The sequence below is a fragment of the Capricornis sumatraensis genome, chromosome 16, assembly GCF_032405125.1.
Source record: "Capricornis sumatraensis isolate serow.1 chromosome 16, serow.2, whole genome shotgun sequence".
Taxonomy (NCBI): Eukaryota; Metazoa; Chordata; class Mammalia; order Artiodactyla; family Bovidae; genus Capricornis; species Capricornis sumatraensis.
In genome coordinates this window covers 49,174,693-49,246,781 of record NC_091084.1, presented here as the reverse complement: position 1 = coordinate 49,246,781, position 72,089 = coordinate 49,174,693, and the positions used below count along the sequence as shown (strand labels likewise).

General features: G+C 37.3%; 4 protein-coding genes and 2 pseudogenes across 4 annotated transcripts; 4 read left to right on the top strand and 2 right to left on the bottom strand.

Moving 5' to 3' along the window:
* Positions 1 to 2,181: 2,181 nt before the first annotated feature.
* LOC138092147 (olfactory receptor 52N5-like) lies at positions 2,182 to 3,147 on the bottom strand. The gene has a single exon (XM_068988003.1). It carries the CDS (start codon positions 3,145 to 3,147, stop codon positions 2,182 to 2,184), a length of 966 nt encoding a protein of 321 aa, XP_068844104.1.
* An 8,586-nt stretch (positions 3,148 to 11,733) lies between these two features.
* OR52N1 (olfactory receptor family 52 subfamily N member 1) lies at positions 11,734 to 12,699 on the bottom strand. The gene has a single exon (XM_068988796.1). It carries the CDS (start codon positions 12,697 to 12,699, stop codon positions 11,734 to 11,736), a length of 966 nt encoding a protein of 321 aa, XP_068844897.1.
* A 14,619-nt stretch (positions 12,700 to 27,318) lies between these two features.
* LOC138092746 (olfactory receptor 52N2-like) lies at positions 27,319 to 28,280 on the top strand (annotated as a pseudogene).
* A 9,105-nt stretch (positions 28,281 to 37,385) lies between these two features.
* LOC138092702 (olfactory receptor 52N2-like) lies at positions 37,386 to 38,348 on the top strand. Its single transcript, XM_068988774.1, has one exon. It carries the CDS (start codon positions 37,386 to 37,388, stop codon positions 38,346 to 38,348), a length of 963 nt encoding a protein of 320 aa, XP_068844875.1.
* An 11,575-nt stretch (positions 38,349 to 49,923) lies between these two features.
* On the top strand, positions 49,924 to 51,084 carry LOC138092146 (olfactory receptor 52N2-like; annotated as a pseudogene).
* Positions 51,085 to 59,700: 8,616 nt separating this feature from the next.
* LOC138092714 (olfactory receptor 52N2) lies at positions 59,701 to 60,666 on the top strand. Its single transcript, XM_068988779.1, has one exon. It carries the CDS (start codon positions 59,701 to 59,703, stop codon positions 60,664 to 60,666), a length of 966 nt encoding a protein of 321 aa, XP_068844880.1.
* The last annotated feature ends 11,423 nt before the right edge of the window (positions 60,667 to 72,089 follow it).

The window sequence follows — 72,089 nt, the reverse complement described above, 5'->3', positions numbered from 1 at the left end:
AATGTATTAAAGGACATATGAACGTGAGATTAAGAGTATGGTATTTGCTGTGGTTGGTTGTGCTAGGATAAAGCAGAGAGAGACTTTGAGTGTACATGAATTCATTATTGTATCCCCAGAAACCCTGGCTTGATTCCACCCCACATTTAAAGGCAGAAGTGCTGTAAAAGACTAAATTTTCTGAAAATGTTTTTGCCCATTTCTCAGCCTGCAACACAGTGTGACTTCCAATAATGATTATGTAGTGATTTTTCGTAATTTTCTTTGTAGAGATTCTGCACAGGTTTGTTACATTTATTCTTTTGTATCTTTTTATATCCTTGATGCTACTGTGTATGGTATTTCAATTTTTCTTCAATTTCTAATCAGATAGAAATGCAATGGATTAAAAACATTTTTAACCTTGAAAAAAAAGAAAAGCAAATAAGGTCCTTTGGTTCTTTCATGGTGGATGTCAGGTATGAATCAACGCCTATAATTAGAAGAAGTGGGGGAAATACAAGAAAATAGTTCTTCATGATCACAGTGGTTGTTTTTCACCTACCTTCCCATTGTTCTCAGGATGAGAATCTAATATACTTGCTTCATTTCTAGAGGCATTTACTTGTGACATTTTAGATAAGAAAATCTATTTGGAGAAACAAACCATCATATTAGGGAAAGAAATGAGGTGTAAAATTGAGAACTGACTAGTGAGCAAAAAGCATTTTTTATAGTTTAGAAATGGGAATAGGCAACATGTAGTATGATAACTGTACTTATAAATAAGTGACCATGTTCTTGTGTTAATATAAGTTTCCCACAGAAGAATATGAGCCCAGTTTCCACAAAACTAAAACTCTAATGTATTGAAATCATTTAAAATTCATTTTTGAAAAAGTCTAATGTAATTATGGTCAGTACTACAATATTTGGTATAAGCTTGAATCATTAACTGAGAATCTGATTCCTCAGCCATAAAGAATCTGCCTTCCAATGCAGGAAGTGTGGATTTGATCCCCTGGTTGGGATCAAAATTTGTCATTTGGAAATATTGGCTCACTGTACTATGCAGATCTTCCAAATGTCGACACACTTAATTTTTATAGCATTAATCTCACATCATATGGACTCTAGAAAATCCCTTTGTACATTAGTAAGAGAATGAAATGGAAAAAAGGCCAAAAATGCCTTAATATTTCTATGAAAATTGTTGTGACTTCACACATCTTTTCCCAAATGGTCTTAAGGTTCTCAGGGCTCCGTGGACAATACCTCAATGCATGTTGCATTAGAAACTCCTGAGGTAGAAGGGGAGAAGCAAGGTAGATGACTGATTATCAGTGAACCAAGAAAATAAATTATTGAATTGGGAATTACAGTGGAGAGGTTATATCCAAGATGTTTTTACAAAATTGGCAGTTGTGAGCATTACTTACGTAGTTTCCATTGGCATTATAGATAAGTCATTTTATTTAATAGAGAAAAAGCTTCAATATCAGTAAAGGAAAAATAAATCCATATTCTGAAACAATATAGCTGTTTTGAGATGTATATTGCATGTTTTGTTTTTAAAAGCTAAGCTATAGATTGCATATTTATATCTTCAGCAAATTGGTCTGCATGCTTTTTTATAATATGATGTTTACTAAGTGCCATTTTAAAAAAAATCAGTGACTGCCATTTTGCCTGCATGCTATCAGTGTAATTCATAAACTGAATTTTAACTTCAATGACTGCCTAGCCTAGAAAATGTCCTGAAAAGCCATTTAGTTTCTTATCCATAAGGACGGTTACATAGAGAAGGAAATGGCAACCCACTCCAGTATGCTTGCCTGGGAAATCCCATGGACAGAAGAGTCTGGCAGGCTACAGTCCATGGGGTTGCAAGAGAGTTGGACATGACTTAACAATTGAACAACAAAGGAAGATATAATCACAAACAAGACACTTAACTCTCGAAAGGTTAAGAAAATATCCTACATGAATACATTAAGAGGAAAGTTGTAATGAACAAATATCAATGACTTGGTTCAAACTAACAATAGAGGAAAAAAATATGGGAGTCACTGGAATATAAATCCAGAATTATCTGTAACTTCTCCCACTGTAGTTGCAAAAAACATAGATCATAGAAAAGACACACTATCACACATGAATTTCTTCTTTGTTGTTTTTCATGCATCTTTATTCCATCTCATTTCAATTGTCCTGAGTACTTGCGCTTTTCACACCCTGCAAGAGCTTTATGACATTGTCTCGAATCTGTTTTGTCTTTACCCCGTAAACAATGGGGTTGAGAGTTGGGGGAAGAAGAAGATAAAGATTAGCCACAATGATGTGAAGAGAAGAGGGAATACTGTGTCCTCCAAAACGGTGAGTAAAGAAAGTGAAAAGTGCTGGAACATAAGTGACAATAATGGCAGATATATGGGCAGTGCAGGTGCTGAAGGCTTTCTGCCGAGCATCTGCTGAGGAGAGACTGACCACCGCCTGAAGGATCATAGCGTACGATACAGATATACAGCAGATATCAAACACTCCAATCAGGAGGGCAACCACCAGACCATAGATGACATTGACCTTGATACTGGCGCAGGATAACTTCACCACTGACATGTGATCACAATATGTATGGGAGATAATATTGCTTTGGCAGAAGGGCAAACGCTTAACCAAGAATGGAAAAGGAATCATCAGCAATGCACCCCTCAGGAAGGTGACAAGTCCAGCTTTGGCAATGACAGGGTTAGTGAGTATGGTAGCATAGCGCAGTGGGTAGCAAATAGCCACATAGCGGTCCAGAGCCATGAGCATGAGCACTCCAGACTCCACACCTGTGAACCCATGGACAAAGAACATCTGGACTAAACAAGCATTGAAGTTAATTTCCTTGAGATTGAACCAGAAGATGCAGAGTGCATTGGGTAGAGTAGTGGTACAGGTAAAGAGATCAATGAGGGAGAGCATTGCCAGGAAAAAATACATTGGATGATGTAAGGACTCCTCATGCTGAATGAGATACACAAGGCCAAGGTTTCCCACAAGGGAGATGATATACATTGTGCAGAATGGGAGGGAGATCCATACATGTACTCTTTCCAGACCAGGAATTCCATTAAGAATAAAATATTTGGGGGGCACACATGAATTGTTGGAAACCACCATAACTAATTCAATAAAGAGACTCTATTTTTTCCATCCATAAGTTTGTACCCTAGAAGAAGAAACAAAATATATATATAAATTTAGTTTAGACCATTCTTGAGAATGTAGACTTCAGTTTGGCATAAAATTATGTTTATAACAGTACCAACAATTTTGAATAATAGTGATTATGAAAATGCACAGTTTATTGAATAAATAAATATTAAAGAATATGTTTAAAGGTGTGTAAACAATATAAATGTAATTTTAGAGGCACAATTGCACAATTGTAGTTTTTGTTTTGTCAGCAAATAAAAGAAGATACTGAGGTAGAGAAAGATTGAATAATGTTGCTGCTGCTGCTGCTAAGTTGCTTCAGTAGTGTCCAACTTTGTGTGACCCCATAGACAGCAGCCCACCAGGCTCCCCCGTCCCTGAGATTCTCCAGGCAAGAAGACTGGAATGGGTTGTTATTTCCTTCTCCAATGCATGAAAGTGAAAAGTGAAAGTGAAGTCACCCACTCACTTCCAGCTCTCACCGACCCCATGGACTGCAGCCTACCAGGCTCCTCCATCCATGGGATTGTCCAGGCAAGAGTACTCAAGTGTGTTACCATTGCCTTCTCCAGAATAATGTTGAATATCAAGCAAAACTAGATTCATAACCTCAAGTGTAACTAACATAAAGATAGTTTTCAGACAAGTAATATATAAGCAATCTATGTCACAATTCATGAGTATCCCTTCTAAATGCATACTAGATATTTCCATCTTAAATTCCCACAGACACTCTAAGTTCTTCATGTCCAAGACTAAATCATTTCAGCCTCTAACCCATGGCAAAATAAGCTCCATTACTGAGTTCTGATTTTTAGATAATGATGTCTAACACACGATCTACCAACATCTTTATGACCTCCTCAGATGTGCCTCTAGCTTATCTTGGATATATATATTTCCTTATAACTCAAAGTATCTTAGTTCTTACTTTGTCCATGTCATCTCAGCACATATATTATTTGTATTCTATCCTTAGACAGGTGAAAAGTTGTATTTTTAATCCAGAAATAATTTTAATATCAGTACTTCCTATTACCACTCTTAGCTGTCTTTTAAAGACCACCAGCTATATCCACTCATTTATTTGCATAACCTTTTGTGTTTTTCAAAGCAAATACGTTCTATAGATACTTTTGAAGACATTTTAATCCTACTTGGTAATCTTCAAAGTCTCCTTATCAATTTGAATATAGAGCTCAAATTTCTTGGTATATGATTAAATAAAGTTAACTTTAGTTTTTATCTTCTCTTTCCCATGTTATTTCTTTCCATTCCTTAAGCACCCAAGAGTATCCTCTTTTGGATGATGTATTATATGATCACAGTATCCCATAACTTAGCATTTCATGTTTAAACTTTAGTGATCACTTGCAAATTTTAACTACAGCATATACCTCTAGCCTATGTTGACTTTGTTCAATTTACTTCCCTTACTTGAAAACCTATCCACCATATAGCTTTCCTGATATATCTTCTTTGAATACTGAGACAGAATGTCACTTGCTTCAAAAAGAACCAGCCATCCCAGAGTCCAGGGTAAGTTACTGTCATTAAATTCCCTGACCCAAGGACAGGGTCAGGATGTTTAATTTGCTTGCCTCATGAGAAACGCTGGTCTGGATGAAGCACAAACTGGAATTAAGATTGCTGGGATAAATATCAATAACCTTAGATATGCAGATATCCTTATGACACAAAGTGAAGAAGAACTAAAGGGCCTGTTAGCGAAAGTGAAAGAGGAGAGTGAAAAGTTGGCTTAAAGCTCAATATTCAGAAAACTAAGATCATGACATCGGTCTCATCACTTCATGGCAAATATATGGGGAAACAGTGGAAACAGTGGCTGACTATATTTTGGGGGGCTCCAAAATCACTGCAGATGGTGATTGCAGCCATGAAATTAAAAGATTCTTGCTCCTTGGAAGGAAAGTTATGACCAACCTAGAGAGCATATTAAAAAGCAGAGACATTACTTTGCCAACAAAGGTCAGTCTAGTCAAAGCTATGGTTTTTCCAATAGTCAGTGAGAGCTGGACTGTGAAGAAGGCTGAGGGCCAAGGAATTGATGCTTTTAAACTGTGGTCTTGGAGAAGACTCTTGAGAGTCCCTTGGACTGCAAGGAGATCCAACTAGTCCATCCTAAAGGAGATCAGTCCTGAGCATTCATTGGAAAGACTGATGCTGAAGCTGAAACTCCAATACTTTGGCCACCTGATGCAAAGAACTGACTCATTTGAAAAGACCCTGATGCTGGGAAAGATTGAAGGCAGGAGAAGAGGGGACAACAGAGGATGAGATGATTGGATGGCATCACTGACTCAATGGTCATGAGTTTGGGTGAACTCTGCGAGTTGGTGATAGACAGTGAGACCTGGCATGCTGCAGTCTATGGGGTCAGAAAAAGTCAGACATGACTGAGCAACTGAACTGAACTGAAACATAATAGTGATTAATTCAAAGTGAAATCTAGGTTTTTCTATCTCAGACTTCACGTCTGTTTCACTAAAACAAATCCTTTACGAAAGCTAACAAGTTGTGGATCAATGATTTATTTTCTCATTTATTTGTTTTTGTGTTTGTTTATTGGCTTGTTTTCTCTGGAGGAATATGAGCCTCCGTGTTTCAAACTAGGAAACTCTACATCTCCTGCTTCTTAAAATTTCTCCTTGCCCAGCATCCCAGTCATCTTCTATGCAAAGAACCAGAGGACTGTGTTGTGGGATGATTGTGGGATTATACATACTTTCTCTTTCAAAGGTGAAGGTAAATTGTTTACAAATACTATTCAGACTTACCTGGAATCTCTCCCACTTCCTTATTTTTGCCTGTGATTCTAGGGAAGTATTAAGGAGACAGAATAGAGAAAAGTATTGGAAGTACAATGACTAAGTCACAGGAAGAGAGATCCACCGCAAAGTGTATTTTTGATCTTGCACTGAGCTTTTTTTCAGTGAAAGAGGCAATGCAGCACACAGTACTACAAAAAGCATTCCACATCGTGTTGTGCTATACAATACCACCTCACTTTCCCTTCTTGATGATAATGCATGCCATTACCTGATCCAGAAGTCTAAGCCTGCAGGACCTGATGGAAAGTACAGGGACTAATGTTATTGCTGCTTCTCCTGTTGCCTCATCCTGCAGTAGGCAGCCATTTGTTTAAAATAGTATGCAGTACCCATTGCTGCCTCTGGCTGTTTATAATGGAAAACAGACATATTCAGATTATTGTTTGACCTCAGCGCCCATCCCCTGAAAATCAGAATGAATCAGGTACTGCTTAGGACCTAAGAAGGCATGTTTTTCAGTTTTTAAAAATCCTTTATGCTGTTTCTCTAGAGATGGCCCAGGATAGCGATTTTTAGGAATTTAGATTCTGAGACACAGACTAAAATTCTGGCAGGCATATGAAGAATCCTTTCCATGATCCTTTGCAGAGGAATGTCAAGAAAAAGCTGAATCCAGAAAAGAAAGTTCTAGGTTCTCTGAGATAGTTTCAGTTTTTGTTATTCTTATTCTAAATGTTTTTCTTGAAGTATCAAGTTTACTTTTTTAGTGATACACAATGCTATCATTGACATTGAATATTTCAAGTGTATGGAATTTAAATTAAACACTTACATTTGTTAAATTTTTTAGAAATTTCATTAAGCATCCGCCAAGTGCTAGGCAATGCACCCTTCAGGATTTAGCATAAGGGTCTTCTGTGCCTCCTCTGGCTATTTTAGGTTTACCTTGTGCATAAACAGCCAATTTGCATACCAACTCAAGTATTCATCTACGTCTACAGAAACAAGAAGCAGCAGTACTATTTACCTATTTAAATATATTTGCTTATTTATTATTTAAATTCATCTTTGAATTTAATTAGATTCTTTAGGACTGGAAAAGGTCAGTTTTCATTCCAATCCCAAAGAAAGGCAATGCCAAAAAATGGTCAAACTACCACTTAATTGCACTCATTTCATACGCTAATAAAGTAATGCTCAAAATTCTCCAAGCCAGGCTTCAGCAATACATGAACTGTGAACTTGCAGATGTTCAAACTGGTTTTAAAAAAAGCAGAGGAACCAGAGATCAAATTGCCAACATCTGCTGGATCATCAAAAAAGCAAGAGAGTTCCAGAAAAACATCTATTTCTGCTTTATTGACTATGCCAAAGCTTTTGACTCTGTGGATCACAATAAACTGTGGAAAATTCTGAAAGAGATGGGAATACCAGACCACCTAACCTGCCTCTTGAGAAATCTGTATGCAGGTCAGGAAGCAGCAGTTAGAACTGGACATGGAACAACAGACTGATTCCAAATAGGAAAAGGAGTACGTCAAGGCTGTATATTGTCACCCTGCTTATTTAACTTATATGCAGAGTACATCATGAGAAATGCTGGGCTAGAAGAAGCACATCTGGAATCAAGATTGCCAGGAAAAATATCAAGAACCTCAGATATGCAGATAACACCACCCTTATGACAGAAAGTGAAGAGGAGCTAAAAAGCCTCTTGATGAAAGTGAAAGAGGAGAGTGAAAAAGTTGGCTTTAAGCTCAACATTCAGAAAACAAAGATCAATGCATCCAGTCCCATCACTTCATGGGAAATAGATGGGAAAACAGTGGAAACAGTGTCAAACTTTATTTTTCTGGGCTCCAAAATCACTGCAGATGGTGACTGCAGCCTGAAATTAAAAGACGCTTACTCCTTAGTAGAAAAGTTACGACCAACTTAGATAGCATATTGAAAAGCAGAGACATTACTTTGCCAACAAAGGTCTATCTAGTCAAGGCTTTTCCAGTGGTCATGTATGGATGTGAGAGTTGGACTGTGAAGAAGGCTGAGTGCCGAAGAATTGATGCTTTTGAACTGTAATGTTGGAGAAGACTCTTGAGAGTCCCTTGGACTGCAAGGAGATCCAACCAGTCCATTCTGAAGGAGATCAGCCTTGGGATTTCTTTGGAGAGAATGATGCTGAAGCTGAAACTCCAGTACTTTGGCCACCTCATGTGAAGAGTTGACTCATTGGAAAAGACTCTGATGCTGGGAGGGATTGGAGGCAGGAGGAAAAGGGGATGACAGAGGATGAGATGGTTTGATGGCATCACCGACTCAATGGACGTGAGTCTGAGTGAACTCCGGGAGTTGGTGATGGACAGGGAGGCCTGGTGTGCTGCAATTCATGGGATCACAAAGAGTCGGACATGACTGAGCAACTGAACTAAACTGAACTGAACTGAATGCAATGATAACCACTCTATCTAGCCATGATCCAATATGTTTAAAATTTTCCAAAAGATACAGAATTTTGTACTCTCTATACTAAATGCTGATGAAATACAACCCCTTTCTTTATTCAAACTGATTATTTACTTGAAAGTCACCGTGTACTCCTGTGGCGGATTCATGTTGATGTATGGCAAAACCAATACGGTATTGTAAAGTAAAATATAGTGGAAAAAAAAAAGGAAAGAAAGAAAGAAAGTCACCTTTCTTTCTCTCTGCTACCCTCACATTTTACCCCCTTTTTCAAGATGATGATAACCTGCAGACCTGTACCAGAAGTTCTTTTATGTTTATCATATATCTTTACTGACCTGTGTGCTGTTTTAATACATGGGCCAAATCTACTCCCCGTTTTACCCATGAATGAAGATAGCACCTGGATTTTTAAAAATAAGCAAATTGAAATCAGATTGGATGACTGCAAGTTGTATGACTGAACTGAAGAAAGGAAAGGTGATGGGGAAGCTTGAGCTAGTGACTTCAAGGGAAAGGTATGTACCCCTTTATCTTTCCTGATATAAGTCATCTTAGAGTTATTAGTGTCTAATTCTCTGTCTCTGTCATTATGCCATAGGTTATAAATGTGAATTTTTTTAAAAAAGGATTCTCTCTACTCTAAAGGTTTTGAGAGAGTCTAGTCTTTCTCCTACCCACAAAAGAGCACACATTTCTTGTTAGTACTATCTCTCCTTTGAAGGTGGATTATGTTCTTCCTAAGTTTTCCCTGACCAAGAAATAACCAAATAACCTACTCTGTAGGGCAAAGCCCTCTATGCCTGTGATGACACAGTAGAATAAAACAAGACAATGTTTTGTCATAAGCCTAGAATCTGAAAGGCATTACCTTACCCACACGGTAGATCCAGACTAAAAGGAATGTGAAAGGTGCTCATGCCAAGGAGAGGGCTCAGGAGTGTACATGATGGTAGCACCCTGGTTTCGCCTTATAGACCACAGATCTGAAGTGCTTAGTCTAGCAGACTTCCCATGGGAAACAGGTTTAATCTCACATCCTTAGGACTCCCAAGTCTCAATGTGAAACAGGGCTTAAATCCCCAAAGACCATAGAACCCTAAGGGAGGGCATGATACAAAGTTTCAGATATTTGGAAAAAATAAACCCCAACGAGCTGGTTCCAGAATGAGAAAAGTCCAGAAAGTAATTCCTGTGGTACAAATATCCAGCGTTTAGGGATGACAAGTTGGAAATTCTTACCTAAGGCGATTAAAAATAAATCAAAATATATATGTGTGTGATTTTATAATGTGCTTAGTTGTTTTTATTCTGAATTCTAAAACATTATACTCAATTTAAAAGGAGAAAAATGCAGCAATAAAAACGTTTTTAAATAGTACATACTATCAACAGTAAGAAGATGCATGCTATTAGGATTTTGTGTCTCTTTACCTTCATGTACATGTAATTTTAAAAATATTTTAGGATCACAGGTATTTTTCATTGATCACTTCAATTTATATATACTCACAACAGAATATTTTTCTGCTATGAGAAAGAAAGAAATCTGGTCACTTGTGACAAGATGGATGAATCTTGAAGGAATTATGCTAGATGAGATTGGTTAGCTACAGAAAGATAATTACTATTTGGTATCACTTACATGTGACATCGGAAAAAGCCAGATTCATGAAAACTGATAGTAGAATGGTGGTTACCAGAGTTTGAGTATGGGAGATTTGGGTTAATGTTGCTTAAGAGTATGAACGTGTAACAAATAGATAAATAAATCCTGGAGTTTTAGTAATACATGTCATATATTTTCAACTTATACAATGCCTTATGCCACTTATAGTTCAGAAAAACAATTTTTTGAAGGACAAGTAAATTCTCAGTGACTTACACACTAATTTAAATAAGTTAACTCAAGTCAATTTCTTTAATTATTTATATGAGATTATTCCAGTCAGTTCAGTTCAGTCTCTCAGTCATGTCCAACTCTTTGCAACCCCATGGACTCCATCATGCCAGGCTTCCCTGTCCATCACCAGCTCCCCAAGCTTGCTCAAATTCATGTCCATCGAATCGGTAATGCCATCCAACTATCTTAACCTCTGTTGTCCCCTTCTCCTCCTTCTTCTATCCCAGTCAAGAAAACGGAAATGAAGATGTGGTTATGAGTTAAAATAAAGGGTGTTCAAGACAAAAGTTTTAACTTTTGTTTCTTATGATTATCTTGATTATGTTGTTTGATATAATTTGTACAAAAGTACATATATTTGCACTAAATTTAACACACTTCTGAGAGAAAAAATAAGTAATCCATAGACAGCATAGGAGGCAAGGAAGAAAATGTTTCACAGTTTAGGGAGATGGGTGAATACAATCAAGACATATTGTTTTAAATATGTGTTTTATTAAAACATAAAAAGTGTGCAAAAAAGGAGCATACACCATAAGTGTAAAACTTCATGAAAATTCACCAAGTCGTTGTAATTACCATTTAGGTCAAGAGCTAAAGCCTTGACGGCACCTCAGAATCACCCTCTCATATCCTATCCAATCATTACCTATACCCTTGTTCTCTAAGTTAAATATCATCTTGATTTCTAACACCACAAATGAATTTTGCCTGCTGGTGAATTTTATATAAATAAAATCATAAATATGTACGATTTTGTTTCTTTCACTTGATGTTTTGTTTGAACAGACCACAGTTATTTATTTATTCAGCTGGATGTTAATGGACATAGCTTCTAGGTATTGAATATGCACCTTACACCTTTTATAAGTTTTCTAGTGAATATACGTATGCATTGCTGGATACACAGCTGACAAACTTAGTCAAGAAAACATCAGAGAAGGATTGGAAAATAAGAATAAACTCCAAATGGTGTTGGAAGGAGAATGATGAGGTAAATAAAAGCATAGGCATTGATGAATACACCTTACATTTGCCAGGGACTTAAATTTTTTAAATGTTTAGGTCTAATTCTTATGATCCAACACAGTAACTCAAAGTTTTGTGGATTGTCATTCAGGAGCAAAATGTCAGTCTATGAAATTAGATAAATTGAACTTTGAAGTCTCCTGTGAATAAAAGAGGCTTTAGAGAACATGAAATTTTAGAAGAAAGGGCCTTTGCTTACATGCACATAGTGTGATCCTTTTAAGAGAAGTTTAAAGATAAAAATCACAACAAATATTTCCCATGACCAGATATTTGCTTTCATTTTGAGAACTCCCCATTGATTAAAAAATGGCATCCCCATTGACCTCGGGCTGACTAAGAGAACTTCTCAGAAGACTCTAATTAAATGTTATGAGGAGGATTGTCCTCTCCTTTAAGCAAGAATCTAGTGATACATGTTCGTATCTGCTTGGTTTTTATCCCATACACAATAGGATTCATTGTAGGAGGCATGAGTAGATAGAGATTAGCCATAATAATATGTATGTGAGGAGGAATGGAGCGTCCCCCAAAACGATGTGTAAAGAAGGTGAAGAAGGCTGGGACATAGGTAATGATGATGGCAAAGATGTGTGCAGTGCAGGTGCTGAAGGCCTTCTGCCGAGCCTCTGCTGAGGACAGGCTGACCACTGCCCGGAGGATCATGGTGTAGGAGACTGTGATGCACAGGATGTCAAAGCCCCCAATCAGGAGGGCAACCATCAAACCATAGACGGCATTGACCTTAACATTGCCACAGGATATCTTGGCCACAGACATGTGGTCACAGTAGGTATGTAGTATGACATTGCCCCTGCAGTATGGCAGGCGTTTGGTGAGGAAAGTGAAAGGGATAACAAGCATTACACCTCTAAGAAAGGTAAGGAGCCCAGCCTTGGCAATGACCGAATTAGTGAGAATAGTAGCATAGCGCAAGGGGTAGCAGATGGCCACGTAGCGGTCCAGGGCCATGAGCATGAGCACCCCAGACTCCATCCCTGTGAAGGTGTGCACAAAGAACATCTGGGCCAGGCAGGCCTTAAAGTCAATCTCCTTGAGATTGAACCACAATATGCAGAGAGTGTTGGGAAGAGTGCTGGTGCACATGAGAACATCTGTGAAGGAAAGAAGGGCTAGGAAGATGTACATTGGTCTGTGTAAGGCTTCTTCAGAGTAGATGAGATACATAAGGCCAAAGTTCCCTGTGATTGCAATGCTATACATGGTACACAGAGGGAAGGAGACCCACAGATGCACTTCTTCCAAGCCAGGGATGCCATTTAGGATGAATGAGATAGGAGTGAGGCTAGTGCCATTCAGAAAAAACATACTAGCTGTTGGAAGTTCATGGTACACCAGTTATATAATTGCTCTGTAGGCAGAAAAAGTAAGATCAGAAATGAGTGGACAAGTAAGATTTCCTTTATCATAGTTGATAATTTGTGTTTTTTTGTACATTCTCTTATGTTGAATATGTGATGTTACATTCTCATTATGTGACATTACACTCTGATCCTTCCTCAGTGATCAATGTAAAGAAATAGAGGAAAACAATAGAATGGAAAAGACTAGAGATCTGTTTAAGAAAAGTAGAGACACCAAGGGACTATTTCATGCAAAGATGGGCACAATAAAGGGCAGAAATGGTAGGGACCTAACGGAAGCAGAAGATATTAAGAACAGGTGGCGATACACTGAAGAGCTATACATAAAACATCTTCACGACCCAGATAATCATGATGGTGTGATTCACCATCACCTAGAGTCAGACATTCTGCAATGTGAAGTCAAGTGGGCCTTAGGAAGCATAAAAGCTAGTGGAGGTGATGGGATTCCAGTTGAGCTATTTCAAATCCTAAAAGATGATTCTGTAAAAGGGCCAGCAAATTTAGAATACTCAGCAGTGACCACAGGACTGGAAAAGGTCAGTTTTCATTTCAATGTCAAAGAAAGACAATGCTAAAGAATGCTCAGACTACTACTGAATTGCACTCATCTCACACACTAGTAAAGTAGTGCTCAAAATTCTCCAAGCCAGGCTACAACAGTACATGAACCGTTAACTTCCAGATGTTCAAGCTGGATTTAGAAAAGGCAGAGGCACCACAGATCAAATTACCAACATCCATTGGATCATTGAAAAAGCAAGAGAGTTCCAGAAAAACCTCTGCTGTATTGATGATGCCAGAGCCTTCGACTGTGTGGATCACAACAAACTGTGGAAAATTCTTAAAGAGAGGGGAATACCAGACAACCTGACCTGCCTCCTGAGAAATCTGTATGCAGGTCAAGAAGTAACAGTTAGAACTGGGCATGGAATAACAGACTGGTTCCAAATCAGGAAAGGAGTACATCAAGGCTGCATATTGTCACCCTGCTTATTTAACTTATATGCAGAGTACATCATGCAAAATGCCAGGCTGGATGAAGTACACACTAGAATCAAGATTTTTGGGAGAAATATCAATAATCTCAGATATGCAGATGACACCACCATTATGGCAGAAGATAAAGAACTAAAGAGTCTCTCAAAGAAAGTGAAAGAGGAGAGTGAAAAAGTTGGCTTAAAACTCAACATTCAGAAAACTAAGATCATGGCATCCTGGCTGATGCTGAAGCTGAAACTCCAATACTTGGTCATGTGATGCAAAGAACTGACTCACTGGAAAAGACCCTGATGCCAGAAAAGATTGAAGGTGGGAGGAGAAGGGGATGACAGAGGATGAAATGGTTGGATGGCATCACTGACCCGATGGACATGAGTTTGAGTAAGCTCTGGGAGTTGGTAATGGACAGGAAGACCTGGCATGCTGCAGTCCATGGGGTTGGAAAGAATTGGACATGACTTAGAAACTGAACTGAACTGAACTGAACACTCTCATTGGATCATGCCTGAAGCATTAGACATTGACCAGATGAACTGATTGAATCTAGTTGATGTGCTGAATCTGAATGTGCCTTTTAAAAAGATCATATGGTTCATTCTCTAGGCTGAAGTTGACCTCTAACTAAACAATAGGATGATCAAGGATTGATTAAATATTTTGTTTTTCAGTTGGTCACCATCTTAATCAAAGATGTCTATTCCATTCTGAAATCTTATCATTCTTCAATGGCTCTTGTGGGCTTCATTTTCAGAGTTAACCAGTCTAATCTAGGGGGGTATACTGACAATGCTATTAACCCAGTTTTAGCTCAAGTCTCCTGCTTTGGGTTCTCAGGAAATCTAAATACAGAAAACTATAAATCATCTCCTGTGCCAAAAGCTTTCTTTAAGCAAAATTATATAATGATCTTAAAGGCAAAAAATAATAATAATACTCTTTCTAACCATCAAGTGAAGTGAAGTCGCTCAGTCGTGTCCGACTCTTTGCAACCCCATGGACTGTAGCCCACCAGTCTCCTCCATCCATGGGATTCTCCAGCCAAGAATACTGGAGTGGGTTGCCATTTCCTTCTCCAGGGGAATCTTCCCAACCCAGGGATCGAACCCGGGTCTCCTGCATTGCAGCAGATGCTTTAACCTCTGAGCTACCAGGGAAGCCCTAACCATAAAAGGGCCATCCATTAATTTCTTGAGTCTATACCAAAAGAAATAGATAGTAAAGAATCATAGGAAGCATAATAATGTATGAGAAATTAACATTATTTTTCTAGGATTATAATCTCTTCTAATGGACTGCGTAGCCTAATCCAATAAGAACTGAGGATCCATCACTGTAAACTAACACAATTGACATTTCCTTTAGAACATATTTGGAGAAGGAAATAGCTATCCATTCCAGTACCCTTGCCTGGAGAATCCCCATGGACAGAGGAGCCTGGTGGACTGCAGTCCACAGGGTTGCGAAGAGTCAGACATGACTGAATGACTTTCACTTTTGCTTTACAACATCGTACTGTATTTCCTATCCAGATCACCACCTCAGAGAATTATAGAATCAATATCTCTCAGTCTGTGCTATCTCTAAAACTAAATTTTCATAGTACAAAGGAGATTCTCAATATATTTCTCAAATCCATAGGGGAAAAAAAAACAGTGGGAAAAATAAAGACTGACAAAATGGTTCTGAGTAGTAAGAAGGAAAATATTTGTTGTGATAGTGTATTGTGAAGAAACAAGAACACATTGATGATCATAGAATGTATACAAAGTGGATGTACAAGTCTGAAGAAGCAGGAGGGAGTGTGCTGACTTAGGGGGAAAAATGTACAAGTAGTTTGATAAGGGAGGAAGTCCAAAAGAGAGGACTATTGGAGAAAAAATAATAATCTCTTTGAATAACAATTATCAATATTCAGATTCATAGTATTTCCTGTGTATATAAGAGGTAACTCACCTGCCACTTCAGCGACATCTCTGTTGAAAATCTAAGGTTGGGAAAAATTGGTTCTCCTTTCCTCATATGTGTCTTTTACAAAAATTGTATATCCTTAGTTTATAAAAGATAAATTCTGAGCAGATGAAATCTAGGGCCCCTTCGAATTGAGAAACAATTCAAATATCATAAGTGTGGTGTGAAATCGAGGCAATTCTCTAAAATGAAAAAAATAGATGAGAAACAGAGAACATATGAAATAAGGCCATCATTTCTCTTTTCATTTTCCCCACAATTGTATAAATTATTTTTTTCACAGAAATGCTGTTTTTAGTTTTCACAGCCAGTGGCGTGTATCACTTCTTTAGAATACTCCTCACAGGGCTTATTCAATATGAACCACAAGATTTAAGTATAAAAGCATAAAAAAAAAAAAAAACAGAGCATACAAGCCAGTATGTAGAAGCAAACTTAAAATACGGTCCATCATGCCCTTTCAAAACTTAGGAGAATAATCCTATTTGACAACTCTCTTCTTTTTCTTCTCCTCTCATTATCATAATCAGTACCCACACCTTTAGAAAGCAAACTGTACCCTCAATTCAGAAATCTGCTTACCCTGAAATCTGCTGGAATTCTTCAAGAAATTGAAGACATATCTATAAATGAAGTCATATTCATGTCTACATGATGGACTGGGCTTGCAGGACAAATGTAAGACCTGTATCGAGACCATGAGGAGGTAGATGGAGAAGGGAATATTTCTGTTTTCTATTTGGTGCATGTGGTATGTGTATATGATATTATCTGAAGTTGAAGAACTGGGAAAACTTGTTACTATCTCGTTCTACTATCGTCTCAGAGGAAAAGTTATTTTCCATGTACATGTATTTAAGTTATCTATTAAAAAAAGCTTAGGAATCAGATATACCTGGGTCCTAAGAACCCTGGCTCAGCAATTGGGAATTACTTTAGGAATTATTTTGTCTCAAGTCATAGTCTAGGACTCCCAGTATAATTTTTTATAAGTACAACAGAGAATATGTAGCTCTGAGACCTTTTAAACTTTCAGAATTAAATCCTTTGGGGAGACTGACCTGTTCACATTTTTCAAATCTTAGCACAAAGTCATGCACAAAATCATACTGAAAAAATATTTTTGAAGAATAATTAAATAATGTTGGTATATAAGCAACTGAGTTTTGTATGTGAACTTGTATATGTTAGTGTCCCTAATAAACATGTTTATTAAATAATTTTGAATAGATTATTTTGGATTATCTAGATATACACCATCTCACTGTGTATGAAGAATATTTTACTTCTCCCTTTTTTTGTTTGTTTGTTTTTGTTTTTCCTTTTTGGCCTTTCTTTACTGGCTAGGATAGCCCTCGTGCACAATGTGGAATGATCTGGATATTTTTTGTTTCTTAATCATGACTGAGTATAGTAAAACCCACTGCTGCTGCTGCTGCTGCTAAGTCACGTCAGTCATGTCCGACTCTGTGTGACCCCATAGATGGCAGCCCACCAGGCTACCCCTTCCCTGGGATTCTCCAGGCAGTAAAACCCACTACAGGTAGAGAAACCTCATTCTACAGTCAAGTGAAAGACATGGACTTATATTCCAGTGCAGAAGCACATCTGTGCAATAATAAAAGTTAATCATATGCTGTTGAGTTTGCTAGCATTTTGTTGAGACTTTTTTTATATTCTTTTTTTTTTTGTAATTTTTTTCCTTTATTTTAATTTACAATACTGTTTTTGAAGACAATGGGCTGCTTTTCTGGTTGCCTGATGTCCTCTGCCAGCCTACAGAAGTTGTTTTGTGGGGTTTGCTCAGTGTTGAAATGTTCTTTTGAGGAATTTGTGAGGGAGAAAGTGGTCTTCACGTCCTATTCCTCCGCCATCTTAGATACCTCAGTTTACTCTGGAGACTTTTTTTATATTCTTTAAGAATATTTGCCTGCAGTTTACCTTATTGCAGTCTTTACCTGGCTTTGGTATCTATATGATATTGGCCTCATAAAATGAGTTTGGGAGTATTCAAGTGATGATGTAATAAGTTTAATTTTCTTTTTTTTCTGTTGCAGGATTGCTCAGGTATTTTTTTCTTATAGTAAACATTCAAAGTTATAGTATTATGAACTTACATCTATTGGAGTGATCATATGGTTATTCTCCATCTTATTGAACACATTGATGTATAATGATTAGCTTTTTCTTTTTGTATTAAAATATGGTTGATTTATAGTATATTAGTTTTGTAGGAAATATAGAAGCATCCTCAGTGTGTCTGACTCAGCGACCCGATGAACTGTAGCATGCTAGGCTTCTCTGTCCATGGTATTTCCCAGGCCAGAATGCTGGAGGGGGTTGCCATTTCTTTTTCTAGGCTATTGTCCCAACCCAGAAATTGAACTCATATCTCCTGTGTCTCCTGCATTGGCAGGCTGATTCTTTACCACTGAGGCAACTGGGAAGCCCATATTAGCTTCAGGTGTACAGCATATTGATTAAATATTTTTATGGAATACACTCAAGGTTATTAAAATTTGACTCTATTTCCTGGGCTACATAATACATCTTTGTGCATCATTTTTTTATACATACTAGTTTGGACCTCTTAATCCCTACCCCTATCTTGCCCTCCCTCCCCTCATCTCTTTTGTCATGATAGCCAGGAGTTTGTTCTCTATATCTGTGAGTCTGTTTCTCTTATGCTGTATTTATTCTTTTATTTCTTAGATTCCACATAAAAGTGATAACATACATGTTTCATCTTTCTTTGTCTGAGCTATTAAGTACAATATCCTCCTGATCCATCCATGTTATGGCAAAAAGCAAAAAAGCAAAGTCTCATTTTTGATGGCTGCATATATTTATCTGTTGATGGACACTGGATATTCCGCATATTTAATGCATTTAATTATACCCACACACACAGGTATACAAAATAAACTCTTTCAGAGTAACAATTTGCAACACTTCCAAACTTGTTTAATGAAGCCACAGAACCCCATATTAAAACCTTAACAACTTATTGTTAAGTCCATAGGGTCTCAAGGAGTCGACACAACTGAAGCAACAAAGCACGCACATCAATCTCCAAAGACTTATTCACAGCTGCATTGCACTGAGTTTTACACATCAGCTTTCTGCCTGCTATTGTGTCATAACTAATATGATCCTTACTATCATTCCTACAAAAATCACCTTGTACGTCCTTTATATCAGGGAACTTTTTCCTAACACGATCTTAGGAGAACCTCTTGAAAATTTTTCATGTTTTTTAGGTAGTAGTTTGGACTAAGCTAACTCAGAGAGGCTTTCTCAAAGGAAGGAATATAATATTAACATAAACTTTTGACCTGTTAATATTTGTTTAACGTAAGTCTGAGTGAACTCTGGGAGTTGGTGATGGACAGGGAGGCCTGGCGTACTGCGATTCATGGGGTCACAAAGAGTCAGACACGACTGAGTGACTGAACTGAACTGAACTGACCTAATATTAAAAATATTTTCAGTTATATGATGAGAAAAACCAAAGAACTTTCTAATTTCCTCTTATCAACGAGACCTCTTGTCCGTTTCTTCACTTCTATGTGCTGAGCCATGTCGTGCAATGACCATGTCGCTTCAGTCATGTCCGACTCTGTGCAACCCTGTGGATTGTAGACTGTAGCCTGCTGGGCTCCTCTGACCATGGGACTCTCCAGGCAAGAATACTGGAGTGTGTTGCCATGCCCTCTTTCAGGGGATCTTCCCAACCCAGGAATCAACTTCCATCACTTAAGTCTCCTGCATTGGCAGGTGAGTTCTTTACCACTAACACCACCTGGGAAGCCCTCTTCACTTCCATATTCACTCATAAACATACAAGAATGATCTTTACTAGACATGTTGGCACACACTATCATACCCTGCCAACTGTTCTACAAACTATAAACCACATGTGGATAAACAGGCTTCATTTAAACTTTTATGCCTATGTATTATTTATTTCATAAGTATATGATATGTTAAAATACATGCATAATATTTATAAGCACATAGACCTGCTTAATATAGTTTTAACCAGAAAAAGCAAAACTGACTTTAAGCAGATATGTTTTCATTCAAGATTTGTTCCTTGAGGAATTACTTTGCAGAGCTTAGGAACTGGGGAGTATATGTGCCATCTGTTAGACTATTATTTATTTTATTTAAATACTACTTTACCTAATGCAATCAATATTGTAACTCAGCATATATCAAAGGAAGGTTTGCTTCTAGACTTTTCATGTATCATAGCTATCTGTTCTGGAATGAAGCCATGCTTCACGAGTCTCTTATAACTGAAAACTTCCACTCTGGCCAGGAGATCTGTGGTGAGAGTTTTGTTTTTTCTTAACGTGTTTTACAAAGTGAATTTTTTCACTGCCAACCAAAAATCTCAATTTATGTGTGTCTGCCCCTTGTTGCTTCCTATTCTAGAAGAAAGGTATACTGTTGTGCCAGATTACTTCCTGTCTTCACTCTCCATTAGCCTGCACTTACTTCTACAAACCCCAGGTATGATATTAAATTGTGGTCATGATATACTCTGCTACATGTACCCAGAAATTCCTTCACTGTTGGTAGAATTTCAGTCTTCTGTGATTCCTTAGATTTGATCAAGATCTATTAAATGAAATTGAAACTTTAAAGAATGTTGTAGTGAGGTAGAGAGGAGCAGGAATGAAAAAAAGCATGTAAAGAAGGTGGGAGGAGAAGGGGGTGATAGAGGATAAGATGGTTGAATGGCATGACTGACCCACTGGACATCAGTTTGAGGAAGCTCTAGGAGATGCTGAAGGACACGGAAGCCTGGAGTGGTGCATGCAGTCCATTGGGTCTCCAAGAGTTGGACACAACTTGACAACGGAAGAAGACTGTAGTGTTTCAAATGAGCATACAACCTTAGTACATAAAATAAATTTTCAGTTCAGTTCAGTTAGGTTCAGTCACTCAGTCGTGTCCGACTCATTGCGACCCCATGAATCGCAGTACGCCAGGACTCCCTGTTCATCACCATCTCCCGGAGTTCACTCAGACTCACATCCATCGAGTCCGTGATGCCATCCAGCCATCTCATCTCGGTCGTCCGCTTCTCCTCCTGACCCCAATCCCTCCCAGCATCAGTCTTTTCCAATGAGTCAACTCTTCACACGAGGTGGCCAAAGTACTGGAGCTTCAGCTTTAGTATCATTCCTTCCAAAGAAATCCCAGGGCTGATCTCCTTCAGAATGGACAGGTAGCATCTCCTTGCAGTCCAAGGGACTCTCAAGAGTCTTCTCCAACACCACAGTTCAAAAGCATCAATTCTTTGGCGCTCAGCTTTCTTCACAGTCCAACTCTCACATCCATACATGACCACAGGAAAAACCATAGCCTTGACTAGATGGACCTTAGTCAGGAAAGAATGTTGAGCTTTAAGCCAACTTTTTCGCTCTCCTGTTTCATTTTCATCAAGAGGCTTTTTAGCTCCTCTTCACTTTCTGCCATAAGGGTGGTGTCATCTGCATATCTGAGGTTATTGATATTTCTCCCGGCAATCTTGATTCCAGCTTGTGTTTCTTCCAGTCCAGCGTTTCTCATGATGTACTCTGCATAGAAGTTAAATAAGCAGGGTGACAATATACAGCCTTGACGCACTCCTTTTCCTATTTGGAACCAGTCTGTTGTTCCATGTCCAGTTCTAACTGTTGCTTCCTGACCTGCATACAGATTTCTCAAGAGGCAGGTCAGGTGGTCTGGTATTCCCATCTCTTTCAGAATTTTCCACAGTTGATTGTGATCCACAGTCAAAGGCTTTGGCATAGTCAATAAAGCAGAAATAGATGTTTTTCTGGAACTCTCTTGCTTTTTCCATGATCCAGCGGATGTTGGCAATTTAATCTCTGGTTCTTCTGCCTTTTCTAAAACCAGCTTGAACATCAGGGAGTTCACAGTTCACGTATTGCTGAAGCCTGGTTTGGAGAATTTTGAGCATTACTTTACTAGCATGTGAGATGAGTGCAATTGTGCAGTAGTTTGAGCATTCTTTTGCATTTCCTTTCTTTGGGATTGGAATGAAAACTGACCTTTTCCAGTCCTGTGGACACTGCTGAATTTTCCACATTTGCTGGCATATTGAGTGCAGCACTTTCACAGCATCATCTTTCAGGATTTGAAACAGCTCAACTGGAATTCCATCACCTCCACTAGCTTTATTCGTAGTGATGCTTTCTAAGGCCCACTTGACTTCACTTTCCAAGATATCTGGCTCTAGATTAGTGATCACATCATCATGATTATCTGGGTCATGAAGATCTTTTTTTAACAAGTCTTTATCCCATAAAATTCTGAAATTGCTAACTCAATATTTTGTAGAAAGCTTTGAACCCCATAAGTACCATGTAGATAAAGCTATAACCAAAGTTATGAAGCTGGAATTGAATCACTCTAGGAAGTCAGATATATTAATAAATCCAGGTTTATACTTCAATGAATATCAGGTACAGTCCATACGCCCCACCAGAGAAAAGTTGTTAAAATTTAAATGTAGTTATTGAGATTTTCCTCTTTGCTCAAATATTTTCTAAATGTATATCTAGTTTCAACAAAGCTAAATTTACCTCCTTTCTCATTAGAGACCCGTGGGAACATTTCTCTGGGAACCTATAAACCTTTTTTTTGGAAAATCCCCAGGGAAGTATTTTAGAGAGGCTTTCTAAACTAATGCAGCACAATATTACTGAGAAATTTTTAAATAGAGATTTAGAAACATCTGGCAAACCATAGAAACATCTGGCAAACCACCCAAACTCACGGTGAGATTGGGTGACTCAAGAAAAAATATATAAGAAGCATAGATATTGCTAAATATGGGGGATTTGAATCAGAGAGTAGACAAATAAGGAAGACTAAATTATCTCTTTATATTTGAAGCCAAAGGAATTTTCAAATAATCATGAAGAGAAAGCAAAATGTGGGGAGAATTAAAAATAATTTAGGTACTGGAGGAAGAAGATTGTATGATGCTAATATAACAAGGACCAAAGAGATAATATTACAGGTAAGTACATTTCTGTACAATAATAGGAAAACTCCTCTGTTCTCCATAATGTAATGTTTTCCATAAATGTAAGAGTGTTACTGAGAAAGTGGGAAGTCTTTGCCAAAAAAATTAGTGCAAGAGTTGGAAGGAATTCCAGTGACCATCTATCCCAACTTCCTGACAATGACATTAATGAATTGTCTCATTCTCCTTTTGATTGAATACATCTGATGACAGTTATCCTGTAATCTAACTAAAATTTATATCAGCATGAATGACCAATATCATCAAACTCAAGTCTACTTTCTTTTAACTTTCCCTATTCAACATATTCATATTCAACATACGTCTTTCTGCTGTGTGCTCAATAGCTCAGTTATGTCCGACTCTTTGTGATCTCATGGACTATAGCCCTCCAGGCTCCTCTGTCGATGGAATTTTCCAGGCAAGAATACTGGAGTGAATTGCCATTTCCTACTCCAGAGGATCTGCCAACCCAGGGATCAAACCCGGGTCTCTAGCATTTCCTGCAGGCAGATTCTTTACCACTGCACTTCCTGGAAAGCCCATGTATGTCCTTAGGGTGTGTAAGTATAATACACAAGGCATTTATTAGCAAGGGTCTGGGGATTGCAACTTTAAACTGTGAAGTAAGGAAAAGCTTTAGATTTGCATTGACAGTAACCAAAGATCTGAAATTATGAAGGGTATATGCTGATATTGCCTGAGAAAGAACTTAGCAAACAATGAAAATGAAAACTGGAAATGCCCCAGATTGTGCACATTTGTTGAACTTGAGAAACCTCTAGTAAGTACGGATGGATTGAAGGAATACAAGTAATGAGAGATATATTCAGAGATTTAAAGAGGTTCTAATTGTGTAGGATTTTGTAAATAAAATAAGGATGTTGGCTTTTGATCTGAGATGTAAAGATACTGAAGGTTTAAGGGAAGACTAGAGATGACTTTTGGAGAAGGCAATGGCACCCCACTCCAGTACTCTTGCCTGGAAAATCCCATGGATGGAGGAACCTGGTAGGCTGCAGTCCATAGTGTCGCTAAGAATCGGGCATGACTGAGCGACTTCACTTTCACTTTTCACTTTCATGCATTGGAGAAGGAAATGGCAACCCACTCCAGTGTTCTTGCCTGGAGAATCCCAAGGATGGGGGAGCCTGGTGGGTTGCCGTCTATGGGGTCACACAGTGTTGGACACGATTGAAGTGACTTAGCAGCAGCAGCAGAGATGACTTTACTTACATGCATTTTACAAAACAAAATAATGGTAATGACACTAATAATAATTGTAGTGGTACTATATATTTTGCTGATAACGTTCCAGATTGTGGTAAAAATCTCCATGATTTTACTCTTCTGAACAGTAAAAAATTTACAGTTGAGAAAATTGCTTTTAAAAGTTTTAGCTTGCTCCTATTTTCTGAAAAGCTTTGCTTTTATCTTTTTTATGTATTGATATAATCTATCCAACATTATTTAAAAATTTTCCACTGATTAAAGATAAAGATTAAAAAAGACGCATACTTACATAGAAACCCCGAGACAGAATCTCAAAGAGACAGAAAGAGAAAAAGAGAGAATGGTAGCAATCAAAATTAGAACTTTTAACATCTACTATATGGGGAGATTAAAATATAATAGAACATATATATATATAACAATCCTTAATGAAAGAAAACATAATAGATATCTGATTTAATGAATGAATCAATTTTATAATCTAATACAAACTTAAGCAAGAGCTTTTAAAAACATAGCAAAAAAATTTTTGCAAAAAATTTTTAAAAGATCCTGAAGTCTTATGATTTTAATCAATAGCTATCCAAGTCTCAGAACAGAGAGAGGTGGAAAGCGAACTAAATTGACTAATAAATATTTTACCCTATTAAACATCATTCTTCATATTTATTTTTTTCTTTCTTTTTTTTTTTTTAATTTTAAAATCTTTAATTCTTACATGTGTTCCCAAACATGAACCCCCCTCCCACCTCCCTCCCCATAACATCTCTCTGGGTCATCCCCATGCACCAGCCCCAAGCATGCTGTATCCTGCGTCAGACATAGACTGGCGATTCAATTCTTACATGATAGTATACATGATAGAATGCCATTCTCCCAAATCATCCCACCCTCTCCCTCTCCCTCTGAGTCCAAAAGTCCATTATACACAGCTGTGTCTTTTTTCCTGTCTTGCATACAGGGTCGTCATTGCCATCTTTCTAAATTCCATTATATGTGTTAGTATACTGTATTGGTGTTTTTCTTTCTGGCTTACTTCACTCTGTATAATCGGCTCCAGTTTCATCCATCTCATCAGAACTGATTCAAATGAATTCTTTTTAATGGCTGAGTAATACTCCATTGTGTATATGTACCACAGCTTTCTTATCCATTCATCTGCTGATGGACATCTAGGTTGTTTCCATGTCCTAGCTATTATAAACAGTGCTGCGATGAACATTGGGGTACACATGTCTCTTTCAATTCTGGTTTCCTCAGTGTGTATGCCCAGCAGTGGGATTGCTGGGTCATAAGGCAGTTCTATTTGCAATTTTTTAAGGAATCTCCACACTGTTCTCCATAGTGGCTGTACTAGTTTGCATTCCCACCAGCAGTGTAGGAGGGTTCCCTTTTCTCCACACCCTCTCCAGCATTTATTGCTTGCAGATTTTTGGATCGCAGCCATTCTGACTGGTGTGAAGTGGTACCTCATTGTGGTTTTGATTTGCATTTCTCTGATAATGAGTGATGTTGAGCATCTTTTCATGTGTTTGTTAGCCATCCGTATGTCTTCTTTGGAGAAATGTCTATTTAGTTCTTTGGCCCATTTTTTGATTGGGTCGTTTATTTTTCTGGAATTGAGCTGCATAAGTTGCTTGTATATTTTTGAGATTAGTTGTTTGTCAGTTGCTTCATTTGCTATTATTTTCTCCCATTCAGAAGGCTGTCTTTTCACCTCGCTTATATTTTCCTTTGTTGTGCAGAAGCTTTTAATTTTAATTAGATCCCATTTGTTTATTTTTGCTTTTATTTCCAGAATTCTGGGAGGTGGATCATAGAGGATCCTGCTATGATTTATGTCAGAGAGTGTTTTGCCTATGTTCTCCTCTAGGAGTATTATAGTTTCTGGTCTTACATTTAGATCTTTAATCCATTTTGAGTTTATTTTTGTGTGCGGTGTTAGAAAGTGATCTAGTTTCATTCTTTTACAAGTGGTTGACCAGTTTTCCCAGCACCACTTGTTAAAGAGATTGTCTTTACTCCATTGTATATTCTTGCCTCCTTTGTCAGAGATAAGGTGTCCATATGTGTGTGGATTTATCTCTGGGCTTTCTATTTTGTTCCATTGATCTATATGTCTGTCTTTGTGCCAGTACCATACTGTTTTGATGACTGTGGCTTTGTAGTAGAGCCTGAAGTCAGGCAGGTTGATTCCTCCCATTCTTCATATTTATTAAGGGCTGAAAATAATAAATACAAAAATTTAAGTATGATTATTTATACATATATATTTTTTCTTTACCTACTCAGAGATTTAAGAATCCACAAGAACTATTAATAATTATAGCTTAAAATGTCACTGGTTAAATGTCAAAAGAAAAGCTTTCACGTTTATCAAGAAGAAACAATTAGATGTTTAAGGGAAAATGCATGTGGCTGGGCATTGTACCTTGCAACTTATTATGTAATTTTAAGCCTGCCAAATATTTGTCCCTGATTATTCTAACTTGGAATATTCAGACTTGTAGAGAGATTATGTTCACCTCATAACATATGTGTATAATAAGTAAAGTCCCACAGAATTTAAATGGCTATGATCCAGTGGACATACCTGGAAGGACTTTTTGGAAGAAGGGAAATTATGTGAGAAGTTGATAGAATCGGTGTTATTACAACAGGGTCCATTATCCAGAAACTGATCAATGGGACAGAAGCAAGTACTAGTGAATGGTCTGGCAATATGGCTGAGAACATACAGAAAGAGCTTACAGTATGAAAATAAGAAAGACCAGGTCTTACAGCTGTGTATAACGGACTTTTGGACTCAGAGAGAGAGGGAGAGGGCGGGATGATTTGGGAGAATGGCATTCTATCATGTATACTATCATGTAAGAATTGAATCGCCAGTCTATGTCTGACGCAGGATACAGCATGCTTGGGGCTGGTGCATGGGGATCACCCACAGAGATGTTATGGGGAGGGAGGTGGGAGGGGGTTTCATGTTTGGGAACACATGTAAGAATTAAAGATTTTAAAATTTAAAAAAATAAAAAATAAAAAATAAAAATAAAAAAAAAAAAGAAAGAAAGACCAGGTCTTTACTATGCTTGCACTGTGCATTCTTTTGATTCAGTAACAGACTCAAGACCCCTCGACAAGATAAAACAACACAGCCTGGGAGTAAAAAGCAAATTTTCACTGAAATGTATTATTTATGTTGTGAAAAATTTTCATTTGTCTTTTGTCTCTGACTGAAAACAACCTACTACTGTCTCTTGTGCAGGACATATTCATTAGAACCAAAAGTAACATGCTTTACCACTGACCATCATGCATAGAGTCAACAGCTGCAGTGTGACACCTAAATCCTTCATCCTCCACGGGATTCCTGGGCTGGAAGCTGCACGCATCTGGATCTCCTTGCCATTCTGCTTCGTGTACATCATTGCTGTCATGGGGAACTGTAGGCTCATATACATCATCAGCCGTGAGGAAGCCCTGCATCTGCCCATGTACTACTTCCTAGCCTTACTGCCCCTTACAGATATTAGTCGGTGCACTTCATTTGTTCCCAGTATGTTGTGTATCTTTCAGCTCAGCCTCAAAGAGATTGACTTTAATGCCTGACTTGTGCAGATGTTTTTCATCCACATGCTGACAGGCATGGAGTCTGGTGTGCTCATGCTTATCACTTTGGATCACTATGTGGCCATTTGCTACCCTCTATGCTATTCTACATCCTCACCAACACCACAGTTATCATGGCTGGCCTTGTCACCTTGACTTGAAGTGTGTTGATGGTGATACCATTCACTTTCCTGATCAAGCATCTTCCTTATTGCAGGGACAAACCTTGTTCAACACACCTTTGTGACCATATGTCTCTGGCCAAATTATCCTGTGGCAATATCAAGATTAATGCCATATATGGTCTCATAACTGCTGTATTGAATGGAGGGTCTGATATCATCCGTGTTTCCCTCTTTTACACCATGATTGTCCCTGTTGTAGTAAATCTGTCCTCGGCAGATGCTCCTCACAGAGCCTTCAGCACCTGTACATCACACATATGTGCTACTGTCATCACCTAAGTCCCAGCCTTCTTCAATTTCTTTACTCACCACTTTGGGGGATGCAACATACCTCACAATGTCCACATTTTAATAGCCAGTCTCTACCTATTGCTGCCTCCCACCTTGAATCCAATTGTCTATGGAGTGAGGACCAAGCAGATCCATGAAAGGGTGATCAAATTGCTTTTTGGAGAGAAAGACATTTTGAGTGTGAGATAAGTCTGGGATATAGAATTCTGTATTTAGTACAAAAATTAATAAAAGTATGTAAAAGAAAAAAATAAATGTAAAATTCATCAGCCATGAGGTCAGAAAAATTACCTGTCAGTATTCTGCTCAAAGATTTATGATAAAATCACAAAATTTCTACTCTGAGACCTAATTTTTATAGAAAAAATTGACAGGAAATAATTATATTCCCACAGACTTTTACTTTATTTAGACTTTCTGGAATGGGCACAGAATGAAGCATATAAAGAAATAGAGAAATTAGTGATATTGATTAAGAGTATATTCTTCTCTGTGTGTGTTTGCGTGTGCTCAGTCATGTCCAACTCTGTGATCCCATGGACTGCAGCCTGCCAGTCTCCTTCATCCATGGGATTTTCCAGGCAAGAGTACTTGAGTGGGTTGCCATTCCCTCCTCCAGCAGATCTTTCTGAATCAAGAATTGAACCCAAGATGCTTGAGTCTTCTGCATTGGCAGAAGGACTCCTGTGTTGATTGGCAGATTCTTCACCGCTGGGCCACCTGGGGAGCCCCATATTCTCCTATAGGCTGCTAATATGAAGAACATAGTTTAATATCGTGTTGGTGGTTTAGTCACTAAGTTGTGTCCGACTCTTGCGACCCCATGGACTATAGCCTTCCAGGCTCCTCTGTTCATGGGATTCTCTAGGCAAGAATACTGGAGTGGGTTGCCATTTCCTTCTACAAGGGATCTTCCTGACCCTGGAACTGAACCCAGGTCTTGTGCATTTCAGGCAGATTCTTTACTGACTGAGCTACGAGGGAAGCCCTATATCATATTATACATAGTCAAATGATTATGAAATATGCTTACCACTCCACATATTTTTGCAAGATAATTTTCCTGCTTCGAAGCAAAACCTGAATTTTAAAAATATATTATCAATACAAAATTGCTTCTCTGTAATGCTACTTGTAAGCTTATAATCAGTAAAGTTGTTCTCTCTTGAAATTGTGTTTTTGGATTTGGCAAACTTTACTCATAAAGTATTCTCTTTTAAACCATACCAAAACATAGCACTTTTCCCTACTGTCAGTTTTAAACACATATATTTTATCATGTATTATAATGATGTTTTATAGAAAATATGCAAACATTTATTTCAAAACTATAGCATAATTTTCCAGGCAAGAATACTGGAGTGAGGTGCCATTTTGTACTCATGGGGATCTTTCTGACCCGGGGATAAAACCCACATCTCCTGTGTCTCCTACATTGGCAGGTGGATTCTTTACCACTAGCACCCTGTGGGGAGTCCCTCTCATTTGATAGTTGAGGAATATGAGAAATACAAATAGCCAGCTGGGTGAATCTAGGAATACTTAAATTTAAATACCATAATGTGAATAGGCATATGCTGTGGGAAGAGTGTGTGAGAGGCAACAACCACAATAAAGGCAGAGCATAACACAGAAACCAGGAAAAATAAAATGTAGTGAATAAAAACTTTGACACACTCAAGTAACAATCTCCAATTAATTTTATTTCATCTTCCCCATTTCAAAACCAAAGATGCGTTTCATAGAAAGAAATGAACAACAGCATAATTGGAAAAACTAAGACTCACCACTGAATTAGAGCCAGGAGGCCAGAATCATTGACAGGAGAAGAGAGGTGAGGACAAGATAAAAAGGTGGATAGAATTTCAAATTCCATCTCCTGTCTGGAGACCAAGTTGTGAGGCAGACCTCAGTGCAATGGTCCAATCTTTCCACATCAACCTCACACAACTGGATTAGATCTAGAACCAAGATATTGGGTATAAGCAACTCCCAGTCATATTTCAATTTATTTAAATCACATTTCCTGTATGGAATATTATTACCAAGGGAAAGTTAGGGGAATGAAATTGCAAGATGATACCAAATGTAGTGAAAGTTATCTTGCTCTTACATAATCTTGAGAACACTTTAACCAATCACGTGTAACTTGTCACATGTGTAGATGTACAGAGATAAAGAAAAGAGAACACTCTCCAGTGGATTCAACATTATATTGAACAAAACAGTTCAGAAGGTGGTACAAAAATGCATGATCTATGCAAACAAGCAACTTCAACATATGTATATTATCATAAGTGAAATAGATGACCAGTCCAAGTTCAATGCATGAAACAGGGCACTCAAAGCTGGTGCATGGGACAACCCAGAGGGATGGGATGGGGAGGGAGGTGGAAGGGGGATTCAGGATGGGAGACACATGTATACCTGTGGCTGATTCATGTCAATGTATGGCAAAAACCACCACAATATTGTAAAGTAATTAGCCTCCAATTAAATTAAATTTAAAAATTAATTAAAAGAAAAAAAAGAAAGCAACTTCAAGGGCTGGTTGCCTCAGCTTGCATGAGGATCCAGGCTAAGGAAAATGACCAGGAGAGGGCTGGCAAATAGAGTCTACAGTTTGGCCTAAAGACAAGGGGAATTTCCATTTCTGCTATTTACTGGTGATGGTGGATACTTTCACAACCTGGATAGAGGCATTTCCCCATGGGAGTGAAATAGTAAAGGCTCTGTTCAAAGAAACAATACTCAGATTTGGGTAAACTTCCCTGGTTCAATCCAGAATGATAACAGGAGTAAGCCTCTGTTGCCATTGTGATACCAGAGTTATCTAAATAACTGGAAATAAAGTGTACTTTACATGAATCATAGAGGCCTCAGTCAGCTGGAAAGACAGAGATAATGAACCATACTTTAAAGAAGACCATAGCAAAAATCTGTCCAGAGACTAATTTAGCTTAGTATAAACTGCTGCTAGTTGTGCTGCTTAGGATTAGAGTGGCTCCTAGAAACAAGTTCCCACTGAGTTCTTATGAAATTTCACGTAAGAAACCCTTTTCCTATTCTGAGGATTTAAGGGTTCAAGCATCTGATCAGAGGGTAGGAAACTAGACCCTGTGAGGTACATTCAAACCTGGCGGTGGTTCTGAATGCACTTCGTACATTTGCTAATAAGGAAAGCTCCCTGAATGTCCCTCTGCACTGCATTATTCTAGGGACTGGATACCCCTAAAACTTGGAAAGAGGCACATGTGGAGAATCATTTCCAGACCTGATGAGTGGAAACTTGTCAGATTGTGCTAAAAACTCATTTTTCTTCCATATTAGCAGGAATTAGGCTGTGGGTCCACCACACTTAAGTAAAGTCAGCTTCTGACCTGACTGCAGCTCCACAGCCTTCAACAAGTACTGGAGAAATGGCCATCATACTGGCTCAAAACTGATAGTCTTGTGAACCTGGACTAGGACTCAGATTGAAAATTTGTTAAGTATCTTAAATAAATAGTGTATTGATTATGGCTTATCATAGTAACATCTGTGATTGACTGGAGCATTTTTCTGACCTATCAGTATTCCCTTGCTTGACTATGGGCCTATCTAATTTTCTTAGAAATGTTTGGTACCTGGCCAGATCTGTTAGTAATAGATAACTTTGAAAGTTGCTATTAAAATGACGATCGCCTTTTCTCTCCATTTTCTGTCTTAACTCACTTGGTCCGTCAATTCCTAGAGGGAAAATATTGATATTTTAAATCAAACTGTCACAAAGTGCAGCCAGAGGGGAAAGTTGACGTGATTGTTGGATTTACCATAGAATTCCCCAGACCTTCCACAGGCAGTATCTCCCTTCAGTGGTCCCCGTAGTCAGTTTTTATGCAGTGTTAGAGCTCAAGACTTTTTATAATCTTCTTCCTTGAAAATTCTCTTTCCAGGTTTAATTAACCAGGGAACTTCAGAATGTCTGGTCCCCTCTCAACTTATCTGAAATAATCGTCATTGAAGAAAAGGTGATTATCGGTCCCTTGCAATCTCTTGCATTTCACATTTGAAAAAATGTGCCACCTATCCCTAATGTACAACTGATCCATGTACAAAAAGTAGAAATGTCGACAGATTATACATGAAAGTCACACAGATTGGATATCATGTAAATGGAATATGGAAAATTTGGTTTCATAAGGCAATCTCTGTACTTTCTAAAAATGAAGACATTAATGAATTAATGACACCACAATGGTAAGGATAATTTGTGTCCCCTGGCCAGTTATATTTTTGTCTGTGGTATAGGAAGTGACCCATTGACACAAGGGTAGTTATACTACTGCCTGGAGAGCTGGCAACAGGAAGGGTCCTACTTATACCCAAATATTTTCTAACTCTTTTTGTGTGTGTGTGCACGGCCCAGAAAGCCTTCCATCTCTTCCTATAAACAGTATACACCTTAAGAAGATGTTGGTAGGATAGTAGGACAAAGTATTCTTGTTATCCTCATCACAACTGCTAGAGTGCATGTCAACATATCAATAGATATGATAAGAAACCTGTCTACCACAACTGGACAGATTGCCCAAAAACATCATTCCCCAACACGTATTTCTAGATTCATTGGTTCTGGTGGTCCTTGATAACAGAATTTCCTTGGATTTCATTTTGACCAAACACAGAGGGGTATGTGTACTTGCCACAGGCTGTACATATACAAATACCTCAGATGAACTTGAAAGCCTAATGAATAGATTATTTCAAAAGGCCACTTGGTTATAAGATGAATGAAAAGAGGACCCACTCCAAGAATTATTTTCCTGGTTGCTGTCTGGGATGGGAGGGTTTTCTCAGGAATTCTTCAAAGATGTGTCTTGATCATCATCTTCATTGTAATACATCTACTAATTTTCAAATGATTGTCTAGGCGCCTTGACAAGGCAGTCAAAAAGGAGTAATGTCTTCCTAATGCAAAATGTTGATGCCAATCCTAGAACTTGAGAATTCTTTGAAATGAAAGTCTATGATTATCACTCCTCTAATCCTGAAAAATTGATGTTGCACCCATCCATCAGAAAGTAGCCAGAGCCGTCATCACCCCTGTTCCCCTCAGGATGGAGGAGCACCAAAGAAAAGAGGGAATTGAAACTGGGCAGGACCCTAAGGGACCTTCTGGGTGATGAGACCCCTCTGTGTTCCCCTGCTTATTGTTTATAAAAAAAGCTTTAGTCTCCTAATCCTTTTCCAAATTCCAAAGGGAAGCACAGGAATTAACATTAGAGAAGGAAGGGAATGTAGAGGCAAAGTATAAAGTTAAAGCAGTCAGACAAGAAAAGTAATAATAACTTAAACAATGTCAGCCATAAAGAACTCCCAGTTCCTTTTGGAAGATATAGGTAAAGGTCTCATGTGTATTCCTCAGTTGTTTTGCAAAAACCAGAGCCCCACCAATGGACACTGCTCACCACAATCACACAGACACCAGACTGGTTGTAGTCAGAAGACTGTTGATGTTGATTCCTGAAACTTCACCTTGATATATCCTCACTGACAATCAGAGATTTGTGCAAAACTGATCACACATCTTATGATTCTATTCTTCTCACTGTCTTTGAAAACCCTTCCTTAAAAGACACGAGAGGTTTGGATCTTTTGAGCATGCATTCATATGTGTGTGCTAAGTTGTTACAGTAGTATCTGACTCTTTGTGACCCTGTAGACTACAATACTAGAGTGGATTGCCATGCCCTCCTCCAGGGGATCTTCCAGACCTAGGGATTGAATCTGTATCTCTTACATCTCCAACACTGACAGGCGGCTTCTTTACCATCTTCCTCTTTTCCTTGCTTGGTTCCTCGCAATAAATGCTATGCTTCCCCTCACCACAAGTTGATGTCAGTAGATTGATTTGCCATGAATCTGGCAAGTGGATTCCAGTTCAGTTTAGTGACAACACTACCTTTGAAAATGGTTGCAAACTATGACAGAAGATGTGTTTATATTTTAGTACTGAAAGTGCCCAGCAAGCAATAAAATCAAAGCTAACACCTCTACTGAGATGGATAAGGAGAAGCATGAATAATCCAAATATTAGAAAAATAATTGACCAAAAAACACTTGAAAAGAATGTTCATAGTCACTACTAACAAAGTTGATTTTAAGTCAAGATAAAATATCAGAGTATTCTCACAAATTCAGTTGGGGAAAAGAGAGCAAACATATAATACTACTTTAGAGGGATAGCATACTAATTGTGTATGGGCGTGAAAGTCCCATATGAAGATGATTTTTTTATGAAGATGATTTTTTCCAACTTTTATCAACATAATTAAATTGTCTATGCCTTTTTATTCAACAAACTTTAAATCTATTTCTAATAATTCTAAGAGGGGAAAATCAACAGTACAAACAGATTAGGATATCCATAAAATAATTCTCTTTGATAGCAAAAATTAGAAACAGTTTAAACATTCAAGAGTAATAAAATGTTTAATTTTCCTTCAACTATTGAATGGAAAGTTTTGCTCTAAAATTTCAGTTGCAAGTCATATAGAATGACATGAGAAATGTACACTATATTAAATAGGGGGAAAAGTGCAAAACTTCATACAGTATGAAGTTTATGTGAAAGAGAATATTATACATAGTAATTCCAAAATTATTGGACAAACAGAGAAGGCATTTTAAAATGGTCATTGCTTCGTTAGAATTACAAGTGATTTTCCAAATTTTTATCATGCTTTTCTATAGTTTCTTTTTAGATTTTTTCTACATTAAAAAATGTATTTATAAATAAATTACCCAATCAAAAAATGGGCCAAAGAACTACATAGACATCTCTCCAAAGAAGACATACGGATGGCTAACAAACACATGAAAAGATGCTCAACATCACTCATTATCAGAGAAATGCAAATCAAGACCACAATGAGGTACCATTTCACACCAGTTAGAATGGCTGAGATCCAAAAGTCTCCAAGCAATAAATGCTGGAGAGGGTGTGGAGAAAAGGGAACCCTCTTACACTGTTGGTGGGAATGCAAACTAGTACAGTCACTTTGGAGAACAGTGTGGAGATTCCTTAAAAAATTGCAAATAGAACTGCCTTATGACCCAGCAATCCCACTGGTGGGCATACACACCAAGGAAATCAGAATTGAAAGAGACATATGTACCCCAATGTTCATCGCAGCACTGTTGATAATAAACAGGGCATGGAAACAACCTAGATGTCCATCAGCAGATGAATGGATAAGAAAGCTGTGGTACGTATACACAATGGAGTATTACTCAGCCGTTAAAAAGAATACATTTGAATCAGTTCTGATGAGATGGATAAAACTGGAGCCGATTATACAGAGTGAAGTAAGCCAGAAAGAAAAAATGCATTTATTTTTCAATAAGAGAAGAAAATTTTAAATGATATTTGTCTCCACCAGTCTTGGTGGTCATATTTCTCACTTGGGAATAAAGCATTAACCTTTAATATGTTTTTGTTTTTGTTGTTCCTTTTTCTCTTCAAAGTTTCTCTTCAAAAGTTTCTAAATGCCTATCTAGTACCATAAGCCTAAAGTTCTTTCTCTTTCAAATAGATTCTTCTGAGACATCTAATTGTGGAGAGTCAATCACTTGGGATAACTTGCTGAAGATTCTCCAGGGAAACTAAAATTCCTGTGTAAGAAGATGCCAGCCCAGATTTTGAAAAACTCCTCAGAATTCTCAGCCATGAATAAGAACTTGCTTGTGCCTAACATTGAGGTAAGTTTGGGTAATTTTTAAAAATTGCCATTTGAAAAAGATAGAGATATTACTGGATAATAATACAATGGCTAAGAATATGGGCACAATTACCAAAAGACAACATTAGAAAGAAGCAATGTATTTCTCTTTCCCTTTCACTTCTTAAGAGACAATGGTTTTTGTCTTTATGGGTGGCTAGACCTAACCTCATTTCCACTTTATTCATTTCCTCATGGTGTATACATAAAAGATGGTGGACACTGGAGATTTTTATCTTTAAGTGTTTCTAATCCAGGTCCATGAAATGATAGTTTCTCTAGGTAGTGACACTTCAGGAGAGGTTTGGGAGAGCCTTTTTTATTAGAAGAGACGGTTCACATAAGATGAAGTCAGCTTAGGAAGCAGCATGAGCCTCTGAAACTTGTATCTTTGTATTTCTTCTTTCCATGGTGGTTTCTATGTAGTCTGGCCAGTAGAAGTAGACATAATGGTAATTTCTTGAATATTTAGGTGAAAAGAATCTGTACCTTGTGGCTTCACTGCTGTGTAATACATGCCATCACACTACAAGTATCTACTTAAGTCTGCTGAATGATGGGTGTGTTTGACACTGACTTTGCTTCATGAGAACTCAGGTTTATGCCACAGCTTAAACATTATTTTATTTTTTCAAATAAAAGAACAATTTTAACCATTTGGAACCTTCAATTTTACTCAAATATCCCTGAATCTATAAATTTCTTCAAATATCTTTCAGTCATTTCTACTGCCCTACAAGAAATAGCAATCCAAAGATATGGTATTGTCTGTTGTACTGATTACCTGTACAGTTATAATAAAATATTGTTTAAATGACAGCAGTATAGGCAATCAATAATCTTCAGAAATTCAAAGGTTTCTTGAGTGTTAGTTTGTATTAAAAATAAAGAAATTATTTTAGGTATAGAGACAGAGAATCCAAAAGAAAAGAATTCTGTATCTGAATGAATTCAAATTTTTTTTAAATTTTACCAAAATGTGATAAAACTTATTAATTATTTAGAAATGTAATTACTGTTTTTTTTTCTTCTCAAGAACACCTGAATTTTCACAACATGGAAAAGCATGATATTGACATCAGAGTTTGAATGCCAATCATATTAAATCCTTACTACTTCAAAAATTTTATTGAGTTTCTACAGTATGTTATCATTAGCAAGATATCCAGAACAATTTTGCATATATAACTTGCTTTCCTTATAATCTTCAAGGCAAGAGCTGTAAGACAGAGACAGTAAGGATAGTAGAAAGTATCCTTTCTAACTTTCTAAGCAGAAAGTTTGCTGCTGGACATTAAACAAAGTAAGACTCTACTGTTTATTTTTAGATAACATAGTTCAAAAATTCTTTCGCTAGAGCTTGGGAAATAAAAAACCATCCTGATTATCCTAACAAGATGAATGTTCATGGCTTTCATTGTTATCATTCTACAAACCTATCTCATATTTGGTCTCTAACCCCACCTCTGTCTCCTGTACAGAGAGCAATTGCTGACAAAGAATATAAAATGCCCCCCACATGTCAGGCTTTATGTCTGGAGCCAATATCTCCAGCCTGACACCAGGATTCTTTATCTTGAATGGTGTTCCTGGGCTGGAAACTGCACACATCTGGATCTCCCTGCCATTCTGCTCCATGTACATCATTGCTCTTGTGGGCAACTGTGGACTCATCTACCTCATCGGCCATGAGGAGGCCCTGCATCGCCCCATGTACTACTTTCTGGCCCTGCTCTCCTTCACAGATGTCACCCTGTGCACCACCACGGTACCCAACATGCTGTGCATATTCTGGTTCAACCTTAAGGAGACTGACTTCAATGGCTGCCTGGCTCAGATGTTTTTTGTCCACATGTTGACTGGGATGGAGTCTGGGGTGCTCATGCTCATGGCGCTGGACCGCTATGTGGCCATCTGCCACCCTTTACGCTATGCCAGCATCCTCACCAGTGCTGTCATTGCCAAGGCTGGTCTTGCCACTCTGCTGAGGGGTGTGATGCTCATCTTTCCATTCACTTTCCTTACCAAGCGCCTGCCTTATTGTCGAGGCAACTTCATTCCCCACACGTACTGTGACCACATGTCTGTGGCCAAGGTGTCCTGTGGCAAAGTCAAGGTCAACGCCATCTATGGTCTCTTGGCAGCCCTCCTGATTGGGGGCTTTGATATTTTCTGTATTTCTATGTCTTACACTATGATCTTGCGAGCAGTGGTGAGTCTGTCTTCTGCAGATGCTCGTCACAAAGCCTTCAGCACCTGTACGTCTCACATATGTGCTATTGTCATTACATATGTTCCAGCCTTATTCACCATTTTTACTCACCGCTTTGGGGAAAAAATCATTCCTCCTCATGTCCATATCATAATTGCTAATCTCTATTTGATGTTGCCTCCTACCCTGAACCCAGTTGTATATGGAGTCAAGACCAAGCAGATCCGGGAAGGAGTCATCAAGTTACTTTTTAAGGAGAAAGATATCTTAGCTGTGAAATAGATTAAAGCATTAATATTTAAAAGCAAGGAAGGACAAATATTTTAGATGAGATTCTTGAGTGTAAATTTTAAACCAATTAATCTCATTGTTTCATTGAATATCTGCTATAATATTAACTGACCTTTTTGTAGAACTCATCAATGGTTAAAATTAAATAAGAAATATGCCTCTGAATTTGAGGACTTTTTCCTAAAAGTACTTCCACAGTAATTTTAAAACTATTTTAAATAATGCATTGCATAGAGTCCTAATGATTTGTATGTTGAACAAACCTCTAACAGGGTGTGCATCATAAAAGAATAAAAGATTTACTGATCCTGAGTTGGAGATTCATCCGTTCTTGGGGGAAATCCATAGAAAAAGAAATCTGAGTCTGTTTCATAAGGCCCTTCACTTATTCTTATGACTTCATTTACTTCACTACTCCTCTTATCACATCATTTTGTATTACTGGGTTTAGTTTTTTAAACTATCCCATGTCTACGTAAGCTGTATTGAATTTCCCCTATTAAGGAGAATAATATTCAAATATTTGAATCGATGAGATCTAAATTAAAACTATGAAGGTAAGCAAGGAAATAGAGTCATAGAAACTTAGAACAAATAATTTCTTAAGGATAACTCTGGAAGGTTTTTGAAGCAGACATGGAATAAGTCTTTGAAATAATTGTGAAGTGGTAGTAGGAAATAGGTGAAATTCACCAGCATAATCTATAATCTTTTGGGTTTGGCTGACTGTATAGCTTTGTTTTCTTTAAGTTCAGCTACCAGAAAGCTGAAAATCTAGATTTTTGACTCCAAGGTGAGGTGGATCACTCAAAGCAAGCTTGCATAATGGCTAAGTGTTCACAAACACTGATTGCCCTTGTTTCTTGTAACAGGCCTTATTACGAACTGCAAAATTTGGAAAGCTAGGAAACTGCACGTGGATCATTGCTGGCCACTTAAGCATGAAGATACACTGTATACTGATTTCTATTACCTATATCTGTCTGTACACTGAGGAAATGCAGTTCTAGATGAAAGTTTTCTGAGTTTTATGAATTTTATTGTCAATCCAAACCATGTATCGTGACAGGTAATTGTGAAAAGCACATTTTAAATATACATTTATTAATATTGAAGGATATCATTGAAAGTAACTAGGAAAGTATGCTATATGTCTGCTAAAAATTTTGAACACTATGATATGTAACATAGAGATTTCTGAAGATATATTACACCAAAAATGCTAGTATACTTGCTACTAGATCATCTTGATTTGATGTTTTGATGATTTCCAGCAAGGATGGTAGTATAAATGTCAACAAGAACACAATTTCCCCTGACATTCTAAATATATATAAAAATACTACATTAAATATGTTTCTGAAATTATAGAGAGGAAAAACTAAAAGCAAAAAAAAATTAGAAATGAAAAGAGAAATCACAAAAACAATGGAAGAGATGAAAATTTAGTACCTATATAAAACTTTTATTCAAACAACTTCAGAATTGATCATCTATTGCTCATGTGTAAAAGTTAGATAAGCATTAATCCTAGAATCTTAAATCATCATACTGTTCTGGGGAACTAAAATCTATGCCCATTAGCCCAAAGATAGAGAAAAAATGTTATAACTGTCATAATTTTTGGAAACACTAATGCAACACATTTTATTATAGATGGATCAAGAAGACAAAGATTATTGCAGTAAAGACATTTTCTGGCAATAATCTTTCTCTCTACATTCAATTATTTTCTCTATACAGTGAAGTAATCAGAGTATATCCTGACATTTTATGAAACTCTCTTAATTCCCCACACTACACAGATAATTCACCACACCACACTACCTTCAACAGACTGGGGAAAGCTGCAAGTATAGAAACCAATTAAACAACAAGTAAGAATTAAAATGTAGCATGAAATATGCACTAGTAATTTAGCCCATAAGTCTTTACTAATAATTACTATAGGTGGGGGTATTGATAGGATAAATCTTGATTTAAGAAGTTTCTCAGATTTATACATTGTACACTAATAGCCATGGTAGAAGAACAATTCCTCAAGAAGAGAGAAGCTGATCAAACTTTGCCAAAAACTGACAGTGCTGTACGAAACTATATACTGCACTTCCATCCATGTCTAAGTACAGCAAGGATAAGAGTGGAAGGAACATACATACGAATGTTCCGTATTTGCTGAAAAACACTCAAAATAGACAAATCTAACTCTGGTTAAAAATGAATATAAACGGAAAACAATACCACCACAGACAATCATTATATTGAGCCTACGATAATGTCTTGATAAAGGAGAGACAAGATATAGCATTTAGGACAATGAAAAGACTATTGTGGGTATATGAAATGTTTACTATTAGATAAAAAAGACTATAGTTTTAAAAAATGGGAATGATTTTATATAATCTATTAAAGGGGAAGGAAAAAAAATCATAGAACAGAGATACAATGAATGGCCAGATTAGACAGAGAGATAATAAAATAATGGGATAGTAACAAAAATGATAAATGAGAGTAAGTTTAATTAGGAAAATAAAAATTGCAAACATTAAAATCTATGCTTTTAAATTAGTGATTATTAAAAATTAGTATTTAGAAAACTCTATAAGCTGTAATAGAAGACAGTAGATAAATATAATGAGGCGATAATGCTGAGGAAGATAAAGGACAGAAAATGAAGAATAAAATAAATATACTTGGGGATAATGAAGCAGTGATCAGAATTACTGAATTTTGAATATTACAGACAATATCCAAAGCCATAAAGAAAATAACGGATTAAAGTTAATATTGGATGCACACATGAGCAATGGCACACATGAGCAATGGCACCCCACTCCAGTGCTCTTGCCTGGAAAATACCATGGACGGAGGAGCCTGGTAGACTGCAGTCCATGGGGTCGCTAAGAGTCAGACACGACTGAGTGACTTCACTTTCACTTTTCAGTTTCATGCATTGGAGAAGGAAATGGCAACCCACTCCAGTGTTCTTGCCCGGAATGGACGAGGGAGCCTATGGGGTCGCACAGAGTCGGACACGACTGAAGTGACTTCGCAGCAGCAGCAGCAGCAGCACACATGAAAGTTCAAAGAGTGTGCCACATACAAAGAAAAAGCACTTCAAGAGATTACAATAGACAGGTTAAAAATATTAGCACTACAATAATGATTAAAAACAAAATTCATTTCAGATTTAGGCAGGTTACATGTAAAGAAAACAAAAGAGAAAATAGGTATGGTAAAAGAGAAACAAGAGAAGAGGGGAGAAAGAGAGAGAAGAGGGAAGGGAAATAAATGGGAGGAGACAGAATGAAAAAGAAATATAGATGTATTTTTGCAATTATTATGCAATTATTGTTATGCAATAATAATAATTATTATTATGTAATTATTATGTACTATCTTGCAACTCCAAGTTTCAGAATCTCAGTTCTTTTTTTTAATTTAAATTGATTTATTTTAATTGGAAGCTAATTACAATAGTGTATTGGTTTTGCCATACATTAACATTATTCCACCACGGGTGTACACGTGTTCCCCATCCTGAACCCCTCTCCCACCTCCCTCCCCATACCATCCCTCTGGGTCATCCCAGTACACCAGCCCCAAGCATCCTGTATCCTGCATCAAACCTAGACTGGCGATTCGTTTCTTATATGATATTACACATGTTTCAATGCCATTCTCCCAAATCATCCCACCCTCTCCCTTTCCCACAGAGTCCAAATGACTGTTCTATACATCTGTCTCTTTTGCTGTCTCACATACAGAGTTATCCTTACCATCTTTCTAAATTCCATATATATGCGTTAGTATACTGTTATTAGTGTATTTCTTTTTCGCTTACTTCACTTCTGAGCCTTAAAAATTACAGTGATTGTATGTAAAATTACCCATGGTGTTTTGTGAAGCATTATTTGGATCACTTTCATTCCTAAGTAATATTGTGACTTGTGAATATACAATTACTTATTGTACTCTTGAAGATTTTTTTGATGTACTCCTGTTAATCATACTCCTATGAGCAATATTGTATATATCTTCTGTATACATTTTTGCAACAAATATCTGTGCATTTCTTTGGTTTACAACCGCAAGGTGGGATTTCTGGATCATATGGTATTTTTAGCTTAGTTATTGGTATATCAGCTCAGTTCAGTTCAGTTCAGTTCAGTCACTCATTTGTGTCTGACTCTTTGTGACCCCATGAATTGCAGCACGCCAGGCCTCCCTGTCCATCACCAACTCCTGGAGTTCACTCAGATTCAAGTCCATCGAGTCAGTGATGCCATTCAGCCATCTCATCCTCTGTCGTCCCCTTCTGCTCCTGCCCCCAATCCTACCCAGCATCAGAGTCTTTTCCAATGAGTCAACTCTTCACATGAGGTGGCCAAAGTACTGGAGTTTCAGCTTCAGCATCAGTCCTTCCAAAGAAATCCCAGGGCTGATCTCCTTATGAATGGACTGGTTGGATCTCCTTGCAGTCCAAGGGACTCTCAAGAGTCTTCTCCAACCCCACAGTTCAAAAGCATCAATTCTTTGGCGCTCAGCCTTCTTCACAGTCCAACTCTCACACTATACATGACCACTGGAAAAGTCATAGCCTTGACTAGATGGACCTTAGTCGGCAAAGTAATGTCTCTGCTTTTGAAAATTCTATCTAGGTTGGTCATAACTTTTCTTCCAAGGAGTAAGCATCTTTTAATTTCATGGCTGCAGTCACCATATGGCATCAACTATATTCCAAGATGGTTGCACTAGTTTAAACTCTTATCCACAGATTGTCAGAACTGTGGTATTTCATTAGCAGAGACAACATTTTGCTGACAAAGGTTCATATAGTCAAAGCAATGGTTCTTCCAGAAGTCATGTACAAAGGTGAGAGTTGGACCATAAAGAAGGCTGAGAGCTGAAGAACTGACCCTTTCTAACTGTGATGCTTCTCTTCTTTTCACAGCTATTTGTAAGGCCTCCTCAGACAGCCATTTTGCTTTTTTGCGTTTCTTTTCCATGGGGATGGTCTTGATCCCTGTCTCCTGTACAATGTCACAAACCTCATTCCATAGTTCATCAGGGACTCTATCTATCAGATCTAGTCCCTTAAATCTATTTCTCACTTCCACTGTAGTATCATAAGGGATTTGATTTAGGTCATACCTGAATGGTCTAGTGGATTTCCCTACTTTCTTCAATTTAAGTCTGTATTTGGCAATAAGGAGTTCATGATCTGAGCCACAGTCAGCTCCTGGTCTTGTTTTTGTTGACTGTATAGAGCTGCTCCATCTTGGCAGAAAGTGAAGAGGAACTAAAAAGCCTCTTGATGAAAGTGAAAGTGGAGAGTGAAAAAGTTGGCTTAAAGCTCAACATTCAGAAAACAAAGATTATAGCATCTGGTCCCATCACTTATGGGAAATAGATGGGGAAACAGTGGAAACACTGTCAGACTTTATTTTGGGGGGCTCCAAAATCACTGCAGATGGTGACTGCAGCCATGAAAGTGAAAGATGCTTACTCCTTGGAAGAAAAGTTATGACCAACCTAGACAGCATATTCAAAAGCACAGACAATACTTTTCCGACCTGCCGACTAAGGTCTGTCTAGTCAAGGCTATGGTTTTTCCAGTGGTCATGTATGGATGTGAGCTGGACTGTGAAGAAAGCTGAGCGCCACAGAACTGATGCTTTTGAACTGTGGTGTTGGAGAGGACTCTAGAGTCCCTTGGACTGCAAGGAGATCCAACCAGTCCATTCTGAAGGTGATCAGCCCTGGGATTTCTTTGGAAGGACCGATGCTGAAGCTGAAACTCCAGTACTTTGGCCACCTCATGCGAAGAGTTTACTCATTGGAAAAGACTCTGATGCTGGGAAGGATTGGGGACAGGAGGAGAAGGGGACGACTGAGGATGAGATGGTTGGATGGCATCACTTACTCGATGGAAATGAGTTTGGGTAAACTCTGGGAGTTGGTGATGGACAGGGAGGCCTGGCGTGCTGTGATTCATGGGGTCGCAAAGAGTCGGACACGACTGAGTGACTGAACTGAACTGAACTGAATTGTGATGCTGGAGAAGACTCTTGAGAGTCCCTTGGACAGCAAGGAGATCAAACCAGTCAATCCTAAAGGAAATCAAACCAGAATAGTCATTGGAAGGACTGATATTGAAGCTGAAGCTCCAATACTTTGGTCCCCTGTTGCAAAGAGCTGACTCACTGGAAAAGACCCTGATGCTGGGGAAGATTGAGGGCAGGGGGAGAAGTGGGTGACAGTGGATGAGATGGCTGGATGGCATTCCCAATTGAATGGACATGAGTTTGAGAATATTCAAGGAGATAGTGAAGGACAGGGAAGCCTGGCACGCTTCAGTCCATGGGACCACAAAGAGACAGACACAGCTAGCTGAGCAACAACAATAGGATCTTAATTTGCACTTTCTTGCACTTTCCCAGTGATGATAAGGATGGAATACACTTTCATAAATCCTAGTTTATTGAACACTTTTTTTCAAGGAGGCAGGTGGAAGCTAAAACTTTTGCCCATTTCGCTTTAGAATATTGTTTTCATATGGTATATAGGATTTCTTTATGTATTTTGGAAACCTCACAGTTACATATGTTGCCATATATTTTCTACTAACTGGTGACTTCCATCTTTAATGACTTGAAAATATCATTATTATTGTTTACTCAATATTTTTGAGAAAGCTTTGAGCCCCATACATACTATGCCAATAAAGTTATGACAAAAATTATAAGGCAGGAATTGAAGCACTCTGGGAACTCATATATAATTATAGTTTATACTTCAGTGTATATGTATAGTTTATACATATACACAGTTCATATGTCCTACCAAAGAAAAAATGTTAAAATTATATAGTAATTATTGAGGTCCCCCCATTTTCAAATATATTCTAAATACAGACTTAGTTTCAACAAAGCTAAAATTACCTCCTCTCTCATTAGAGACCTAAAGAATATCTACCTGTGAAGTTCTAAACAAATGTTTTCCCTTTCCTAGGAAAATCCCCAGAGAAGCCACTAACCAATGCAGTACAGTCATTCTAAGCAAGATCAGTCATGAATAGGGATTTTAAAACTTTTGGCATCAGGTGAAAGAAAAAGTTTGAGTTTGAGTGATTCAGAAGAAAAACCAAGTGGTACACAGACACTACTAAAGAGGAAGGATTTGAATCATAGGATGGTTGAATAAGGAAGACTAAATTATCTTACTTTTGGTCTTCTGAAACCCATGGGATTTGCCAACTGCCATGAAGAGAAAGTAGAAATGCAGGAAAAATTAAATGTAGGTTAAGCATTAGAGAAAGAATATTGTGTGACGTTGATATGACAAGGACCAAAGATAGTATTGCAAACAACCATATTTCTGTACAATAATAGAAAAAGTTCTCTGCTCTCCAAAGGCAGAGGAATCTTTCTTAGGAAATGGTAAGATTTTCACCAAAGTATATATTATATAGCACAGGGAATTCTAGTCATCATCTTGCAATAAAGTTTAGTGCTGTACAACCTGTAAATATACTGAGTCACTATGCTATACACCTGAAACCAATATAGAGGTTTAAATGATGGCTAGGCATGGCTTTACTTATATTTATTTTATAGAGCCAAATAATGGTAGTAATACTAAATGTAATTGTGATAGTTTTATACATTTTGTTGAAAATGTCCTGGCCTGTGGTCAAAATCTCCATGGTTATCTTAATGCTAAAAGAATTCACAGTGGAGAAGATTGCTTTAAAAGTTTACAGTTCTAATCCTTTTTTCTTGCTAGAAAATTTTGCTTTTATCCTGTTTTATATATTGATATTATTTATATAGCATTATTTCAAAAATTTGCCACCAGTTAAAGTAATGGTTAAAAAAAAGCACCAATAGACAGTTCAGTTAAGTTAAGTTCAGTCTCTCAGTTGCGTCTGACTCTTTGCGACCCCATGAATCACAGCACGCCAGGCCTCCCTGTCCATCACCAACTTCTGGAGTTCACTTAGACTCATGTACAATGAGTTGGTGATGCCATCAAACCATCTCATCCTCTGTTGTCCCCTTCTCCTCCTGCCCTCAATCTTTCCCAGCATGAGGGTCTTTTCAAATGAGTCAGTTCTTCGCATCAGGCAGCCAAAGTATTGGAGTTTCAGCTTCAACATCAGTCCTTCCAATGAACACTCAGGACTGATCTCTTTTAGGATGGACTGGTTGGATCTCCTTGCAGTCCAAGGAATTCTCAAAAGTCTTCTCCAGCACCACATTTCAAAACCATCAATTCTTTCGCACTCAGCTTTCTTTATAGTCCAAATCTCACATCCAAACATTACCACTGGAAAAACCATAGCCTTGACTAGATGGACCTTTGTTGGCAATGTGATGTCTCTGCTTTTTAATATGCTGTCTAGGTTGGTCATAACTTTCTTTCCAGAGTAAACGTCTTTTAATTTCATGGCTGCAGTCACAATCTGCAGTGATTTTGAACCTCCCCCCAAATAAAGTCTGCCACTGTTTCCACTGTTTCCCCATCTATTTGCCATGAAGTAATGGGACCAGATGCCATGATCTTAGTTTTCTGAATGTTGACATTGAGGCCAACTTTTCACTCTCCTCTTTCACTTTCATCAAGATGCTCTTTAGTTCTTCTTCACTTTCTGCCATAATGGTGGTGTCATCTGCATATCTGATGTTACTGATATTTATCCCAGCAATCTTGATTCCAGCTTGTGTTTCTTCCAGTCCAGGGTTTCTCATGATGTACTCTGCATATAAGTTAAACAAGCACAGTGACAATATACAGCGTTGATGTACTCCTTTTCCTATTTGTAACCAATCTGTTGTTCCATATCCAGTTCTAACTGTTGCTTCCTGACCTGCATACCGATTCCTCAAGAGGCAGGTCAGGTGGTCTGATATTCCCATCTCTTTCAGAATTTTCCACAGTTTGTTGTGATCCACACAGTCAAAGGCTTTGGTATAGTCAATAAAACAGAAATAGATGCTTTTCTTGAATTCTCTTGCTTTTTTGATGATCCAGCAGATGTTGGCAATTTGATCTCTGGTTTCTCCACCTTTTCTAAAACCAGCTTGAACATCTGGAAGTTCACAGTTCACATATTGCTGAAGCCTGGCTTGGAGAATTTTGAGCATTACTTTATTAGCATGTGAGATGAGTGCAATTGTGCAGTAGTTTGAGCATTCTTTGGCATTGCCTTTCTTAGGGATTGAAATGAAAACTGACTTTTCCAGGCCTGGGGCCACTGCTGAGTTTTCCAAAATGCTGGCATATTGAGTGCAGCACTTTCACAGCATTATCTTTTAGGATTTGAAGCAGCTCAACTAGAATTTCATCACCTCCCCTAGCTTTGACATAGTGCTGCTTCCTAAGGTCCACTTGATTTTACATTCCAGGATGTCTCTCTCTAGGTGAGCGATCACACTATCATGATTATCTGGGTCATGAAGATCTTTTTTATATACTTCTGTGTATTCTTGCCACCTCTTCTTAATATCTTCTGCTTCTGTTCGGTCCATAGCATTTATGTCCTTCATTGAGCCCATCTTTGCAAGAAATGTTCCCTTGATATCTCCTATTTTCTTGAAGAGATCTGTAGGCTTTCCCATTCTATTATTTTCCTCTATTTCTTTGCACTGACCACTGAGGAAGGCTTTCCTATCTGTCCTCGCTATTCTTTGGAACTCTGCATTCTGATGGGTATATCTTCCCTTTTTTCCTTTGCTTTTCACTTCTCTTCTTTTCACAGCTATTTGCAGGGCCTCCTCAGACAGCCATTTTGCATTTTTTCATTTTTCATTTCTTTTTCTTAGGGATTGTCTTGATCCCTGTCTCCTGTACAATCTCATGAACCTCTATCCATAGTTCATCAGGCACTGTCTGTCAGATCTAGTCCCATAAATCTATTTCTCACTTTGACTGTATAATCGTAAGGGATTTGATTTAGGTCATACCTGAATGGTCTAATGGTTTTCCCTACTTTCTTCAATTTAAGTCTGAATTTGGCAATAAGGCTCAGTGGGTAAAGTGTCTGCCTACAATGCGGGAGACCCAGGTTTGATCCCTGAGTTGGGAAGATCCCCTAGAGAAGGAAATAGCAACCCTCTCCAGTACTCTTGCCTGGAAAATCCCATGGACTGAGAAGCCTGTTAGGCTACAGTCCATGGGGTCACAAAGAGTTGGACACGACTGAGCTACTTTCCCCCCTCCCCCACCCCTTGGCAATAAGGAGTTCATGACCTGAGCCACAGTCAGCTCCCCGTCTTGTTTTTGCTGACTGTATAGAACTTCTCCATATTTGGCAAAAAGAATATAATCAATCTGATTTTAGCGTTGACCATCTGGTGATGTCCATGTGCAGAGTCTTCTCTTGTGTTGTTGGAAGAGGGTGTTTGCTATGACCAGTGTGTTCTCTTGGCAAAACTCTATTAGCCTTTGCCCTGCTTCATTCTGTACTCTAAGGCCAAATTTGCCTGTTACTCCAGGTGTTTCTTGACTTCCTACTTTTGCATTCCAGTCCCCTATATCGAAAAGGACATATTTTTTGGGTGTTAATTCTAAAAGGTCTTGTAGGTCTTCATAGAACCATTCAACTTCAGCTTTTTCAGCATTACTGGTTGGGGCATAGACTTGGATTACCATGATATTGAATGGTTTGCCTTGGAAACGAACAGAGATCATTCTGTCATTTTTGAGATTGCATCCAAGTACTGCATTTTGGACTCTTGTTGACTATGATGGCTACTCCATTTCTTCTAAGGGATTCCTGCCAGCAGTAGTAGATATAATGGTCATCTGAGTTAAATTCACCCATTCCAGTCCATTTTAGTTCGCTGATTCCTAGAATGTCAACATTCTTTCTTGCCATCTCCTGTTTGACCACTTCCAATTTGCCTTGATTCATGGACCTAACATTCCAGGTTCCTATGCAATATTGCTCTTTACAGCATCAGACCTTGCTTCTATCACCAGTCACATCCACAACTGGGTGTTGTTTTTTGCTCCATCCCTTCATTCTTTCTGGAGTTATTCCTCCACTGATCTACAGTAGCATATTGGGCATCTACCCACCTGGGGAGTTCATCTTTCAGTGCAATAATTAGGTGCTCACAAAATTTGACTATAATCCAGTGGACACAACAGAAAAGACTTCTTGGAAGAAGGGAAATTATATGACTTAAGAGAATAAGTTTTATTAAAATTGAGTCCAACATTTGGAAATTTGTAGATGAAACAAAAGCAAGGGCTAGTGAATGGCCTAGGAATAGGAACAGATACTTATAGAAAGAGTTAACAGTATAAAGCCAAGCAAGACCAGATCTTTGTTACTATATTTGCACTGTTTGAATTCTTTTGATTTGGTAGCAGATTCGAGACTGTTCAGTAGGATCAAATAGCACAGTCAGGGTACAAAAAGATGATTTTTCCTCTAAATATACTTTATATTGTGCAAATACTTGTCTATCTTTTGACTCTTACTGAAAAACTACTCCCTTCTTTTATAGGACACATTTATTGATACCAAAAGTAAAATATTTTGCAATTGGCCATCATGCATGGAGTCAAAACCTCCAGTGTGACACCAAAATACTTTATCCTCAATGGGATTCCTGGACTGGAACCTCCACACATGTGGATCTCAATGCCATTCTGACTCATGTACATCATTGCTGTCATGGGGAACTGTGGGCTTATTTATCTTATCTGCCATGAGGAGGCCCTTCACTAGCCCATGTATTACTTTCTAGCCTTACTGTCCCTTACAGATGCTAGTGGGTGCCCTTCATTTGTTCCCAATATGTTGTGTATCTTTTGGCTCAGTCTCAGAGAGATTGACTTTAATGCCTGCCTTGTGCAGATATTTTCATCCACATGCTGACAGGCATGGGGTCTGGAGTGCTCATGTTTATAACTCTGGATTGCTATGTGACCATTTGCTACCCTCTGTGCTATTCTTACCTGGTAGCTAAGATGGTAGAGAATCTGGCTGCAATGCAGGAGACTGGGTTTCAATCTCTGGGTTAGGAGGATCCCCTGGAAAAGGAAATGGCAACCCACTCCAGGATTCTTGCCTGGAAAACCCCATGGACAGAGGAGCCTGGCAGGCTAAAGTCCATGTGGTCGCAAAGAGTTGGACACAACTGAGCAACTAACACACACCATGATATTCTTCCATCCTCACCAACACCATAATTACCGAAGTTGACCTTGTCACCTTGAAGTGTGTTGCTTATGATACCATTCACTTTCCTGATCAAGGGTCTTCCCTACTGCAAAGGCAAACTTATTCAACACACTTATTGTGAACATATGTCTCTGCCAGACTATCCTGTGGCAACATCAAGAATAATGCCATTGATGGTCTCATAGCTGCCACGTTGATTTGAGGGTTTGATATTTTCTGCATTTTAATGCCATACCATATTTATCCATGCTGTAGAAATCTATCTTCTGCAGATGCCCATCACAAAGACTTCAGCACCTGTACATCACATATATGTACTATTGTCATCATCTATGTCCCAGCCTTCTTCACTCATTGCTTTGGGGAACACAGCATACTTCACCATATCAACATTTTAATAGCCAACCTCTATCTACTGTCACCTCCCCACCCCACCCCCCCGCCACCTTGAATCCAATTGTCTATGGTGTGAAGACCAAGCAGATCTGTAAAGGAGTGATCAAGCTGTTTTTTAGAAAGACACTTTGAATGTAAGACAAATCTAATACATAGAATCTGGATTTAGCATAATTATAAAGAAATATATAGAAAGGAAGAGAACAAGCATAAAACTCAATAACCATGAGGTCAAAAGAAAATACCTGTCAATATACTCTTATGAGATTTATGAAACAATCACAAAATTTATAATCTGAGAACTCTAATTTGATAGAAAAAATAAAATTGACAATAAACTGTTGTATTCCCCTGCAGTTTAACTTTAGTTAGATCTTGTGGAATGGACACACAGAATGAAATAATAGAATACACAACTTGGAGCAAATGCTTGATGATGAATGCACTTTGATCCAAACACTGTGAGGGAGTATATAGTAAAGAATAAAGAAGATCTGGTAGCCTGGAGAAACTCTGGAGGTTTGAGGAAGGCAGCTAAGTGAACTGTCATGTGTGTTACAGGGAAGCAAGAAACACTTTCCTGAATGTGCTGACTTCCAAGGGTCTTTGTCAACCTTTTTGTTCAATATTTATGTGACACTTGCATAACTTAAGAGGAGTAAAAAACCTTGACTGTTAATTTATTTCTGATTTTTTTGTTCCTAGGAAATTATTGGATGCCTTTGACTGTATCAGTGTAAATACAAATGAAGTGGGAGTAGATATGATTACTAGAGCTGCTCATAATCTGGAATGTACTCCTTTGAGTTTATTTCAAACAGAATCTTGAAAAGCACACAGGATAATATTTGATGGCTATGTGAGGAAAGGATTTATAAGTACAGGAAAGCAGACTTGAAGAAAATCTATGTACTCAGCCAATTAAAGATGTCTGAGCTAACTACTTTCCTTAATTTTAACATTGAAAGAGCAACAATCATCAGGGACAATAAAGAGAAGAGCATCTTATTTAGACATCTGGAAATATGAATAATAAAAGAGATGAAAGAGGAATCATAAATGTGGTATTCAGAAACAGTGATAGTGAATGAAAAGTGAAGAAAATAAGGGCATAATTCAAGAGAAAACTGAAGAAATAGAATGGGATCAGGAAATGGTTACAAACAGAGGAAGAGTTAGAAATATTAGATTAAGATTATGCTCATCATTTGCTAATATGGATAATATATTTTAGTATAATGTTATAGGGACAGGAGAGCTACAGTCTATGAGGTCATAAAGAGTTGGACACAACTTGGCAACTGAACAACAACAAATATATGATAAAATAATTGTGAACTATAATGAAAATTCCATGTATTTTTGCGAGATTAATTCTGATGCTTGGAAGAAAAACCTGAATTTCTAAAAACTTTAAAATGAATTTTTTTAAAAATAAAATAATTTAAGTGTTTGCATGTAATAAAAATTATAAACTGATAATCAGAAAAAATTCTCTCTTCTGAACTTCTGTTTTTGGATTTGGTAAATTTTGCCCATCATGTATTCTCACTTAAATCATATCCACACACTAGGAAACAGATCAAGAAATTTACCTAAACTGCCATTTGAAACATATATATATATATATATATATATATATTTCATTGAATTTTTACTTCAAAATTATGACATAGCTATTATTAGCCTCATTTTATATATAAAGGAATATATATATTCCTAGACTTCTTATATCTCAGAATATTAAAATTAAAGTTTAAATACAATAATGTAAATAAGCTGCATTGTGGGGAGAGTGTATGGGAGGCCACAACAAAAAAAGTGAAGTAAGAACATAAATTTTTTAAAAATCTGAAAAAAAAATGCAATAAATGACATATATCTGAGGCACTGAGTAAGAGTTCCCAATTACTTTTATGTTATCTTCCCCTTTATTAACACAACATTGGTTTCACAGAAAATAAATACAACAACAATATAATTCTGAATTATGACTTACAACTAAAAAATTAGAGCAAGCAGCCTGAATCATTGAGTAATTTTTAAATAATTATAAAATAAATGATGATGAAAGAATATTCTACTCAGTATTTATGAGAAGGAAGAAAGAGAAAAGCATAGAAAGAGGAAAACGAGAGAGAAGGAGAGAAGTAAAGAAATGGAAAGAAAAGTGGATGGAATTTCAAATTCTATTTCGTGCCCTAGTAACAAAGTTGTGAGGCTAGGCTCAGTGGCTTCATGAAAAAGACAGTCTTCCCACATTCAACCTCACATAGTTTGATTAGATCTAGAACCAATGTATTAAGTACAAAGAACTTCCACACATATTTCAGTTTAATTAAATAATTCCTTTAAAGTATGATATATTTCCAAAAGAAAGGAAGGATAAAGAAATTACAAGGGGATGCCAGAGCAGTGAAACTTATCTTCCTTCTGCAGAATCTCCAGAATCATTTGGCCACGTCTATATGGACACATGTAGATATAAAGAAAATAGAACAACAAAACAGTACAACTAGGAGAACACAAAGCTCAGGGAGCTTTCCACATGACCTTTTCACAAAACTCTGCCAACAGTATGGTTTTATGTTTTAATGAGCTGGAAACGTTAGGCCAAAATTATAACTAGAATCTTATCTCCCTCTTTCCCTGAGTTCTGTCTCTCAGAATCCATGAATAGCAAATTTATTTGTTCCCTTTGAAATGAAAAACACCATACACCTACCTTGTCTTTCAAAGTAACTTTAAGCTATTTCCAAAGCATTTTTATAGAATGCTAAAAATTGAACACGATGGCATAGAGATGGCTCAGTTATTTTGCAGGATAATTAGAGATTTTGAGTTTACCATTTCTATGTTTGAGCTCAGAAGTCAAAGGCATCTCAGTCAACAGAAAAGAAGTTTAAATATTAGTCTGGTATTTTCCCCCAGTTCCTTTGGAACAATAAATATCTTTAGAGATACTAGACAATTGTGCTTATCTATTTACCTTTGGATATTTTATGTTAAAAGATCAAAGGCACAGATTTTTTCATACAGTCAATACTATCTTCATGCACCCAAACACACCCTAAGCCCCCAGGTAACAACAGCACACATAGAGTTTGTAGGCTACTGTGTATGGGATTGTGTGCAAGCGGTGCTGAATATTCTGTGGAGAGAGTTGTGTGTATCAAGTGGAACATTTTGCTAAGCACTGTTCTCGAGAGTAAAATATTGCACCCTACAGTAGTGATACGGAAAAGGCAATGGCACCCCACTCCAGTACTCTTGCCTGGAAAATCCCATGGACGGAGAAGCCTGGTGGGCTGCGGTCCATGGGATGGCCAAGAGTCGGACACAGCTGAGCGACTTCACCTTCACTTTTCACTTTCATGCATTGGGGAAGGAAATGGCAACCCACTCCAGTGTTCTTGCCTGGAGAATCCCAGAGAAAGAGGAGCCTGGTGGGCTGCCGTCTATGGGGTCGCACAGAGTCGGACACGACTGAAGCGACTTAGCAGCAGAAGCAGAGTAGTGATAAGCACTTAGGTTGCACTTAAATCTGGAATTCTGAGGCCATAAAAGAAGAAAATCAAGCAAAACGGAAAGAAAGAGAAATGAAAGCATTACAGAAGAAAAGGAAAAGGAGGAGAGAGAAAAAGAAATTTTAAGGGAGGTTATTACAATCTGAATATTGTACAAGACATGGTACAATGGAAAGAACAAATAGTAATGTTTGTAAGCAAAGGGAAAAAAAAAGGAGACTTGGGGTGGGGGACAATTATTCTTCTCAATCATTACTTAAAGTATAGGGGCCTTATTTAGACTAAAATTCTTAACTTTTTGTTCTAACTCATTCATCTGAATAAGAAGCTTTGGTTGGGCATCTGATATTAGTGAGTTATGACTTGAGCCCTGTTCCCTCACACTAGTCAACCTCTGTCTAAATAGACCATACATTCTGATCTATCCACATTGGTGTGGTTAGTGGCCAGCCCCTCCCATCGAGATTTTCATTTGTCTATGCTGCCTGAGTGAGCAAATTCACCTAAATTGGGGGCAAAATATAAATAGGCCTTTTTGACTGAAGATCTAAAGCTTAATTTTCCCAGATATGTGTCATAAAATTGTTGATATTTTGATGCTAACTTCCTTGCCTCTGATAGAACTGGCTGAACTGGGGTGGCAAAGGCAGAGGTGTTATTGAGTTTACTGTTGTATATGATATTAGAGAATGTTCTAAATTTTGTTCTCTTACATGGAGCTGTCCAGTTATTTTATTCTCTTACTTGTAAACTGTCCATGTATTAAGATACTGTCTTTTCTCCATTGTATGTTTTTGCCTCCTCTGTTGTAGATTGCTGCTGCTGCTAAGTCGCTTCAGTCGTGTCTGACTCTGTGCGATCCCATAGACCGCAGCCCATCAGGCTACCCCATCCCTGGGATTCTCCAGGCAAGAACACTGGAGTGGGTTGCCATTTCCTTCTCCAATGCATGAAAGTGAAAATTAAAAGTGAAGTCGTTCAGTCGTGTCCAACTCTTAGCGACCCCATGGACTGCAGCCTACCAGGGTCCTCTGCCCATGGGATTTGCCAGACAAGAGTACTGGAGTGGGGTGCCATTGCCTCCTCCACTGTTGTAGATTAATTGACCATAATTGCATGGGTTGATTTCCAGGTTCTCTATTCTATTTTGATGACAATAGTTTTATAGTATAGCCTGAAGTTCCAGTGCATGCTGTCTCCAGCTCTTGCTCTTTCTCAGGATTTCGGTGGCTATTCAGTCTTTTGTGTTCCCACACACATTTTATAATGATTTGTTCTAGTTCTCTGAAAAAACACTATTGGTAATTTGAGAGGTATTGCATTGAATTTGTAGGTTGCCTTGGATAGTTTTGTCATTTAACAATATTGATTTTTCCAACTCAAGAGCAAGGCATATCTTTCCATATCTCTGAATCATCTACAGTTTTCTGTATCAATATTTTATAGTTCCCAGTATATAAGTATTTCAGCTTTTCTGCAAAATAGCCATACAACTTTAAACTTTTCCCAATATTGTGTTAGAGTATCACAGTATCAGGGGAGTTTTGCGATACACTTTCAAATGGTTAATTGAGACAATTCCAACATTTTCTCTGTTTAACAGGAATCTTTACATATTCACCACTGAGAATGACAAAAATGATTTCAATTTGCTTTTCAATCATTCCAGAATTAGTCTTCTTCATAATAAAACAGTACAGGGTAAACTCAGGTAATAAAATGTAAGATAAATGTAAAGCTATTTTGCCACAATATATACACATACATATAATATGCTCACATGTGCAGGTTTGTGTATTTATTAGCATATAATAAACTCAGGACAAACCACAAAGTAGGCACAAAATATTTCTATTATTCTTATATGATATATTTTATTCTCTGTATCTGTCACTTTCAATTTCTGCCTCTCTCTCTAAATATAAAATATAAAATAAATAGTATATGTATATTTCCAAGGAAATATATAATGAACATATATGCAACATAGGTCATATGCATTGAATATGTTTCAGTATATTTTTGAAATTTTATGATTACATAGTTAGATCATTATTTTATAAAGCAAGATAAGTGAAAAGCAAATAATTCTTATGATTATCAGAACTCTTGGTTAGAAACCACACCTGGGGGAAGATATTTAACTTTAATACTCTTATCAACATCCCTCCTGCTGATAATTATGAATATAAAAGCTGATAAATATAGAAGTAATTTTGAAAGTCCCAAAGGAATTTTATTCTAACCTGAGCCCTCTGACATATTAATGTGGAGATCCAATCAGCCATAAACACTCAAGCATGTGGAATCCTCAAAAGACACAGAAATTCTATGTAGAGGTGGAAACTGGTTGTTGAAGTCTGACACTCAGAAGTCTCAGTCATGCCCATAAGTCTGGTCTTTGCCCACACTGAGGTGAGTTTCAGAGATTCCCAAAGACTTGCACTTTCCCCAGATGTAAAGTTTTTCATACAAGAAATGCAATTTCTTTGAGATATTGTTAATTAGAAACTCAGTATTTCTTTTTGACTCTAAGCATAATAGATGACTATTTCTCTGGGGACTAAGGAAAGAAACAGCATTCCCCTAATTGTGAAATATGTTTAGAACTACCTCATGGCTCACTAATGATGAGCTACAGACAACAGCAGACTTGAAAGGGAGGAAAGCAAAAGGTTTTGCCTTCATTAATAGAGATCTATACTCAAAACTGCTTCCAGGAGAATGGATTTTGTGGAAAGTAGTTGATGAGAATACTTGAATCTTGGAAGGTAGTGAGAGGAATTCCTGAGTGGCTTCCCTGTAGATATTTTCTTCTTGTTGTTCAGTCGCCGAGTGATGCCTGACTCTTTTTGGAATCCCACAGAAGTAGCCTGCCAGGCTCCTCTGTCCATGGTCTTCTCCAGACAAGAATACTAGAGTGGGTTGCCATTTCCATCTCCAGAGGATCTTTCCAACCCAGGGATCGAACCCTTGTCTCCTGCATTGCAGGTGGATTCTTTACCACTGAGCCACCAGGGAAGCAGAAATCTCATGCAACCCCCCTGCCAGGTTTTATACAGTGTCTATGTCAATAAGTCCAGGAATAGGAATCTGGCTATTTCACAGATAAGTAAGTTCTCTCTCTGTAGATAGGTCCTTTACATAAAGACTGACTTTCTATATAACTTTACACATTTATTCTATCTCTTCTCTAAGATAGTAATAAGAGCAAGCTTTTTCTTTCTTCTTCTGTCATCACAAATTAAGCTAGTTATGTCCAGTTAATGTAGTTCTTCAGTTTAGGCAACAGATATAGAATGATTAAACACAGAGCCTCAAGGTCAAACAAATCTGGATTTGAATCCTGGCTTTACCAATTTCTAAATTTTTGCTGACATACTTCTCATCAAGTTACCTTGAACTTACATTTCCTCATATATAAAATGAGGATGGTAAAATACACCCTAGCCATTGATACAAATTTGAAGGTAGAAGTCAACCTCCATTGGAATCTTAGCTCCACGAATGGAGAGGTTTTTTTCTATTTCAGTCATGAATATATCTCTAGAAACTAGAATGATATCAATAAGCCTCTGTTAAATATATATATTAGCATATAGCCAGAGAGTTATTTTTATTATTATAATTTGTAATGTACATTAATGACTTATTAGACACCAGTTGGAGGATTAACTTCCATTTACCCATTCTAACACCTCTAATTATGTACTTTTATCACCTTCCTCCTTCTTTAAAAGTCACAAAAATTTTAAAAAGGAAGATATGAGACTTGTTCAAGTCCATCATGGAGTCTGGGTATCTATGTCTCTATAAATAAGCATACAATAAAACTTTGCTCTCATATTTTCAGAGATCCATCTACTTTTCCTTTTACAAATATATTTTAAGTTTTAAAATAGTTCATGTTATAGCAAAATCATCTGACAGGGAAGATATAAAGATAAATCTTACTTAAGGTAAGAGGAAAAGAACTGGCACCGAACAGATCTGTTCATCTGTTTATGATTTAATAAGTGTGGATAGATTATTTAGTTATATGGTGTTGATGTTCGGAAGAGCCTGAGAATTTGCCATAATCAGTTTTAGTTTACAAGCCAGATGAGCAGAGCCAAAAGTTTTTCCTTCTCTGATATCTTAATATCTTGGTCTTTTCTTTTCCATCTTGTGGCTTTAGTGCCTTCAAGCTATCTTAGAGGGAGGCAGATATCAGAGGTGGAATCTCATGTATGCCAGTTCTCTTTGCAGAAGTTCCAATTGCTACATGCTTACCTGCTACCTGGAATCAGCAAGAACTTGCAGGGATTTAGCTGGATGAGATATCCCTAGATTTCTTTTGAGTTGAGACATTTATAATTATTTTTCTAAGATATGAGAATATATTTTAATCTTGGAGTTCCTAGTTACTAGCACTTGCTATCTAAAATTCACCTCTCAATCATCTCAATATAATTGAGGTTTTTCAAAATCTCATATTACCTGTCCTATCCTAAAGAGCACAATGGCACTTGAATTACAGCAGAGCTGAGCAGCTCTGATTGAATTTACTATATTAATCAGGGCAATTTTGATCACATGTGATGTTTATCCTGAGGTAAGGGGCACTCTTACCTCACCTTACCTTACCTGAGGTGTAGGAGACATAAGAGATGCAGGTTTAATGCCTGGGTCAGAAAGATCCCCTGGAGGAGGGCATGGCAACACACTCTAGTACTCTTGCCTGGAAAATCCCAGGGAAGAGGAGCCTAGTGGACTGAAGTCCATAGGGTCACAAAGAATCAGACATGACAAGCAACTTAGCACACATGCAAGAAATTATAATAGTAGTGATAACAACAGCAATACTACTGCTAATATTTTTTGTATAACACTATGTGTTATACACAGGTTTAGCACAACACATAGATTATCTTACTGAGCAATACTGACAACTTTCTGAGCCAGGCACAATTATTGTTTTCATTTTGTATTGAGAAAACAGATATAAAATGGCTAAATAACTCATCAATATCATATCCTAGGTAAGAACCAGAGATGGAATATGAATTTAGATAAGGTGACCCCAAGGAACTTAATCAATACTTCTCATTTGAAAAGTCATTTTGGTCATTGTTGTTTTTACATTATGTTTTCAAGTCCTCTGCTCACCTCTGAGTTATTTTCTTGTCCAGGAAAGGACCACTTTTAAAGAATGTAATATGCCCTCCTCCTGTCAGCCATTATGTTTGGAGCCAACAGCTCCAGCCTAACCCCAAAATTCTTTATCTTGAATGGCGTTCCTGGGCTGGAAACTGCACACATCTGGATCTCCCTGCCATTCTGCTCCATGTACATCATTGCTCTTGTGGGCAACTGTGGACTCATCTACCTCATCGGCCATGAGGAGGCCCTGCATCGCCCCATGTACTACTTTCTAGCCCTGCTCTCCTTCACAGATGTCACCCTGTGCACCACCACGGTACCCAACATGCTGTGCATATTCTGGTTCAACCTTAAGGAGATTGACTTCAATGGCTGCCTGGCTCAGATGTTTTTTGTCCACATGTTGACTGGGATGGAGTCTGGGGTGCTCATGCTCATGGCGCTGGACCGCTATGTGGCCATCTGCCACCCCTTACGCTATGCCAGCATCCTCACCAGTGCTGTCATTGCCAAGGCTGGTCTTGCCACTCTGCTGAGGGGTGTGATGCTCATCTTTCCATTCACTTTCCTTACCAAGCGCCTGCCTTATTGTCGAGGCAACTTCATTCCCCACACGTACTGTGACCACATGTCTGTGGCCAAGGTGTCCTGTGGCAAAGTCAAGGTCAATGCTATTTATGGTCTGATGGTTGCTCTCCTCATTGGTGTGTTTGACATGAGCTGTATTGCAGTGTCTTACACTATAATCTTGCGAGCTGTGGTGAGCCTGTCATCCACAGATGCTCGTCACAAAGCCTTCAGCACCTGTACATCACATATCTGTGCTATTGTGATCACCTATATCCCAGCTTTTTTCACTTTTTTCACCCACCGTTTTGGAGGACACAGTATCCCTCACCACATACACATCATTGTGGCCAACCTTTATCTGCTACTGCCTCCTACAATGAACCCAATTGTTTATGTCATCAAGACCAAACAGATTCGTGAGGGTGTGATCAAACTTTTACTTGGAGAGAAGTTTGTTTTTACCCAAGACACATAAATCTTAAAATAGACACATTGATTGGGGTGGGTGATGAGGGGGGTAAAATAGAATGAAGATTAATTTGTAAAAGATGTGAGTAAATTTGTAAAAGAAGCAAGAAATTTGTAAAAGCTGTGATATGTTTGTAAAAAAAATAGTATTAAAGATTAAGTCCTCCTGTAGATGGATTCTCTGAAACCTTTTCAAGTACACATTATGGAATTTTTTTCTGTGTAGAGTTCTACCAAAAAAGAAAATGCAGAATAGAGAAGTAACATACTCATTTCTTATAGATTTTATATTTTACATAAGGGTTAATAGACTCATGACATGTGAACAGATAGGTAAGAAAATGAAAAACACAGGCCTAATGTCAATACAAGCATTGTGTGTAAGAACAAGAAGCTGTGGTGATGTGTAGCAAGCATATCCTCTCCATAAAGGACAGATTCTGCTCAAATCAAGCACATTATTGCTATGGGGTTATGTGGGCCAAGTATTAAGTACTTTCCAGTATTTTTTTAAGCAAGCTAAATTCAAATGTTTTGTGAAATCTCCCAATTTTAACTATCAACTAAATATTTTAAAATATTTTTCATTTTATACATATCTAAGTTTTCTATTTTTTTCATTTCATCAGTTTGGAACCCTCCATTTAAAATACACCTAAAAATATAATTGTGATATTATCAGTCAAGCAAGCAAAGGCACTTGTTTAATTTCTAGTATATGTAATAATTCATTCACTCACTCATTTTTTTTCAAGATGCTTATTAAGGTCATATTGTGGGTCACACCTTGGGTTTAACGAAAGAAAGGCAGAACTGAGTATGATGTAATCCTTGGCCTCAAGGTACTTGGAAGCTAGATTTTAGCCAGGGATCATGAGAAAACAAATGTGAAAGAGAAGACATGATAGAAAGTGGATTCAATATGGAGAGAGAAAAAAATCAGTGCAGAAGAGTTGGGGAACACATTAATTTTGAATTTGAAAAGTTCCAAAGTATAAATTTTGTGTCTTAATGTCTAATTACAAGACTTTGACAGACTTTAATCTCTCTAAATCTCAGCTTAAATGCTTTTTATCAAATGATGGTAGTGGCTTAAATGACAGAGAAAATTTTATGTAGAATTTTTCTTTTTATGCCATAAAAATAATTTTATTTCATTAATTTAAGAATTAGGTGATTAATTATTTCATCCATTGATGCCAGCATGGTTGCTTTCCTGTTCTGAATCCACCATGTCCCTCAATGCCAGGTCTTAATAGTCTAGTTATTTCTTTACTCTTATATAGGCTATATTGACAAGATGTCTAGAAGGGCTGACAGTCAATTTCAAGTTGTCCAGTAAGACTTATGCCAATTCTACTTTGTAAGTACATTGTTCATGCTCATTAATTTATAAACAACTGCAGATGTGACCAGTAGTTCAACTTTTTTAGATATTATCTTACACAAGTAATCCAAGTTGCCAATAAGAGTAACAATGTCATTAGTAAAGATTTAAGCCAGATTCTCCTTAACCAAACTATTTTACTAGTATTTTGCCTAAACTGAGAAAAGGATCATTCAGAGTAGAAATCGGACTCTTCTTATGTATCATAAGATTGGTTGTATTAGAAGACTCATCAGCTTTAAAGACACAACATTCAGTACATATTATAGCATAAGGCCCACTGTTGGAAGCTGAGTGACATGTGATTCTGTAGGACAACTTTTGTCATCATGGAGACTTCAATTTACCAAGTTAATGGCTTGATTACTATCATTCAAAGCTTGCTGAGTAAATTTTGTTAAAGCCTCTATGTGATTAATGACATCCTTCATTCCAAGTTAAGCAGCCCCATGACCTTACCACTAGAAAACTTATTGGACCCAGTGTGATACTTTAAAAGTAGATTGGCAGGGTCACTTTCAAGGCTACCTGTAGGCAAACCTGAGTGAGTGAGTGAAAGTTGCTCAGTCATGTCCAACTCCTTGTGACTCCATGGACTAGTCTTTGGAATTCTCCAGGCCAGAATACTGGAGTGGGTAGCCTTTCCCTTCTCCAGGGGATCTTCCCAACCCAAGGATTGAACCCAGGTCTCCTGAATTGCAGGCAGGTTCTTTATCAGCTGAGCCACAAGGGAAGCCCAAGAATACTGGAGTGGGTAGCCTATCCCTTCTCCAGTGGAGATGGGAATCAAACCAGGGTCTCCTGCATTGCAGGCAGATTCTTTACCAACTGAGCCACCAGGGAAGCTCTATCAGGCAAACCTGAGTCCAAAGGAAACCAATTGTGCATCTTCCTACCAACCTGGGGTGAGCCAAGACCATAAGTTTGTTCCACAAATCCACTGGGTCCTGTTGAAAGCTACCGAGTATTTTCCTGGTCATCTCAATCAGTTACAAAACAATTATTGAATCTGAAAGGTAATGATATATCCCATGTTCATAAGGCACACAGCTCAATTTCCTAGTGTTATTAGGCTGATTATCCTTAAAATGATTTAACTATTCCCAACATGAGGACCTTTAAACTTAAATGACCATTGCTTGTTGTTAGCCATGTAAATTCATTTCATAATTGAGGAAGTGGCCCTTCTAATAACAGGGAAGTTATATTCTTTGACTGTGATTTAGCTCTTTGCTCTAACGGAGTCTGTGTAACTTTAAAGAAAGCTCCCATTTATGGCAACTGTGATTGATCAACAACACAAAAGGGTCTTACCTAGTAATATCAATAGTGATCAGAACAGAACTATAACTTCCTTCTGTTAAACTTCCTAAAGGGCCATCCAACTAGAACAGTGAAGAGGACAGATCAACCTAGGTAACCTAGGAGTACTAGAAATTGGCCACTAAACTAAAGTTGAACTGGTTTTTCATAGTTGAATATGATTGATCCTAAGAGAGAAGTACATTTATTTATGAGCAAAAGTGTGAACAGTCATCAAGATAATCATATACAGAACTGGTCCAGCATTTTGAGTCAGCTGTCTACTTCAGATGTTCTATTCTTGTCTATGAATTGCAATCCATTCAGGAGAGAGCCGGGAGTCACCATGGGAGATCCCACCCATGACAAGGTCATGTGGAAGAGACCTGTTAAGCAAGGCTTCAGGACTCAATGGGCTCCCTAGGCTTTCTCGAGCATCTACCCCAAAACCAGAATCTGTCTGTCTTACTATTTCATGACTTTCACCAACTCCTCTGACATTAACATATAATATTTGATCATATCTGATTTTATGGATATTCACAAATATAATATTCCAGTCAACATCATAGTAATATAACCAATGTTTCCAGTTATGTCTGTTACAAGGAGACACCCTTATTGAACTTATGCATGTAACTATATTACTAAAAATAAAAATGCTCACTAAGAGTTTCCAAATTCTGGCTGAATTAGGTAGATAGGAAAAATAAATATTTCAATTCTACTTATAAAAGTACAATTTACTAAATTTCTGTAAGTCATAATTAGTTTAAGGGGAAAGATTTCCTAATATACAGAAAGCAAAAATTAATTCAGCAATACTTTAGGCAAAAGACATAAAACTTATGGCCTTCTTCATTAGTTCACACAGTCCTATGTAATTAATTCTTGATCTTAATCTTTTGTCAACAGTTTTTTATGAAATCATCAGAGTTTCCATTAGAATTCTTTAATTTCTTGCCCAATTCAGTGTTATGATCTAAAATTTATCAGAAATGTGTCATTGTCTAAAAGTCTTTTGTATGAATCTTCTTGAAAATGAAGCATTTTGCAAAAACATCGGAGACAACAATAATTGTCAATAAATGACAAAGACTTTGCAGGTCATGGTTAAAGATCTGATTACAATGAAAGTGAGAAAGAAATGTGGTTATTTTTGTGACATATAATACTTTACGATAATAACTAGAATTATGAAAGATAATATGCTAGGACATACACAAATTTTAGAAATTTAATATTATATAATTTCTAGGACATTTAAATTATGACATTTACTCATATAATATAACCTAATGAAGTTTAGCACCACTCATTTAACAGTGTTTCCATGTAATTTAATATACCAAGTAACCCTAATTAATTTAATATCTCTTTACACATTTGAGAACCGCTCCAAAGCATTCCAAAGCTATTTAAATATCAGAAGAAATTTAATTAAAACCTGACTTTGGAAAGTTTGTGAGAAGTATACAAAAGAGTCTTCAAGAGATTTTAAAACACTTGGTCAAGAAGGATCATAGGCTATTGTGAAACAGCACTTATTCACTTCATCAAAATGACAATAAAAATTTTAAAGGCAAATGCAGAAAGTTATAACAGATTACTTAAAGCTGAAGAAATTTATAATCCATTATCTAAAGCAGATCAGCCCGGGGTGTTTTTTGGAAGGAATGATGCTAAAGCTGAAACTCCAGTACTTTGGCCACCTCATGCAAAGAGTTGACTCATTGGAAAAGACTCTGATGCTGGGAGGGATTGGGGGCAGGAAGAGAAGGGGACGACAGAGGATGAGATGGCTGGATGGCATCACCAACTCGATGGATGTGAGTCTGAGTGAACTCCAGGAGTCGGTGATGGACAGGGAGGCCTGGTGTGCTGCAATTCATGGGGTCGCAAAGAGTCGGACACGGCTGAGCGACTGAACTGAACTGAACTGAAAGCAGATCAGCATTCCAAGAAAACTTTGTTCTCTTAACAAAGACAGAAAATCAAATTCGGATTTTGCTCCAAATTATTTTTAATAACAAAAGTCATTTACTCAATTAAATTCAACCTAATTTTAGCCAGTCCTTGTTCTTAGTTGTTCGGTCGTGTCTGACTCTTTGCGACCCCATGGACTATAGCCCACCAGGCTCCTCTGTCCATGGGGATTCTCCAGGCAAGAATACTGGAGTGTGTTACCAAGTTAGTCCTTATCATACACTAAATTTCTTTCTCAGGGTTCTTTTTCCAAAAACTCCCAAAATTTCCTGTATTCATATTAATTTCCCCATTTTTTTTTCATATTGAAAAACGACCAAATTTGGGATAAAATTACTTTTTCTTCCCTTAAGATACATTTCCACTCTTATACCTTATTCTCATACCTTATTTTACTGAAAACATACATCCTACTTTATTTGCATACTGAAATATTTTTATTATTTCTTTATAACTTTAGTGACATATATCTATATATATTTCAATCTTTAACCTTAAAACCTTAAACTTTAGCAAAAACCAAGAAGCAGGTAACTGTGAAATGTTTCTCATATCAGTATTTCCCAATTGACAAGCTTATGAATATATTCTGTAAACTCTAGAAATATTCATTTTCTCATAGTATAACTTTTTCCTCAATGTAGTACAAGATGTGTGTCCACGCAACTTAAACATCTTTAGTTTTTCTCTAATAAGAAGACAAAGGTAGGTAAACTTAAGACTTGTTTAGAGATTAATATTTCAGTGCTTTATCTTTTTGGAAATGATAACTGTTATTCAATGAATTAACATTATTTAACTTAACTTACAAAAACTCTAAAGTTGCAAGTTACCAAAAGTCTGTAGAAATTATTTTTAGATAGACAAACCTAAAACATAATTATTCTTAAAACATTTGCCTAAAAACTCATATTTCATTTACATTTAATTTACTTAAAATTTCATCAGACCAAGTTATTTTTCTTGCTGACAAACTTTTATAATAGAAATAATAAGATCTCACTGGCTTACAGTAAGTCTAGGGATAATAAAATTATTACACTTTATATTGATGACTATACAGACAGGTCTGTATTAATCAAACCAACAAACTTAAACTAAATCTAATACAAGTTTTCATACAATATTGAATTTTTCTCTGATCACATGAACCTGAAATTCATTTGGGTTAGCTTTTCATTTTTTCTTGAACATTTATGTGGGAATTAAAACTAAATTTTCTTTAAGCCAGCTCAACAGAGCTCATTTACAAGTTTTCCATAGTGACTGAACCAATTTACATCTCCACACACAATGTACAAGGGTTGCCTTTTCATCATATCCTCACCAATATCTGCTCTTTGTGTCTTTTTGATGATAGACATTCTAATAGTTTATAGTGATATCTCATTGTGATTTTGATTTGCATTTCCGTAATGAATCACAATGTTGAGCATTGTTTCACGAGTCTGTTGGCCATCTTCATTTCCTCTTAGAAAAATGTCTATTCAGGTCTTCTGATCTTTTTTAAATGATTTTTTTGGAGAGGGGAAATTGAGTTGTATGACATGTTTATATATTTTGGATGTTAATCCCTTATAGGTCATATCAAATATTTTCCCCATTCAGTAGATTGTCTTTTAACTTGTCAATGGTTTTCTTTGCTTTGCAAAAACTTTTAAGTCTAGATAGGCCCCATTTTTTTATTTGTAATGCTTTTATTTCTTTTGCTTTGAAGACAGATAGAAGAAAATATTGCTACAATTTATGTCAAAGAGTGTTCTGCCTATGTTTTCCTCTAGGAGTTCATTATTTCTAGTCTTACATTTAGATCTTTAATGAATTTTGAGTTTATTTTTGTATATGATGTTAGAAGATGTTCTAATTTAATTCTTTTATATGTAGCTATCCAATTTTCCCATCACCACTTATTGAAGAGAATCTGTTGCATTTCTATATACTAATAACAAACTATAAGAAATAGAAATTCAGAAATAATCCCATTTACCATCACATCAAAAGGATAAAGTACCTAGGAATAAACCTATCAAAGGAAATAAAAGACCTATACTTGGAAAACTATAAGACATGAATGAAAGAAACTGAAAACAATACAAAGAGATGAAAAGATGTACCATACTATTGGATTGAAAGAATCAGTATCGTTAAAATAATCATGCCACTCAAGGCAAGCCACAGATTCAAGGCAATCCCTATCAAAATACCAAAAGCATTTTTCAAAGAACTAGAACAAATAACTTTAAAATTTGTGTGGAAACTCATAAGGCCCTAAATAGCCAAAACGATCTTGAGAAAGAAGAACAGAGCTGGAGGAATCATGCTTCTTGACTTCAAAGAAAGTGAAAGAAAGAAAGTGAAGTCACTCAGTCTTGTCCGATTCTTTGCGACCCCGTGAACTGGGGCCCACCAGGCTCCTCCATCCTTGGGATTCTTCAGGCAAGAATACTGGAGTGGGTTGCCTTTTCCTTCTCCAGGGGAACTTCCCGACCAAGGAATCGAACCCATGTCTCCCGCATTGCAGGCAGACGCTTTAACATCTGAGCCACCAGGGAAGCCCAAGCTACACTACAAAGCTACCGTAATCAAAACACTATAATACTAGCACAAAAACAGAAATATAAATCAATGGAACAGAACAGAAAACCCAGTAATAAACCTACACACTTATGATCAATTAATCTATAACAAAGGGGGAAAGATATCCAGTGGAGAAAAGACTTTCTCTAGCCTATTCTTAATCTCAAGATAGTATATAAGCCTCAATTGGTTAACTGCCTTTGAGTTTCATATTTTTTGTGAGGCTCCTATACTTACAAAATTTGTTTCCATCCTATTCACTTGTCATATGTCAATTTAATTGCTAGACCAGTCAAAGAATCTATTAGGGAAGAGGGAAAAAGTTTTCCACCCCTACAGTTCATTTGTTTGTCCACTCCACAAATAGATGTTGCATACCTATGAGATATCACATACTGTTACAAGCCAGCAAGATATTTTAGTGAACAAAACGGAGTCCTACCCATGTGAACCGCTTACTGCAGACTTATTAGCCTTCTGTATGATGAGATTTTAGAGATCAATGAGTTTTCATTTTTCTCTTTAATAGCTAAGAATTCCCTTGAATTTAGGTGAATTTTCATTCTCAATTATTCATTGCCTAATTTTTGCATTAGCAACGGCTAGGCATAACTTAGACAACTATTAAATAAAGATTCTTTGAAATAAAATTTTAAAATCAAAAAACTAAAAATTATAAAGCATAAAATGTGAGTAGGGTTTCCATGGTGGCTCAGATAGTAAAGAATCTGCCTGCAATGCAAGAGACCCAGGTTCGATCACTGGGTCAGGAAGGTCTCCTGGAGAAGGGAATGGCTGCCCACTCAGGTATTGTTGCCTGGAAAATTCGGCCTGGCAGGCTACAGTCCATGGGATCACAAATAGCTAGACATGACTGAACGACTAATACATGCAAATGTGAATAAAGAAATAAGCATAGATTACTTTTGAAATCACAGAATAAATACTAATATTAGATTAACATCTGAAGAAAGGAAATAAAAAATTAGGATTCCAAAATTAAAGGAAATTTTTTCTACATAGTTTTCTAAACCAAAGGTTGGCAAAATTTTCTATAAATGGCAATATAGTACTTAATTTAGGTTCTTCAAGCAAGATGTAAGAATATTATGTAGTTAACTATACAAAATAGAAAACAAATGTCTACAATTTTTACTGACAAAATTCAAAACAGTAAAAATTATCTAGTACATTTTGTTGGTAATTTAGATCTGCTAGTGAAGAAAGAGAGTTCTGTTTCTGTGGTAACATTGCAGTTACATAAGGTTCAAGATTACTGCTTCCACTCAACAAAATTGATTGTAAATGATCATCTGTTAAAGATGATTTATGAGATTTGAAAAGTTCTTTTACAAAGATAGATATCATCAAATACTGATATAAGTTTCTTAGCACACAATTTTAATGGAGCATATTTATCACTTGGAAAGGCACTTGTAGAATCGAGTTAGATTTTAATGTTGATATTTACCTTTTAGCATTTCACTATATTAAAAATCAATCACTTTCAACTGAAGGTTAGATGCTAATTTTCTTTAACTCCTTTCTCCATTTTCAGAAAGCCCTATTCTATTCTCAGAAATCATCAAGTTTCCTGTCCCCTATGTATCTTGTAATTTTTTTTTAATACTGATATTTTTAAAATCCACCTAATCCTCATCCCACTTCTTCTAGACAGAGGATAGTGATGAGTTTGGAGTTCTGAAATGGAAAAGATAATATATGTGAGATAGGAAATTGTCTATTGTCAGCATTCTGTATACATCAACTCAATTATTAAAATGCATATTTTTCACAATGAATAATTATAACCATATTTTTAAAGTGGTAAAATTGTTCACTTCTCCCTAGTAATTTCACTCACAATCCATTATAAACATGGGTGAGTATGTTAATTCTGTCATACAATGATTAAAATACACGTATTTCTTAAACTTAATCCCATGTGCATTTATTTTCTTCAGGGTCACAAAATGTGATTTATCTGGGACAAGACTTGGGAATTTTAGTTTCTAATTATAATTCTCTTTTCTCCTGCTTAGATATATCCAGTCAGCTCTCTACACACTAGGCTAAATTTACATAACGATGCTAATATTCACATATTATGCCTTTTACACCAAATCACAGCTCTGAAACCTAGAACTCATTGACTTGCATTAAGTTTGAGATGGCGTATTTTCCATGCAGTCATATAACTTAAGTGTCTATATGGTAAATGGTGTCATGAGAGAGGATTTGGAGTCCCTGGAGTTATAAACTCTGAGTCTAAAACACTGAATGCTTTGGTACTGGCACAAAGACAGAAATATAGATCAATGGAACAAAATAGAAAACCCAGAGATAAACCCACACACCTATGGACACCTTATCTTTGACAAAGGAGGCAAGAATATACAATGGATTAAAGACAATCTCTTTAACAAGTGGTGCTGGGAAAACTGGTCAACCACTTGTAAAAGAATGAAACTAGAACACTTTCTAACACCATACACAAAAGTAAACTCAAAATGGATTAAAGATCTAAACGTAAGACCAGAAACTATAAAACTCCTAGAGGAGAACATAGGCAAAACACTCTCCGACATAAATCACAGCAGGATCCTCTATGACCCACCTCCCAGAATACTGGAAATAAAGGCAAAAATAAACAAATGAGACCTAATTAAACTTAAAAGATTCTGCAAAACAAAGGAAACTATAAGCAAGATGAAAAGACAGCCTTCAGAATGGGAAAAAATAATAGCAAATGAAGCAACGGACAAAGAACTAATCTCAAAAATATATAAGCAACTCCGGCAGCTCAATTCCAGAAAAATAAATGACCCAATCAAAAAATGGGCCAAAGAACTATACAGACATTTCTCCAAAGAAGACATACGGATGGCTAACAAACACATGAAAAGATGCTCAACATCACTCATTATCAGAGAAATGCAAATCAAAACCACAATGAGGTACCATTTCACGCCAGTCAGAATGGCTGTGATCCAAAAGTCTACAAGCAATAAATGCTGGAGAGGGTGTGGAGAAAAGGGAACCCTCCTACACTGTTGGTGGGAATGCAAACTAGTACAGCCACTATGGAGAACAGTGTGGAGATTCCTTAAAAAATTGCAAATAGAACTACCTTATGACCCAGCAATCCCACTGCTGGGCATACACACTGAGGAAACCAGAATTGAAAGAGACATGTGCACCCCAATGTTCATCATAGCACTGTTTATAGTAGCCAGGACATGGAAGCAACCTAGATGTCCATCAGCAGATGAATGGATAAGAAAGCTGTGGTACATATACACAATGGAGCATTACTCAGCCATTAAAAAGAATATATTTGAATCAGTTCTAATGAGGTGCATGAAACTGGAGCCTATTATACAGAGTGAAGTAAGCCAGAAAGAAAAACACCAATACAGTATACTAACACATATGTATGGAATTTAGAAAGATGGTAACGATAACCCTGTATGCGAGACAGCAAAAGAGACACAGATGTATAGAACAGTCTTTTGGACTCTGTGGGAGAGGGAGCGGGTAGGATGATTTGGGAGAATGGCATTGAAACATGTATAATATCATATATGCAATGAATCGCCAGTCCAGGTTTGATGCAGGATACAGGACGCTTGGGGCTGGTGCACTGGGATGACCCAGAGGGATGGTACAAGGAGGGAGGTGGGAGGGGCATTCAGGATAGGGAACACTTGTACACCTGTGGCAGATTCATGTTGATTTACGGCAAAACCAATACAACATTGTAAAGTAATTAACCTCCAATTAAAATAAATAAATTTATATTTAAGAAATAAAATACAGAATGCTATTCATCTTACATATTTGCCTCTGAAGTATGAAAATAGACATAGGCCCAGAAGAGTGTAAAAACAGATGTATGCGGTGATCATATAACAGGTAGAGAATTAGAGTTCTGTTTGAAGAGAAAAGCTGGAACCTGGTAAGTAATTTCTTGGTAAGAATGAGAAAACAATGGGAAAGGCTGTGGCAACATAGCAGAGCCCTAGAAGAGGAAACTGAGTTCCATTAGCTTTTCCACGTATTATTCCAAAAAATAATCCCCTGCTCTACTTCTTCTGTCTTGACTTTTAATGCGGTTTGTGACTGAAAGAAGAAATAGAATACATCTGAGGCTGTAACAAGTAAATAGGATGGTCAAT

Coding starts and splice junctions, on each gene's coding strand:
- LOC138092147 (XM_068988003.1), bottom strand. CDS start 3,147: ATGGTGGTTTCCAACAATTCATGTGTGCCCCCCAAATATTTTATTCTT.
- OR52N1 (XM_068988796.1), bottom strand. CDS start 12,699: ATGTTTTTTCTGAATGGCACTAGCCTCACTCCTATCTCATTCATCCTA.
- LOC138092702 (XM_068988774.1), top strand. CDS start 37,386: ATGTCTGGAGCCAATATCTCCAGCCTGACACCAGGATTCTTTATCTTG.
- LOC138092714 (XM_068988779.1), top strand. CDS start 59,701: ATGTTTGGAGCCAACAGCTCCAGCCTAACCCCAAAATTCTTTATCTTG.